The following is a 71,547-nucleotide window of genomic DNA, read 5'->3' as shown; positions in this document are numbered from 1 at the left end:
TGTATTGACGTCAAAGCCATAGGGGTATTTGTACAGGGGGCGGGGCCACCGAGCCGCTCCACACTTCAGTGCCAATTGGTTGCCAGGACAACCAGACCCACCTCTTACGTCAACCGGTAAAATTGCTATTCTGAAATCTGTTTGCTCGCCTGCCCTTCTTGATTGCACGCATAGGTAACTTTGAAGTTTTTGCCCTGCAGGTGTTTAATAAGCTTTTGTCAGCTGCGAGTGAAAAATGCAGGGGGAGACAGGGGCTAAAAGCGGTCTGAACCGGCCTGAAAGCCTCCAGAGTGGGGTCTGCAAAAAAAAGTAAAAAAAAATAAAAAATTTAAGAAGCAATAAAACCATCTATCTATCTATCTATCTATCTATCTATCTATATATATATATATATATATATATATATATATATATATATATATATATATATATATATATATATATATATATATATATATATAGCTGATTAATCCAGCTATGCAACGTGCATTATTTCTAATCTATAACATTACATAATGGAATATGCAGAGCTCCATATAAAATCAGACATTTTATCAGCCACAAAGAAACTTTTGTCAGCTACATGACAGCACCATCTGTTGGCAAAAGTAGAAAACTGAAGCGAGGCTCCATATTTTCCTTTTCCTCAGTGCTTGACTGATTACGCTCCATGCTTTCAAGCAGCTTTAAAGCAGATCCCACCAGTATATCTATATTATTATTAAACAAAGAATGCAGCCAAAATATCTTAACTACACATCAGAAAAAGAAGCAATCTTCATGTCGGAATTACAGCACAGCTCTGCAACTGGCACTGCTTTTCTTCATGTTGTGTAGTGACAGTCAAACGGAGAACAGTGGATTGCTAAGCAGGCAGGCAGAGCAGCGCTCCGAAGGCCTCCGCTGTCACGCATTGACTTCCTGAATGTAAGAGTTCCAGATGTGCTTTTGGCATTTCCTGTCTAACATTCTCCAAGAACACACTCAGCCTCTCCTTACTGGGCTTGCTACATCTTTCCAAGACACCGATCCAACACCCACTCAGTGCACATTTAGAAAAAAACACAGACATTTGTATATGTAACGTAAAGAGTGATCTTTAAAAATGAACATGGAAATGCACATGCACTGATTAACGTGTGATATATTTTAAACTGGCCTCAAGTTTCTGTCAGATCAGTGGGAAAGTTGAACCTCGTGCACAATCAGGTGGAGTCAGGAAACCGCACAACTTTGAGGTTTATTTTGGGCACAGCAGTTCAGCCATCGGTGTTTCCTCATGTTCTCTGCTGGGCTCTGACATCAGAGACCAAACAGGAAGCCTTACACAGGGATGACACCAAAGTTCAAGTTTAGAGAAAAGGTCAAAAAAGTCCCTGGGTTGGAGTCTCCATCACAGCAGCAAGCCAACAAGCAAACCGTCTCTGTCTTCTGACTCATCATATCCTTTGACATTATTGTAAAAAGAGAAGCTGAGTAGTTTAATGTGCGATTGTTTACAAAATGAGTAACTCTGTGGGTGTGCAATATTGCAGGATTAGGCTAATTGCATAATCTGTTATGTCAGATTCAGCAGTGCTGCTGCACCACCAAGATGACCTGAACTATTAATGCTTCTTTGGTTTCATTAATGCCTCCTAAAACTTCTAAAAACTTTAGTGCTGCTGTAATGTTGCATAATTTATTAGAGCCGAAGGTTTAAACTGAACAAAGGAAATAAGTGGGCACAAATATGTGTTTTTCTTTGAGTTGAAAAAAAAAACCCTCAAAGCCCATTCTGTTAGCTTAGCTTAGAGACCTGTGCACACATGACCTGCATCTTTAGCTGCTTGATGAATTGGTCTTACCATTTATTCAGTTAACTTAAAATATAACACAATTTTTAAGGACAGCATTATCAGCAGTCTATCAGATGGCCTGCCCCTTTAGCCTAAATTACTTTAATACAGGATCAAAATTTGCCTTGGAAATTTGTGCATTCTCCCCAGGCGATAAATAGACTAATGCTTTTGATATTCCACTTTAACTTTTCTGTAATATCTTCACCCACTTTTCATTAACCTTATGAAATATTAGAACCTTTATGGCATGATTTGGTTTTATATTTTTGCAGTTTCCAGCCTTTGCATTTCAGTGCATAGCCTGTCATGTAGTAAGTGCCACTATAAGATTAGTGGATTACAGTAAGGGTCTCAACAGCTGTTGGATGGATTATTATGAAATTGTATACACACATTTGTGCCCTCATCAGAATCACTTTGGCAATCCTTCAACTTCTCATCCTTTTCTTTTTCAATCAGATTTGATCGGCTTCAGCTTTATATAGTGTGTGGAACTAGTCTGCAATTTTGGGCATCCATACTACGATGGTGAATATGGAAAACAATGTGTCTACATCTATCAGCATGCTATCACAGTGATTCACGGAGTTAACAGTGCCATTGGTCTGACTGTAACACATTTTTATTAAAACATCAGAAATATAAAGTCATGTGTACGTGAATACCAAGTCATGGACAAAACATTAAGAACCCCTGTTTTATGGAATACACTGATTTGCAGACAGTACATTCTACATGCAGGACTAGAAAATTGAGTGAAACCTGTACAGATATGGCCAAGCTGTTTAGAAATCCTGCACCGCACAGTGTAACTGTAGTCTGTCTGTGGTTGACGGACATTTGCAGACACCGGTGTTATCCATAGATCTCATTTTCCACCCATCCAGTCTGACTGCGGCAGCGCCGGCTTTGAGCTCTGCAGGGCTCGTAAATGTCATTGGTGACAAAGCCGCTCTCATTGTCCACACACGACACATTCTCATAATCGTTGCACAGGGAGTCATGGGACGGAGAACCGGAGTACTTTGTCATGATTTCTGCTGCTATCCTGCTGTCCAGAGCAGTGTGAGGCAGTTTGGTAATGTCACTGTAGGCATAAGGTCCTTGCACAGGGCAAGATGAAGCTGTTGCTAGCACCCACTGTTTTGATCTGCTGGGATAGCTTTCTGTTTCTGTCTTCCTCCTAAATATGAAAGAGGGCCAAAGTTAAAATCAACAGGACATACTCATATAATCAAATGCATTAAAAAAAATTGTTATAGCTGTCTGTTTTACCTCTTAGCATGCTGTTTGTAGCAAAAGAAACCAACAGCTGCAAACAACAGCAACAGTAGCGCAGGGATAGTCGCATAAAGGATGTAGGAAATGTCGAGGGTGTTGCCAGAGAAAGATACTGTGAACAAAAGAACTTTGCTTGTGACACAGTGGTTTTTCATAGCTTCCCAAAACATACCTCAGAGTATCAAGAATATTTTCTTTCCTTTCTTACCAGAGGATTCAGGTAGTGCTATTTTTATCCTTTCATTACTTTCTGTGGTTGACAGTATGCTTGGAATCAAAGATGGAACTAGAGAAACCAGAAAACAAAATCAACAGGTGCGTGTGAAAGATATTTTAAATGATTCGATTACTCCATGAGATAGATATAGATATATATATATACATATATCACATAATGTATGATTTCACTAAACTCACCCATAGATAGACTATTACAGCTGACGCATATGATGCATAAGTTCTACTGCAGAGGACAGTTGCATTTTAATTTCTAGAAAATTTAGCAGTTAAAAAAATAGAGTTCTCCAAAGAATCTTCGTGTTTTATCTTTATATGGTTGGTGGCTGGATCCTTGGCTGCTCCAGTCTGCATACCAAATATGCTTAGACAAGATGCTGAACCTCAGGTTGCTCTCCAATGCATTTATCGGAGTAATGTGTGTGAAATTTAGCTAGAAAGGATTTATGAGTAGAAAAAAAAAGTGCTTTTATGAATATGTTTGCATGGGTGAATGACGCATGTAGTATGTAGCCCATTTACCATGTTTCTCGCAGAAAAGGTGTTTAAAAGAGGTCACAAGCATGTATAAATTTTCTTTAGCCTTTTATGTGTTTATGAAGACTGTAGTAATACCCAAAAGAATGAGGCTGCAGATATAAGCAATGAGAAGGGTGGCTGAGCTCTCCCTTAAAGTAATGGTGAAGAGCTTGGTTATTCAAAATGGATTTGGAGTAGAGCTGCTGCTCCTCCACATTGAAAGGAGCCAGTCGAAGTGGTTCAGGCATCTGATTAGGATGCTTCCTGCAGGTGTTGGGTGTCTCAAAGGACAATAAACAAAATGTAATCGAACATACAGAATATTATGTATAATATAAAAATTTTCATGCGATCACATTACATGGAATACATGGTTGTTTTCAGAATGCACAGTACACAGCAGACGTTGTATCACGTTCTAATATTAGCATTTCTAAGCTGACAAGTACCTGCATGTGCTGTGTTTCTGTCCTCAGTAAATACTGGTACTTTTTCTGCAGAACAGGGAAATAAATTAGTGTTATTCAGAGGAAGAAAGCAATACATGGGTGAGACTACTAAAGGTTGCTTTATGGAAAGAAATGAGTCATTTTTTCCCCTCTTTTCATGTAATCAGCTATATTTTAATGTCGGTTGTAAGAAAACATACCATTAAAACTCTTTCTGTTTAGTTTTAGCTGCTGGCAGCAGTGGATACATTGTAGCAGCGATCCCTAGACAATAAAATTCTAGTTTTGTAGATTTAGGAACTAAAAAAACAACCAAGAGTACCAAATTTTAACATTTTCCAGCACTCTTAAGCCAGCTAGATCACTGGTATGTGTGAGGCATACCAGCTCACCTTCTGCGTATTTGCAGACAAAGTTGTTCTTGGAGCTGCAGTTTTCATCATTCCACTGGAACAGGAAACGACCCTCAGGTGTTTCAGAGGGCTGGTGATACAAAACTACGCACATTTCCTTACCGCACGATGGCTCGTCCCAGTGCCAGTTCCTGCAACAAATAAGATGCACAAGTTTAGACTATATATTAATTTTCTTTCATTCTTTTGCTTGACTGCTGACAGAGACAGATGACTATTCTTACTCACCCCTATGGGCAATTTACAATCACCAATTACAAACCTCATTAAACTGCACGTGTTTGGTCTGCGAGAGAAACCTATGGTACCTCAAGAGAATGGACTCAGATATAACGAGAGCGTGCAAGCTTCACTGGTGGATGCTGGATTCAAACACAGGACCCACTTACTGTGTGGCAGCAATGCTAACCACCACACCACCGTGCTGTCCTGAGCTCAAACAGTGTGTCATTTATTTCTATCTTAATCCCAAATTCTTGCAAAGGACATTAGACATTCCTTCACTCCCACACAAACATCACCTAATCCAATATTTTTTCTGAGTCATCATTGAATACAGCCTTTTTCCACTTCCATCTGCAGCACACTGTCTCGGGGGCCACTCTTACTGTTTTCACAGATGCAGCTTAAACATTTACACAGATGAAAAATATATTTTAAAACAAAGAGGAAAAACCTGAACTTAGCCTTGCTTCCATCCAGCCAGTAATACTGCGAGGGGCAACCTGGGCTTGACGTCCCGACGCTGTAACGTTGCGGGTTGCGACGGAGCCCGATCCAGAAGTCGCCATCTCTATTGGTCAGCTTTTGTATGTACCTCTCTATCAGTTGCTGCTCACTTTCCGTCTCGATGCTTAGCAGCTCGCCTCCGTCCAACCTGCAGGCCTGTCTGGCATCCTCAAAGGTCAGCCTTCGCCTGCTGTCGTGGATGTAGGACGCCTTGTAACACGGACGCTGTGTCCCGCTCCGGCATATTCTTTGCCCTGGACGCCAACCGGGAGCATTGAGGATAAAACAAGATGATAAATGCAGGGTTTTTGTTTTCTGAACCCTTCCTGTGGTATCTGTGTGGCAGGAAGATTTTAAGCTGCTTACAGTGTCACAGACAAAAAATAGGAACCAGAATGTTTGGGTTGCATTGCCAAATTCTTTCCACTGCAATGGTACAGATGGTACTGATATTTATACCTTTACTTTCAAGGGCTTAAAAAAGGGTTTTTTTTCTACATCAGTCTCACTCCAGTAAAAATAATTTTACTCTCATTTTTTCACATTTCAAAATTTGCTGTCTCAACCCTCTGTATGTCCAGACTCAGTTTTAATCACTGTTTTTCTGACTTCCACATCCATCAAACTAAGTGTGTCAGGCTGGTACATGATATTTTGTCATGGGAGAGAGCAGGGCAACCATATCAAAGCAGTCATCAGAATAATGTTTTTCTAGGTTTTCTAGATTTTTAATTAGTTTATGCGCACTTTATCCTATTGCATCTGATGAAAAGAATGAAGAAATATGAGACCATGACAGGCTAAAAAACCTCCCTTGTTTCCATTTTCTTATACTAAAATGCACAATTGAATTTGTTGTGTTCTGATTGCCTATACATTCCCAAGAACAATCGAAAACACGTGGCTGTGTTTCGCTGCAGTGCGAGGTTGTTGAAGTTTGCTAAAATTAAACTAATGAATAAACAATTTTAGTAAAACTGAAGTAAAACTAAGAACCAAACTTTAAAAAAGGGTAAAATCTGAATTAAATGACATTGTGTGCTGATAAATCTAACTAAAATAAAAACATACAGAACTTGTCTTCAGCAGAATCTGCAAGTTAAATCAAGATCAGCAAAGTCATTGCTATTTTATAACTATCATTAATTAATAGTAGTTATGCAATGAATGAATTAGTCAGATTTAATCAAGTTTCTTCATGGTGCAAACATCCTTTGAGACTGGGTCATGTGAAACTTCTGACTTTCTCAAAAGTCACATCAAGATTTTGAGTGATACATCATATGCACTAATCAGAACCTTCATTAGGCACTACAGTCATTAAAGGATGGACATGGTCACCAACAGTTAGGTAGACTGTGGCATTTAAACAACACTGAGTTGGTACAAAGGGACCCAGAGTGAGTCAAGAAAATGTCCCCCACACCTTTACACCAGCACCACAAGCCTGACCCACTGATACAAGGCAGAATGGATCCTTTCCTGCTGTTTACACCAAATCCTGACCCTGCAAACCAAATGTCACAGCACAAATCAAGACTCATCAGACCAGGCGATGTTTTTATAATCTTGCAAACCCCATGCAAACTTCAGCTTCCATTGCTTTTCTTAGGCAGCAGTGGCACCTGGTGTGGTCTTTTGCTGCTGCCCATCATCTTCAAGGCTTTGATATACTGTGTGTTCAGCTATGCTCTTCTGCATATCTTGCTTGTAAGGAGTTGGTATTTGAGTTACTGTTGTTTTCCTATCAAATCAAAGCAGTCTGGCTAGTCTCCTTTGATCACTGGCATTATTTAACCAGGAAATCCCTTGAGATTAATATCTCTTTCAAGGGAAACATGACCAAGATCTCAACGTCTGCCCAGACGAGAAGTAAGCCAAACAACGCCAGAGTGACTGAGAGAAGTGCAAAAAGTGTTGCAACTGTCCCAGTCTCTTCAGCTTTTCACAATCAATTGATCCTAGTTAGCTACTTGCTGCACGTCGCTTACGCTAGCCTGGGAGAGACAAGGGATCAAACCATGGGCTAGAAATACCTTCAGACTGGCTCGCAGCGGAGACTGTGAGGGGAAAAACTACAATACTGCATACGGATTTACATTATGTTGGCGTAGTTATGGCTATTGTTGTGATTAGGCCTATAGTTAGCAGCATTATTGTATCCTTTTAGTACAGTTAAAGGTGTTAAATTATAATTCTTCCTCATATTAAATGAGTTCGCCCACCTAATCGCATGCTGCTGTGCTGTGAGTTTGACTGCTGTCTGTTTATGATTATAGCACACACACACACACACACAGACACACACACACACACACACACACACACACACACACACACACACACCGAGGACAAGTTTTCCAGCGGTTCTGGTTTAAGCCCGTTAACTTAAACATTAACAACAACAACAACAACACAAATACAACTCATGGTCTTGTCATTCAGATATTATCGAAGCTTTCTCAGCGAAAAACAAAACAAAAACAACAAAACTCGTACAACTCGGAAATAAAACTACTATACGTTTTTTTTAAGGGAGTTTTCCCCACTTCGAAGGAAATTCTTACCATTAAGTTTAGAAGTGGAGCCAGGCTGGAACAAAACGGCGATAACAGTGCCAAACAGCTTCATAAAATCCATCTCTACATGTTCACCTAGTGTGCTGGAATCGTAAATAAGGTGTAAACTAGGGAGTTGGGATATGAGCTTGAGCTTCAGACCTCCGTGGTAAACACAGTGATGACACAGAGGGAGCAGCAGAATAGTCTATTCAGCCTAAAAGTGGGTCGTCTTGCTGAAGGCGTGCATATGCCGTCTGCTGAGGCGGAAAAAAGAAAAAAAAAAACCAGGAGGGAGAGACAGAGGCCGATTTTTGAAAAAAAAAAGAAAAGAAAAAGAAAAAAGTACATATGTCGCAAGAAAAAATAGAGTTTGTGTTCTTTTTAGCTGTAATCACTGAGGTATAAGTCCGCGCAGTTCTTAATCAACAATGCAGTCCCATTTCATATATACTGATGCCATGATAGGATGAATAGAGTTCTTTGTGCATATCATGCGCGTTGTATTAAAACTGTTAATGAGCATCTTTCATTCTTTCTGGCTGAGTGCCATGTCCAGGGAAAAACAGCTCAGAGGAGGAAAAAACAGGTTTACTTCAAAATGTAGTGTTGCTCCTTAAAAGTAGAATTCAATTTTTCATTGTGTCTTTCTGATAAACAAGTTGACCTGATATTATGCTGCTTTTTGTATTTTATTTATTTAAAAACATACTGATCACAACTAAAAGAAATGCGTCAGTAAGTAATACGTTTAGAGGAAAATGATTTAGACCACACTGTGAAAACAACATTTAAAGAGAGATAAACAGTAAGGACACGAAGTAAGATTATTACAGAGTAAAAGATAAAGTGGAATTGGGTGGAAGAGAGCGAGGGATTGCCCATAAAACAGGAAAACAGGCAGTGGAGGAAGAGGAAAGTATTTTTTTTTTAGACCCGCACTTCCTGTTCATTGCTTTGGTCTGGTTTCCTTAATTTTCAGAGTAGAAATGACTGAGGTTAGACTGTCTGGATCAGTCATGAGTTATAAAATGGAAATAAATCAAATTTCAACGTCAGCTCCACCAGATATTTTTCTTTCTGGCCAAATTATTTCATCACTATTCTAAATGAATGTGAAGTCAGTAGTCATTTCCAGGGTGGGGGTCTTTCTCTGATCAAGAGGAACTGAGTGGACTGAATTATATGCACTGGCCTTTGCAGCCATAAAACCAACTGAAGACTGCATACATAGTCACCCATCTGTTTGCTATCTTCACTTGTCAGTGTGCAATCAGATCACAAGACAAGTGCCCAATCTGCACCTGCATCAGGTGAGTCCTTGCATCAAGAAGCATATCTGGACATGCTTTTTGATGTTTTCTTAAGAATATTTTGATAATGCCCCCCATTTTGTCTTATTTTAATTTCACAAGTATTTGTTAACGTTAACATATGACGCACAATGTACCTGCTTCCCAACACAAAATCCTCTAAATTGCACCTCTAAAGTCCCACGTTTGGTAAATATTTCAGGTAAATCCCATCATAACTTTTTAGATAATTGTACATAAAAAAACTGCACATTTCAACCTAAGTCGTAGTAACATAATGGCATATTTCCACTACAGTTCTCTTATTGGAAACATATACAAACACACATAAAGAAAACAGTTTATCTGTATGGATGGATGGATAGGAAAAATATAGGAAAAATAGAAAGCCCCTCTTCTTAGGACTTCCAGACTAATTTCCAGAGTGTATCCATCAAAGGCTTGTACTTGCTTGCACTGTAATGCTGATGAGTTAAGATTATTTTGGTGGAGATATACAGAAAGAATCAAACACATTTTTAAGACATAAAGACACTCACATAGACTCACAACACAGATGTTGGCTTCAGCCTGTGGTCTTGCATGTCCTCTAATAACAGCTATCAACACATGACCTTGGAAGTGGAGTAAAAATACCATTCTGTGGAGAGCTGAGAGAGGACAGATAATCATAGGTTAGTAAGGCATGTGGTCTGCTACCTGGGATCAAGCAGTCTCGCTGGCTGTCTCTTTGTTGGTGACACAGCTGTGTCGGTCATGTGGGTATCTCTAGAGAGACTGAGCCTCTGGACTGATTTCCTCTCCTTCATTTTGGTCTTTTGCTGCCTGTGCAGTAAATTTGATTATTGGCTGGTGAAGGCAAACGTTTGTCATGTGATGAAGAGCTGTGACTGTGTGTTATAAACCCTGCCACTGTTGAGCCTCTCCTCACATCATCATTGAGTTTATTATCGGGCAACAGGCTCAAATCTTATTTGCTCAGCACAGGAATGCAACGTGGATAACTTCATGTGAGGACTCAAATGCTAGACTGTAAACCAGAATTGTTATTTTGCAAGCAACCCCTTCAGGATTATTGCAGAGACACTGGCAGATTCATCTTTTAAGTTTGGAAACGTGAAAATAATATAGGAGGGACTATTTTAGTAGCAAAGCTGCATAAAATACAACTTACAACTACAACACCTCGAGCTCAGGATCCACCTTAAATCCATCATCATGTTAGGCGATACTAAGCCTATTTCAAAGTGCCAATTATATCCATACAATACAATAAATAGACCTATGGATTTCACTGCTTTGCACAGCTCGTAATAAGCAAGACAAACATAATGAATCCACTAATGTAAACTTCATTAAAAAAATTGTACCTGAATTTTTCATGTATCGCTTTATTGGATATTTATTCGAACTTTCTGAGTGACTCTGCTGGAGTGGAAGTTGTGTCACTTGGTTTGAACTCTTCAGCTCTGGCAAATCACGAGTTGTAACCCAGACCCAACAACAACAAAGCATTTGAACTCTGTCTAATTTTGCCCAGCAGATGACACCAAACCACACAGAAGTAAGGTTAAGCAGCCACTCCCATTCATGGTTTAAACTGTTTAAGTGTCCAGAAAGTAATGACTCACATCAACTCAGGTATTCAGCTTTTTTTCTTTACTTTGGATACCAAACTTAAAATAGAAAATATTATCCTTACTTACCAACTACACTCATTTTTTTTCTTCCAACTATTTACTTTTAAGCCTGTAAACTAACACAGTCATGTTTTAATCTTTACTTATGGAAATATTTCAAAAGTAAGACCCATTTTAATATTTAACCTCCTAAGACCCAAACTCTTTCATGGCATGCATTTTTAATTTCTCTTTGATATTTGGGATGATTGGGACCTGATGAAGGTAAAAACAAAGAATTGCCAGATTTTTTTTTTTTTTTACCTGATTTTTGTTTGTAAGAAAAATGAGAGCCACATATGAGGATTCATTTAAAATTTCGATAGAACAGTGGCAGTATAATGTCCTTGTAAGGGGATATCAGGCCCTTGTAGAGCAAGATTTAGTATTTTGGTCTAAATAACCCCAAATGTGATGTCCACATATGTGGACGCAGGGTCCTAGAAGGTTAAAGACACAGACTATTTTACATGCTTTTGTCTCTTAACATCTAGATTACTACAATGACTGTTTTACTTCCTAACCTACTGAATGACTGCAGACTATACAGAACTCAGGTGCCATGATTTGAACTTGAGCAAAGTGATGGGATCACATCAGTATGCATTGGAATCGATTTTAAGATTGTACTGATTATTTTTGCAGCACCACTTCCTACCTTGACTGAAAACTAAGTCTTTAATTTGAATGGTCTTTTTTATCGCATACATTTCTTACTTGCGTTTCATTTACCTGATCTCGTAGAGCAGTTTGTGATCTGAAAAAGGTCCATATTTATTATTATTTATGAAAAAAGATTTATTTATGTAAATAATTATATTTTCTTGTACGTTACAAAAAAGTAACACATTACAGAAAAGTTAAAGAAAACTTTTACATTTATTTGGTAGAACTGGATTTAATGCGGCATTAACATGTGGTTAAACTTGAGAGTTGTGGGTTTCTAGTAATAAACCATCAGCCATTCCTGAAATCACTTATTTGTTGCAGAGGATTTTTTTTTATGTAGAACAAATGCTTTTACTTTTGCTTACTTTAAGTACAGTTCAGCAATAATATTAATTATATATATATATATAATTAAACACCCAGCACGCCCCTGCGGGCGGTTTATCCTTCAAGCTCGGGTCCTCTACCAGAGGCCTGGGAGCTTGAGGGTCCTGCGCAGTATCTTAGCTGTTCCCAGGACTGCGCTCTTCTGTACAGAGATCTCCGATGTTGTTCCTGGGATCTGCTGGAGCCACTCGCCTAGCTTGGGAGTCACCGCACCTAGTGCTCCGATTACCACGGGGACCACCGTTACCTTCACCCTCCACATCCTCTCGAGCTCTTCTCTGAGCCCTTGGTATTTCTCCAGCTTCTCGTGTTCCTTCTTCCTGATATTGCTGTCATTCGGAACCGCTACATCGATCAATGGTTACTGGACCCTGTTCAGGGAGGTCGCTGTGGTCAGCCCTCAGATCCACTGAGCATTGCCGTTATGGGTTGCATCCTTCTCCCATATGCTCTTCCAGTATTGCTCTGTCTCCAGCCTTGGTGGTGCTGTTCTCTTATTGTTCCCTTGCCACTGAGAGTACACCTTTGCTGGTTCTGTGGAGAACAGCTGGTTTATTCTCCTGCCTTCTATCTCTCTGGTGTACCTCCTCAAGCGGCTGGCCAAGGCTGTGAGTCTTTGCTTGGCAGTTTCCAAGGCCTCAGGTATGGACAGCTTGCTGTATTTATTTAGGCACCTTATTTGTCGCACCTTTCTGCAACTCCGTTAGTTGGCTAACCTCCCTCCGTGCTACTTTGATCTTGCCCTCTAGCCTCCTTCTCCATGGAGGGTACTGCCCCTTGTCGCTGTTCAACTTGTAGCCAAGCATCTCACTGATCACTGTTGCCGTATTGTAGATCAGCTTGTTAGTGTCGGTAATCGTGGTTGTAGGTATTGCCCGTAGTGCTGCATTAACATCATCTAGCAGACCTTCTGAGGGAACTTCACGTAATCTTGGTAACCGGCTACGCGGGATCCAGGTTTCAAGCTTGGCCATGATCTTATTTTTCAGGTCAGTTCCTCTCGCACTCAACGATCCTTCTCCTATCGCACTTGGGGCTATGTACCCAATCTCGGGTGGGGGTGATGATATCTCCCCCCTGACCTGGCGTCCTGACTCCTCCTTGCCGTAGCATTTGTGTTGTACCTCGTCAATCTCTAGCTGTGAGAGCAGTCCCTTCTTTCGAATGTTGGAACACTGAGCTACTAGTTGTTTCGCCGTCATTGTGGATGTTGGGTATCGAAGAATCCATAGGTCCCTCATCCTATTCATGTAGCCCCTTCCGCCGGGGTTACTTGCATAGTAGCATTCCAACAACGCCCTGTTTTCGTCTCTTGCCCACCGATGCCTTCTTGTTCCAGTAGCCCACTTTTCGTCAGGGTGCCCTGGTTCCTCAACACCTGACGTGGACCTTGTTGATCCGGGCGACGTCCGAGCCGGCATGCCTTCATATTTATCTGTCTCGCTCATGTCTGCGGTAGGCTTGCTTAGCATAGGGGGTCTAGCCTTAGGACCCTTACTGGATACAGACGCCCCAGGCAGGAATCGAACTTGCGATCCTCTGTTCCAAAGGCGTGTAGTCTAACCACTACGCTATCCAGCTGCTTAATTAATATATATATATATTTCTAGTGGGATCACTGCTTTGGTAGTTTTACTCATCCTTCTTCTTCTGCCACTTGATGTGAGTAACCAACACAATATCTGTTACCATCAAAAGCAACTGAAACCCATTCAGGATTTGTTTTACAGTGTAAGATGATTACAGCATTATGTCATAGGAGCAATTATCTGTGTATTTATTACAAGTTGTCAAAATAAATAAAAAATGAACCCTCTCCAACAACGAAGCATTACAAATGTTATTAAACATACAAGTTTCTCAGTTTCTTGTCCAAGTGATATTCTATATTCCCACCCAGAGGGGTTATCTGTAACAGTGGGGATTTTCTCTGCAGTACATGTCTGCAGAGTACAGTACCAATTTCTCACAAGCTTCCCAGCGTATCTTCTTTCCTCCAAATCTAAATCCTTGCCTTCTCTTGTGCCCTGGTTTTATACTTTTCTAGTGTGATTATATGTCAGTAACCATTATAGTTCTTGTTGAAAGGAGCCAGTAAAGCTGCACACAAATCCTTGTTGGAGCTCACTGTCATGATAATCCTGTGTGGTCTGTGAAACATACCCTGCTAAAGATGGTGACACTACAGTTGATTTCAGCCCCTGTTCTGGGAGCAATGTATTGATGCATCAGGCAAGTTAATTTCACAGTAAAATTCACATATTTTTACAGTAGTAGTGCTTCTGTTAAGCTTATTAAATGAAATAGGTTTGATACCTAATCTTAGTCTTTATAAAGATAAACATTAAGTATTAAGATAAACTATTAAATATTAAGATTAAGCCACACATGTCCAGTGTTTGAGACATTGGTGGCTAAAGCTGACCCATTAACCTCTGGACATGTGACCATCATGTTCTCTGTTTTCTGTATATTATTATAGGGGCTTTACCTTGCAATATAAAATGTGCTGAGGCAACTGTTGTTGTAATTTGGTGCTATATAAATAAAACGGATTTGAACTGAATCATTCTACTTGCATAATTCACTGATTTCATTTCATTTATTTATTTATTTATTTATTTCACACTTGGTACAACAATTCAAACAAACCAACCACACTTTCTATCAAAAAGCACTACAACCATGTGTGCAGTCAAGGTCATTGCAGGAAAAAAATATAACAATACAAGGACTAAGGAGTGGAAGAATGGCCTGTGAATTTTTTCTAAACAAGTTTCCTCTGAGGTAAAAATCAGGACAGAGTGACACTGGATAGAGTGACAAATGTTTTCTTTCACCTTGGGCTCTTTAGCAGAACACTAAGCTAATTTTCTTCTATATTACTAGTGAACAATGGGTGTTCTCAGTAGAGTTGTAACAGTTATGGCCTATAGGTATCTAGTCTATAGGCAATGCAGTTCTATCAAGATTGAAATAAGTCTGACATGCAAGGGGAACTAACAGCAAGTTTTTAATAGGCTGTTGTGGCAAGATCACCTCTCAAGCATTCATTGTGCATAATTCTCAAGAGATAAAGCCACTCTTGAAGCATGTATGTTTAGTCTTTTTGTTTTTTTGCTTTTGCTTTTGAAATCTGATTCTTGAATTATTTGCAAGTCGATGGAGGATCTCAGTTATTAAATTTATGCATTGGCCTGGGTTCTGCTTTGTAAAATGCATTTGCTCTGCATGTGTTTCAGGCATTTTTTTATTAGAAACATTAGCTGCAATATGATAATGAAAAACCTGCAGGTCTTCAGTAATGTTGCCTGATTTTTGTAAGAAGTTATAGTGAAAAATTAAGTAAGGGAGAAAAGTGTCCGTGGCTCACTTTGTCTGAAGTCAGTTGAAAAGTTCAACAACCAAATATGCACACTGCATCAAGGTTTAAACCTCACTTGCCTCATTGCAGGAAGGTGCGACAGCCGACAGCTATATTTAACTTCTGTTCTTTGATAATGATTTCTGATGGAAGAAACCCGAAACAACAGTTGCAGCTAACCTGCGGGAGCTGTGTCACACAAGTCCCAGTACACAAAGATAGGGGAAAGTGTGTGTGTGTGTGTGTGTGTGTGTGTGTGTGTGTGTGTGTGTGTGTGTGGGGGTCTAAAATTAGACAAAGGGAGGGCTACTGAGTCACGCAACTGTGGTATGTATCCTGAATACTATATAAGCCATATATCTCAAATACTGTGACAAGCACCTGCTCAGGTATCACCAAGGTAAGACCCTCTTCTGGTTGTTGCATAGGTCTCTTCCTAAAATAAAGAATTATATGCAGTACTGTGAAAAAGGATTCAGTCAATTGTCATTTTTTAAAAATACAGTAATGTGGAAATGGGAAATTGGTGCAATGATACATCTATTGTTAAGTAGTCTTAAAGAATAGTTCTTCAGGCTTCTTGAAGCTCAAAGCTTTTCTTTGGATGGTGGTTGCCTTTTGGTCAGCTCCATGTCAAGATGCCACTGATTTTCAGTCCAGTTCTTGTGTAAATTGGCAAACATCCTTTTCGCCCCATTTCCTTCCTTGAGAATGGTTTCTTGACAGCCAGAATTCGACTGAGACCATTTCTGACGAGGCTTCAGTGAACAGTAGATGAATTCGCTAAAGGGCCAGATGCATCTCTCAGGTCCCATGTCAGGTCATTGCTGTATTTATCTAATTTCTTAAGGACATTATTTTCAGATTTTGTTTATGTGCTGTAGATAGTTTTTTAGGCCTACCACTTCTTCTTTTGTCCTCCTCTGGTTTTTTAAGGACTGCATACTGTGATATACCAGGCATGATACAATTTAAAATTGGCTCTCTGATAGGTTATCTACTATTATCATAGGTCAGTGAAATTAAAAGAAAAACCCCCCAGAAAACTGTTCAAGACCACTTAAAAAGAAATTACAAAAGCGTCTGGCTTCTCTAAAGAAATGAAGTGTGGCTCCGGACCTTTCCACATGATTGTAGACCTTATTATAAACATTGGAATCATCTAGTAGAAAAACAGCAACTTATTTACACATTTTTCACATAAAATAATAAAAATAACTGTTGCTACTGTTGTTTTACTCCTTTTACAGGAACTGCCATTATGGCTCTTTACCGTTGTCTCCCCCTGCTGGTGATGCTTTTGCAGCCTGTTCGGTGCCTCTATAACTGCTCCTCTGAATATCAAAGGACCCCAGGTACTTTTTGTGTGACTTTCAACAAATAAAATATCAGTGCTATTAAGAAAACAAAAATAATGCTCTTTTTAAAACTTTTTGACCAAATTTGGTAGATATTTATTTAGCTGTACAAGATTTAGGCTTTAAACATGGCAGCCACTAAATCATAATCATTTAACCTTTTAATTAAAAAAAAAAATCACATTATTAATATATAAAATTAAACAACTATTTAACTCCCAGGGTTTTTAAAATTTCTTTCTTTCGCAGAAAACTCAGACCTAATGGTTCAATGTGGCACCAGCAAGATTACCCTGGACATCAACCTATGCACAGTTCAGTGGGCTGGCTTCAATGCCACAGAGCTAGCACTGAATGGGCAGTACAGTAATACAGCGTGCCAGGGCTCTGTGGACACCAGTGTGAACCCTCCGGTCGTCCATTTCCAGCTTCCTGTCAACCAGAGTCAGGATAACTCCTGTCGCCAGTCTCTGCAGGTTATTGGATATTGGAGAATGGAGAGATTGGCAAAAAATGACACATATCTGGAAAATGGAGCTGCCAGATGTTAGATATCTGGCTGCTTTTTGGGAAACTGTTTAGCAGCATATATGAACCACAATCGTATCTCTTTCTATCTTTCTTAGATTGTAGATGAAAAGCCAGACCCTTCAGGTCCCTTCGGCAGCTTCTCGAGTACCCAGGCAGTTATTGTTACAGGATACATTAACACACCTAGATCTGACCAGGGGCTGATCAGCTACTCCACAGATCTCTATTACCACTTCTCCTGCCGATATCCACTGCAATACCTTTTGAACAATACACAGATTACAGCGTGAGGAACCAGATATACTTACTCCAGAGATGTGTTTCTTATTGCGCATTTATACAGCAAATCTAAAAGTTACCATATGTTTCTCTGTCTTTTTTTGCATGTTTTCAATTATTTTTCTAGCTCCTCAGTCTCTGTGGCAACCAGCAACAATAATGGGACCTTCATCGATTCACTCAAAATGAGTGTTTTTAACGTAGGTATAAATTATCAGTCAGCTCATGAGGACACAAATCAGATGTGTTTCTAATGACTTGGTTTACTCTGACACTCTTTTTCTAGGACTCTAACTTTAACTATCCGTTAGTGGTGCCTCCACCAGGACTTGAGCTGCGAACCAAGTTATATGTGGAGGTCAAGGCTAATAATCTGACACAAAAGTAAGTAAATGCCTTTCGGATGCTCATAACGAACTCATCAGACTTCATTCCTGTTGATTCAGTATTGTCTTTTTTTTAGTTTCAATTTACTCTTGGATCGTTGTTTTGCTACTCCAACTCCTTACAATATGCCACAGAGCGTGCAGTATGACATCTTCACTGGGTAAGAAAGCGCACACTAGCACAGTGTAACTGTACATTAAGATATTTTCATGTCTCTAATAAAAAAAAAAAACACTTTCCACCAGCTGCAATATAGCTAACAGGACGACTGTGACGAGCAATGGCGTCTCCACGGTTGCCCGGTTTAACTTTGAGGCCTTCCGCTTTGTTCAGCACCATGACCAGGCAAAGTCCAGCATCTATGTGCACTGCATGCTGAGACTCTGTGAGCCTAGCAAATGTCAACAAATTCAGGTAATTTCAAGTAAGTTGAAAAGTCAAGAATGAGCGCATTCTTTGAAACAGCAGATAAAGTCATGGTAGAGAAAAGATACCACAGACAATATTTAATAATATATAATATATATTACTTAATGGTTTTATAGAACTTGGCAGGAAAGAGATTGTTATTTCCACCAGCAACACTTTGTGGTTCACAGTTGGGCCACTAAATCCCTGGGGCTGTAGGCTCATCCCTATCTTAACATGTATATTATAAATCCATAGTTTCCACATGTTTTGTGTTAAACATTTTCAGAATTGTGCTAATAACAGAAGAAAAAGGTCTTTGGTTCCTTTTGGTAAAGAAAGCAGCGAATCAACTACCATTTCAGTCGGACCTCTTTACATGGCTAAAGGTTTGAAACATATTTTTATTCTTTTCTTGCGATTTTCCAAGAATACTTAAGTTACAAAGTTTCTCACTTTCCGTTTTTCTTTTACTTTATTAAAGACTCTCCCAATGCAGAAGACAGTGAGTATACTTTAGTTAGACTCATAAATACATCTTAATATTGTTTCATAATTCAAAAAGCAAACTTAATTCATCTCTTCTTGTGTGCATCAGGTAATACCGTGACTTCAGGCAGCGATGGCCATAACATGACAGGCCTGACTGTGCGCCTGCTGTCCTGCTGGGTCTTGGTGGCTGGTTTGTTCTGAAGCTGTTTAATTGCACTGGACTGACAGATCAACCAGCCAATTCTCTTTGCATTGTCACCTTGTACAATGCTGAAGCTGCATAGTGCTGTAGATTGTGAGGTAAAATCTGATAATGTTGTAGTTTTCATCCTATTAAATATAATTTTGTATCCATACTTAGTTGTCAGTTGTGAAGGGAAAGTCAAACTTGAACTGTAAAGCAATTAAAAAACAAGTAATTCTGATATTTTATGGCAATAGAAATAAATTTTGATTATACTTGTCTACAAGATGTTTTTTCTGTAAGATGTCTTCTATAGAATCTCAACTGCTTATAAGCAAATAAAGTATATGCTTTAAATAAACACAAACAAACAAAGAAACTCAGAGACTCTGTGACTGACATGCAATAATTAATTGACAGAAAGAAAGGGTCATTTGTACAGTGTCATGAATACCTTTACTCTCAAAAGACAGCGATATATATATACATATATATACATATATATACATATTGACAATTCCTCACCGGGTCACATACAGAATGAGACAAATGCATCAAATTCACACTTTCAGACATATTTACAACATACTCACTGAGCTGCTACAATGGCAACAAACAAACAAATAAATGAAAAGGAATACAGATTTCTGTAGTCACTGCATTGACTGCATAATGTCCTGAATCAGAGCTGAGAGCTTAACTGAGAAGTCCTCCCGCAAAGAGCCACTTTGGAGTGTAAATGAAGAAGAAGTCGCGCTAGAGGCTCTTGGGACCCCAAGCTCCTTTTCCAGCCCTGTGAACAGCCTTTCCATTCGAGCTTGAAGCACTTGGACCTCCACGGATGCATTTTGGCAGAACTGCTCTATGCTACCTCTCACTTCTGCTGTATGAGGTTGTGCAGATTGTAGCACTGCAGAAAGCTGTACTTTCAGGGCCTCCACTCTGTTCTGTGCCTCCTCTTTAAGTGAACTCACTTCCTGTCCCAACTTGGAGCTCATTTCCAGCCATACATTTGATGTGCTTGGCTCTTCTTCACGATCACTAGTCTGTTTCAGATGTTCAATCACTCCACTTGCTTTGGTATAAAAGTCACTGATGGTGTTAGCAAACTTAAAACTGCTGTGCTCCAGGGATTGGCTGATTAACTCGAAGGCTTCCTGATACAGAGACGGACTGGCCTCCTCCTGAGCCTCAGCTGTTTCTAAAGCCTGTAGATAGAGACCCAGCTGGCTGCACAGATCTTGGCTGTTGCTACTAAGAGAGCCTTGGAGCTGCTGAGTCAGGGGAGTTAAGCGTTCTCTCATGCTGGCCAGGCGGGAACTGAGATGCGCCGAAGATGGGGACAGCCTCTCTCGCAGCTCCACCAGCTCTTGACGCAGACGGATGCGCAGGCGCTCCGACTCCATGGCGAGCTTGCGCTGCATTTCCTCTGCCACAGGGTTGTCATCATGTTCTTGGTTGTAAAGTGCACTGCTGTCTATGCTGCTCTTGTAAACCTTTCTGCAGAAATCAAGAAAGAAGAACTGAATTATAACGTGTGAAGACAGGTTATATGCTACAAAATAGTAATAAGCAAGTATTTATATTTGCATATGTCTTTAGACACTGAAGATATGGTCGTTCATGAAGACAACTTACTGCAAATCTTTTGTGAGGTCTGCCTTGTCATGAGCTTGGTTGGTCTTTCCATCAGACCACGTTGGCTCTCTGCTGTCACTGTGTAGTGGGTATCCTATAGTTTTTAAAAAAAAGCATAAATCTACATAAATAAAGAATCACATGGCAAAATGAAGAAAAAGGAGGAAAGGAGGAGATAAACATACCTGAAGTTGTCAGGAAGGACACAGCAAAGATTACAACTTTTAAATGCATGTTCATCTTTCTGTAGAAGGACAGATGATAGAAAAATATTAGAATTTTACCCTCAAAACATATAACTATAAGAACGTTTCAATATATTCTTCTCCCAGTACAAAAATAAGCACATTATGCATGTAAGTATGTCTTTACCTGAGTATCAGGGGTGTGTGGACTGACTGCTCATCTCATCTGACTTATAAAGTCCTTGTTATCAGAGCAGCTGCCCCAACTCTGCTTATGTCAACAGTCAACACGTGGAGGGTCACACTGATGATAGAATTTTACTACCTTTGGAATTTTGAGTGAAAAAAAGCCTAAAGTAAGTTAGAAACACACCTTGCACGGAAGAAATGGCCTTCACGTCTGCAAATGCTTGAAAGTGTATTACACTTGTAACCCTAATAGCCAGCAAAGCCTAACTCCACTAGTGAAAAGAAAAAATAAAGAGTCTGACTGTACTGAACTCATTCTCGTTCTCATTTGATTTGATACCACAATAGCTTCTGGTCTCAGACACTCATTTCAATACAGTGTGGGATGCAATTTGCATACTATAGTTGGATTTATAGCAGAAAAATGTAAGTAAGATGTGTATGCTATAGGTTGTGGCTACCTTGTGATTGAGAAGCCATTATTTCAAGTAACAAAGGTGTAGCCTGGCCTATTTATGGCAGCGTTTTGTACCTTTGCCCCTTCTACACTGTCACGGGAGATGACTGATAACATTTGGAGCACCTAAAAGCAGCTTTCAAGATTATACTTAAAGAAGTCTGATGTTCATTTTATGAATTACATGAAAACCTTTTCACCCAAGCTAGCTAGTGCTAGTTTCCAGCTGTACCTTAGCGTTTGCATGCAAAGTTTAGACAGGATCTCTTGTTTCAGTCCATCTACCCCCTTTTGTAAAAACATTTTCACTCCTGGCTACAACCCCCAGCAAGAAAAGGGTAATTATCAAAATGCAAAAACAAAGCCTACAAACCCAGTGGGTAAGTTTACACTGCACAAGAGGCAGCTAGCTCAAAGTTCACATTATAATGAACTAGTTCAGATTGCATGACTACATGTTGTTTAATGAAAGGAGAGCACAGGGGTGTGCTGGAGTTTGAGTCTGAGAAGCCACCGACCGCCTAGCACTATTTGGCACATTCTCCCTGTGCTAGCATGGGTTCTTCCAGGTACTCAGGCTTCCTCCCAGAATTCAAATACATGCATGTGATAAACAACCTCTTTTTGTGACACTTTTTTTTAGATTCACTTCACAGGAGGCTGAGCTGCAGATGCCAAAAATGAGGACATGACCAGGATGAGTCTATCACAGACTGACAGACAAAGTTAGAGAGGCAAGGTTGAGATGGTTGGCACAGATGATGTGCAAATGAAGAATAGTGGATATTTTAGACGAAGAATTTGCTCTTTGCTTAGTACCTCTTTCATTCTTTTGTTCTAAAAGGCCTTAAAATGTCTTTGTCCTTACCTCCATGCTAAAAAGCAAAAAAAAGAAGAAATCTGTGCAAGAGGTAAATGTCAGTCTATAGTTCATGGAAAGGTCTCATTCCTCCCAAGTGTGGACATTTTACCTTGAATTCTTGCAGGGGTTTGGATTTATTAGGGTGACCCAAACAAGTTTAACAATGTTATTTGCAGACACATGTGAACTTTGGCCTGATTTCTGTCTTTTTACGTCAAAAGCTCATTTTACAAGAACCCAGACTACGTGAATATTTGCACTGAGTAACTTGTTTGACTTGCAGTCAAGGTTATGGCTTTTTATGCATCATTCCCGACGAAAAGTTGTTTGTTGTGTGTTTTGTAGTCTTTAAATTGTGTAACAGTTCAATGAAATGCGTTTTGGACCAGCTCACCAAGCTTTAGTTTATCATGGATTGCTTTGGATGCTTGACAGAGAAGAGTTTACTCATCAGTGTTTGTGCTGCTTGTAAGAACAGAAAAAAACAACTCATGTAAACAGCGCGGAGGTCCTTTTAAACTTTTGAGTTGCTTTTGCTTTTTATATTTTTATGCTGCTGGTAATAAAATCTGTGATATTATTTAGCAGTTCTTTGTTGGCTATGTTTACTGTTTTTTGGTAAGTGAAATGTGCAGGCTTTTCCCACCAGTGACACGCGTATGTGGGTGAAAGTTGAACGCTGCTCGGTTAGATAAATTGCGAGTAGTCATCAGAAGATCATAGTTCATGGCTACCCTAGTGGAATATCTAGGTTATTCGTATGATCTAAAGTCCAGTATCTATTTCACTACAAAAACAGCACAGAGTGAGAAAGACTTTGGTTACTGTACACAACAATGGACCTGTTGGCTCCTCTTTGCACTGAAGAGTTTGAGCATATGTGACTCTTGTCACACGTATATGGTGAGCTGAGGGCACATGGATGTATAACCACGAGTTTATATTTCTAGAAAATGATGATATTGTTTAACATTACATAAAATTGCATGGAAATAACTCGTCAGATCATTACACTTTATATAACAACAACCTGGATTACTGATGATCAATGGGCAGTTTAATCAGTTCACAGATAAAAGTGGCATTTGTTGATGCAAATGATCTGTCGCTTTTGAGCCACACAGACCTTGACCTTAGTTTCATTCCACTTTCAGCTAATTTGCAGCAGCTATCAGAAAGTAAACACACACGGACAACGCAGCATTCGACAGGTTTGTGAGACTGGTTCATCGGCAGGTGAAGCTAAAGCTTGCACAATGACAGACTCTTGATCTGATCAGTTATCCATACCATACTTGTCATACTATGTGAATTTAAAAGTTGCCTCTGTGAATGGGAATGGTATTTGAGAACTGGTTGCAAGCTAAAAAGATTCTGGAAATAACAGGATTCTGGATTCTCTGTTCCTTTTATCAGTGCTGGTGTGTTTTTCTGACAGTCTCACGTCACAAAACAATGACGTGAAACTCCGAGCAGTGGAGCTTTTGTACAACCCAGTTTCTGGGAAGCCTTTATTCTTCTGTGTTTCCATGCTGTTTTTAACTCAGAGATAATGAAGCTGCATTGACCCTGAAAACCCATGTAGACTTACATTTTTTCAGGAATCAATAAGGAAATCAATAAAGAATTTGACCTGTAAGCAGAATCTGCAGTGGCATTTCTATACAAAAATCTTATTGATATCCTCTCTTAGATGAGACGCACCTCATTCTCAGTAGACTCCTCTAAAGCAAAGCTGCGTTGTTGTACCTCAGGAGCCAAATCATTAATCAGTATCATGGTAGCATTGAGAAGAACAAAAGCAGTAATGTGATCAGGCAGCATCAGTCTGTTTTTCTTTGCTGCTTTCCACCAGTGACCAGTCACTCCACTCTTACTGTCACCTTACCTTACTGGCCTTATAAATTTTTCAGCAAGCCATTGAAAGTTATGCAGATTAACTAGCACACTACTTACCTTGCATCTCTGTGGGTTTGCAGCATCTCTAGAAGTACTTTCCAGTCTATGATGAAAACAAGGATCATGGATTAAATTATTCATTTTTTCCTTCCACAGTCTGGAATAGAGTTGGGATTAATGTTCATCTGGTTTTTACTTCAATGGTGGACATATTAACAATGCAGCAAACTTGCAAATGCATGGGGTTAGCTTCTCTGCGGTGGCTGTTTGCTTCTGTGCTGCTAACTGTGACTCGTGGAAACAACTTCAGTGGACATAACCAGGAGAGACCACGCTGTCAGCCAGGTAGGCTGTTTTGAGTGCATAATAAAGTGGCATTATTCTGGAAAACATTGCAACAACGCAAAAATAAAGAGAATAAAGAAAAATGGATGGCAAAAGATTTGTTTTATAGTGTGTGTGTGTGTGTGTGTGACACGATGTTATTGTTTCTATTAGGTTTCTACTGCCCACTGGGGAGCCCTGCTCCAGTCCCCTGTCCTAAAGGAACATATGGTCCACATGCTGGAGCTGTGTCCATGGACAGCTGCTTGAAGTGTCCTGCCCATCACTACTGCCCTAGACCCGGCTTGTATTCCCCACTTTCCTGTGGTCCAGTGGCTCAGCAGCCTGTGCCTGGCCAGGACACTTGCATCTGTCCAGAAGAAGGACAGAGTTTTCAGGTGTTGTTCACTGGCTTGTTTTGTTGAAGTGTTTTTCACATGATTGAAGGATCCACCTGGATATTTGTGTAGATTGTGGGTTAAGTGTATCTATGTGTTCTCCCCATTGTTTTCATTTGACTTCATCTGACACATCACAGCTTTCGACAGCGCTTGTCACACACTTCCTTTATTGTCTTTTGAGTTCATCCATTATAAATGAAACCCAAGGAAGAGCTCAAATTTCTCAAGCCTGTATTTTTTTGTGTTAGGAAAGCCGTGTTCCAGTGTGAACACTTTTATAGTCGGCAGAGTATCTTCCTCACTTTCCCTCTGAAGCATTCGACAGAACAATCTGTAGCTTCAAGCTCAATAGCTTCTGATCAAGTTTCCTCACTTCAGGGTCAAATTTCCTAGCCTACTGCAGTGCGCGCAGGTGTTGAGATATTCTTTCATCAGCTCAGACTAACAGAAATGAGATTTGTCTCGCTGTCATATCGGTGTTTGTGTATACAGTTGTATAAAAAAGGAAGGACAGGAAAATCAATGTTCAGACTGAGCAATAATAATACTCTGATATGTTGTAAGGTTCAAAGTGCAGTGTGTCTGTGTGTGTCAATGAATGAAGGAATGAATGAATGAGCACTTTGGAATATTAGGTAACAAACTGACCACAGCATGAACTGCTATCCCCCTGAGTTTTCCACAGGCCAGTGATGGACGTTGCCACTGCACCATCGGCTATCAAACCACCGGAAATGGAGACAAATGTGTACAACAACAGTACGATGTCTGCAGAGACGGAAAAACTCGCACACAGTATGGAGACTGCCGGGACAGACACCAGTGGTCATTTCACTGTAGTCAGCAGGTTATGCATTGTGCAATCATGTCATAATCAGATGTATACAGTCAAAGTAGGGCAAAGGTTCCGCCACAAAATGACATTAGACAGGAAACTCGTGCTCAAGATATGTGACACAAGTTCAGTTTTAAACTGCAGCCTGTTTACAGAACACACTGACTAAACATATTAAGCAAGGCTAATGAGTACAAACCAGATGTCTTTGCCCTCTCTTACATGAACCTGACAATAGTTTACCTAGCACAGACTCATATTAAGTCCACTTAGCATTTAACCATTAACTACTGCATGAAACTCTAACTTCATTAGCAATGCTTTCACTGTTCTTTCTGTTTAGAAAGGAGACCACTAAAAACTGTGAGCTGATTCTTGCTCTGCCTTTTTCCTGCAGGTGTGCCATACTGCAGAGGACTACCGGGGTTTTGATGGGGAGCTGGGCCTGTGTATTTGTAGAGAGCCTCCTGGAAGAGCTGCATGTGGAGGCCTTTGCAGGAGCAGGCCAGCTGCTGAACTGAAGCTCCAGTGCGAGACCAATGGGGAAATGGGACTGGTGTGGAGCTATGACAATCAGGTGAAGAAAGGAAATTGCAGGTTCATGCACTGAAGCACAAAAACTGTGCGATAACTATATAATGTAACATTTGCACTGAAACTATCATATGATGGACAGTTTTTAGGTATAATATGCACGCATCTATGCGAAAACCTCTTTATTTCTCCAAAAGAGAAAGCTGCAGACAGTGCTGCAGTGACCTATTAATGGCAAACACACTTATTGTGTGTGTTCAGGTGTCGAGCGTCTCTGGCAGTGTGCTAGAGACAATTTTTAAACAGTGGGACTCCCAAGGGAACCTGCAGTGCAGCAGCCAGATCCAGTCATCACGTCCTGTCTACATTGTTCAAACAACAGGTGGAGACGCAGCCGCACACAATGCCTTTTATGTCCTGCACTTTATCGCTTTGCAGCTCTCCCTCTCTTTCTCTCTCTTTTTGAGAACCCTCCCCCTATCTATCTGTCTTCTTCCTGTCTGATTGCAGATGCAGGCTTCCTTGGCCTCCTCAGCGGCCTCCCAAAGGAACTTGAGCGACTGTTTCCTGACACCGCTCAACAGGATTCTCAGAGCTCAGCTGGTGTGCCATAATAAAACAATCTTTTCACATCATGAATACACAAATGAATGCATGAGCAATTTTACCCAAGTAATTGCTGCAATAATGAGGGCACTGCATTGTGGATTTTCAGGGAAACATTATGTCAGTATTAGAAACATCAGTCATGGAGACACAGAAATGGAGAGAGGAGATAAGGCTGATATTAATGGAAAAGGAAGAAGGCCAAGCATAAGTGGCGTTTTGAACCCGACAGCATGTCTCCATTTGGGTGATGTAATACTCTTCACTGTCAGCCCACGTCACTATCCCCAGTATGACATGTAAGCCGGATACTTGTTTTCATGCCCATTTTCTCCTGCCATTTCTCTGTTTGTACATTTTCTCCCAACTCGCTTATTTATGTCTTTCAGTGACAACTTGTACAACACAAACACTGACTTTGACTGGGGCGCATTCAGACAGTTAAAAGAAGAGCTGACATTGTCATGGACTCCTCCTAGCTGCTTTGCTGTGGTCTTTAGCCAGCCGGGAGTATATGTCTTTACACCGAGCAGCCATCAGCACAAACATTTGGTAACAAACTTTACAAAAATACACAGTTAAGCTCAGATGTTTAAGGACTCATCATAGTCATGGTTATTTTGGGGATTTTTAATGATTTCTTTGAACTGATTGTGAAGAGTGGGACTACCTCCAAGGTCTTCAACCTCAGATCAGCAACTAGATGGTTGAAACTTGGACAGAGTCGAGTGCTCCACTGATGACCCCAAACACACATCAGAACTGGGTTTGATATGGATAAGGCAAGCTAACATTAAGCTTCTGCAATGACCTTCCCAAAGCCCCAACCTCCACTCTATTGAACATTTGTAGAATATATTAAAAGCTTGTTCCTGACAGGAAACCAACCAGTCTAAATTAACTATTCTGCCAAGAAGAGAGGTCAAATATCCAGAGGGAAAAATGCCATATGATTGCTGTTGGCTACCAAAAGCTTCAGGTGCAATGAACCAAATAGTAGTGTGGGTATATGTACATATTTGAAGTCTTATGTTGCTTTTGACGCTGTGTGGATTAGAGATAATCCAAAAGAAATTCAAGCTTGTGCACTAGATTCTTTGTTTTTAAAGTCATTAAACATGTATGCTGTACAGTCATTTCACCCTGGAAAGGAACAGTTCAAAGAAATCATTAAAAGCCCAAATTGCCACGACATTTATGCACATGATGAGTGGATGTTAGCTTCTGACCGCAGCTGTATTCTTTAAGCATACCCCATGAAGCTAGTGTTATAAGCAGCTACACCTTGTTAGTAAATAGCTATTAGGTAATCCACGTTTGTTCCATCAAACAAGGAAATTTAAGTCTTCTTCTTCTTTTGGCTGCTCCACTTTCTCTATCCCTTACATCCTCTTCCGTCACATCAACCCTCTGCATGCCCATGTCCATCTCCATCTTGTCTCTAAGATGCTGAACTTAAGCTTTCTCTGTGATGTACTCATTTACAATCCTGTCCCTTCTAGTCACTCCCAACAAAAATCTGAGCAGCTTCACCACCTCCAGCTTGGCCTCCTGCTTCTTTGCCAGTGCCGCTGTCTCCAAAATGTGCATCATAGCAGCTCTCACTACTATCTTGTAAACTCTCTGCTGTCCTTCTGTCATAAATCCACCCTACTTGCACTCTCGTCTTTACCTCTCTTATACAATGTAATGTAGGTAGTTTAAAAACAAATCCCAATCAGTGAAGCCAAACACGATAACTTCCTTGATGTAGCAACAAGTAAATAGTAAGTTCTCTCTCTCTTTCTGCTATGCCACGATACTCTAACTACTTATTTCTCATTATTCAGTATGTACGAGTGATGCCTGCGGGTGGCCAGTGCTATGAGCCTGGCTTTTTCTTCCCTACCATCCCACGTCACGTGACCAGGTTGGGAATCAGTAGGAGACGCAACCTGTTACTCCGGCCAGACTGGCTGGTGACCGTAGGAATAATGTTTGGAGCTGTGGTCATCCTCTGTTTATGTGTGACAATGCTGGTTAGTCTACATACACAAGTATATGTGAAATATAAAAGTATCACTCTAATTGATGAGTCTGTACTATGTAGATCCTGTTTCGTGAATATGGATGGCCAGAGAAGGAGCCAATCAAAGCACGGTACCGCTCGCTGCAGCTGGCCTACCAAATGGATGACTACTCGTCAAAAGGTTCAAGGGTGATCTCACAGAGAAAGACTCATCGAAACCAACAATCGAGAACAACTCAAGGCTCCATTCAGCCAGGTGGAACATTGTAGACGTAAACACTTTGACACTTTACTCATTCGTCGAAACCCTAAACCCCAATACATTACATAAATAACATGGTTTTCTCCACTTCAACTAATGCACCTGCAGAGTGTACACATATGGCACTTGAATGAACATGAAACGACACACTGACACATTGAGAACCCTTGTAACATCTCATGTAGCACCGGCAATGACCCTAAGGTGAAATTTCCAACCAAACACTGCTGGAAAAACCCCTCTTTACATGCCTGATTTCTCTTTGATAGTAAAATCAAAACAGCCCACATCCAATCCAATCTATTTATAGAGCCCTTATAAAAAACACAGTTTTGACAAAGTGCTTTAAAAAGCACCAAAATACCCCCCAAATCAAGGGGTAGCAACGTAACATGGGCAGACAGATCATTCCACAATAACTGAAAAAGCTTTAGGAACTGCCAGGAACAGCTTGTCCATGGACATCAGTGATCTTTAGGGAACTTATGGAGTTCCCTCAAGACCTTATTACTTCATTTAAAATGAATTCTTATGCCACAAAATGTTACATTTTCATATTAAAATACCTGTTAAAAGGGAGAAATAAGTACCTGCTACATGCTTGTAAAATGTGAAATGTTTAGCAAGGCTTCTGTGTGTCTGTAAATGAACAGTAGAGAGGATGTTGCAAAACATGCTTACGTGTTTCAAAAGATCATATAATGCTATAACCTATCAAAGTTCACCTTGAAATAAGTTGGATGAGTTTTTTATATTGTTGTAATCCTTTTCTTTGTGACGGTGTTTTTTTTTACAGCCTCCACAGACGCCTCGGAGGAGTTCTGGGATTATGAACACCAGGTGGATCTGGAGGCATTCAACAGCAACACCTTTTACAGCCTCCTGCTCAAGCAGAGCCTGTCTGTCACTACACGACTGGGACAGCTCACCACTGAGGTCTGCTGCTGTTAGTTTAAATGCCAATCAATCACAAAGCATGTCAAATGATAAACGCTTACTCTCTTGTCTCACTCACACACTCATGCTTATTCTCTCAAGAAACACACCAGACAAAAGAGTATTCTCTTTTGCACTCTTAAAATAAAAGCTGCATATTGAATATGCCTATATTATTGGTTTATGAATAGGCAATAAATAATTTAGCCCTCAGGTGTCTTTTTTTTTCTTTTTTAAAATGAAGCTTCTTTGCAGGGAAGAATACAAATGTCTGATTCAGTCTGATTGGAAAACCTAACAGCTCCCGAGTACAAACTTTCAGTAATGCCCCATTGAACAGGACATTTTGTGGAGAATTCACAGCATACATGTGCCATTCTACATCCAGCACGCTTTGGGAACCATCTCTTGCCAAAACAGAATATTTGCTGTAGTGAACATTTGGAAGAGAGAATCTTATTTTTGTGTAATTTGAGAAAGAGCAATTTGGGAATGTTTGGAAAAGTTAAGTTATTAAAAAAGCAAACAGATTTTGGTTACAGCCCTCAGGACAGCTCAGGTGTTAAAGATGTAAGTGGAGATGGAACATTTTGCACTGATGCACTTCTTGCAGCTTGCATTTCTCACTAGTGCTATTTAAATGTGTGGTTGTTGCTTTGGGCTGTCAATAGATTATCTGCTTATGACAAACACTTAATGTTTTCTTTTTGTCTCCAAAATATGTGTTCATCTAGGTAAAAGAGCTATACCAAGGAGTGCTTGGGAAACTGCAAATACTCCATCCGCATATGATCGCTGAGGAAAAGCCGGGGGAAGGTTATGCGATGTTGAGGAGGGAGATTGAACGAGAGGTGGTGCGACGAAAATCTTTGGCCTCACAGCTGAGGACACTACTTGACAGTCAGCTGAAGGTTTACATTTTATTAAGCTGCATATACATGTCAAATTATATTCAAATTTTTAACAAAAGTTTTAATAGCAAGTGTAGCATCAGTTTGAGTAAAGTATATTTAGATAGCATCGCTCAACAAGTATATACTTTCAGATGTAAAATTATTGCATTAGCAAGGTATACATGATCAAGTATGACTGGTTTTCTTCAGGTTCTGAGGCGAGAGCAGCAGGCCCAGTGGAGGATCCACAGTGTGTTCACATCTCGGCTCAGAGAGTGCACCAGACTACTGTCTAAGCTTTATAGTAACAACCAGACTTCCACTGAACTGTTCCAACAAATGTAAAGCTTTCATTTGTTCAGTTATTCAAGTACAGCCATGTGAAAAAGAAAGAGCCAGGTGTGTGTTTACTCAGTACCCCAACAGTGGAGGTCCCAACAAATTCACCCCAGGGTCTGACCAAAAAACCCAGGAGCCACATATCAGACGCTACAGACCTCAAAGTTTATGACAGCACAATTAAAATTTATAGAACTGACTGACTGTCCTTTGGACTGATGAGTCCAAAGTAGTGATGTTTGGACATAATGCTCATCACCATGTTTGGTGGAAACCAAACACAGCATATCAGCACAATCATCTGATACTAACTGTCAAGGACATGGGTGGAGGGGTGATAATTGGGCTTGTTTTGCACCAACAGGATCTAGGCAACTTGCAGTCTTTGAGTAGACTCTAGATGGTAACATAGATGGCTGAAATTGGGTAACATAACAGGACAATGATTTTCAGTGCAGCAGAAAAGGTACAAGAAATTGGATGAAAAAGAAAAGAAGGCGGTGCAGTTAGCAAATCAAAGTCGTTAGTGAAATACAAGGGTGGGACCTTAAAAGAGCTGTCCATCAATGAATACTCAATTATTAATAATCAATTTATTCAGGTTAAAAAGTGATTCTACAAACTTTTGAATTGTGGGATGTATGTCGTTTTCCACATGCATAGAGTCCTGTGAAAACGTTCTTTTTCCACATGACTGTAGTAATGGGGAACCTTAGAGTTTAAGGGTTTAAATTCCCTTGAATATTCATTTTGCTGTCTCCCATCTTCAGTTTGATCCAGAGGTTAACATCACTGGTCGATGAGATGGGAGATCTACTGTCGGCAGAGTGCCACCGTCAGGGGTCTTGGGGCTTGTTGGGCGAAGGTATAGGAGCCAAACTGTTGTGCCCTGATACTGGAACTGTCCTTACCAAAGATGACATCTTTGGTGAGTCAAAACTCTTTCATTTGTTTATCTGCGCCTATGTTTCTTAAAGAAACTACACCATCTGCTGCTTATTAGGTGAACTGCAACATGCAGACAGACTATGGCTGAGAAAAGCTGGGTTAGAATACATTATTGTGTGAATGTGTGTGTGAATGGGTGGATGACTGAATGTAGTGTAAAGTGCTTTGGGGTCCTTAGGGATTAAGTAACGCGCTATACAAATACAGGCCATTATTAATTTGCTAAATGTTAGATGATGTATCCAATAAATACACTGTATGTTTTTGTTGTAAATCAAACATAACTGTGTAGCCACATAAGGCTGTGGATTTAAATTTACAAACAGTGTGAATGGGTTTAAATGAAAATTTTATTTAGATGATTGATCACAATAATCTCCTCTTCTGCTTAACTCCAGATCCTGATGGGTCCGTCCGTGTCTCTGGGGCTGTTTATTGTGATTCAGTCACAGGCCTCATAAGGCCAAATGCTCACAGCCATGTGCTGCTGAGCAGCGGCCACACGATGGCAGTGCCGCCTAATTTCTTTGTTCATCCACACACCGGTAGAGTTCTGCCCATTGCTGGAAACGTGGCCTATGATCCTGCCAGCTCTACATTAGTTTGCACAGCTGACCATTGTACAGGTATGAATTGGCTGTGGGTTACTGAGGAGGGCAATGCTAAATAAAACAGTCAAAGAAAAAAGATTTCATGTGAACTTAGTTCAGACTTTTTTTTAAAAAAAATAAAGAGCCCAATCAATCAATCTTGTGTTTATGCTCAGAAAACACAAAACACCAATGGCAATCTTTTGTATTTTAGAGATGAATAAATCTAAACTCACCAAGAGTCATTTTTAAAACCATGCTATTAGAATACAATTACTAAAGAAGAACAGATCATTTGTGTTAAACATGTTACAACCTGACCAAAACATGCTGTTTCTACAAATAGAAAGCCTAATACACTGGGATCCTGGTCATTTCAAGCAGCAATGAACTGAATCAAAATGAATATAACCATTTTATGCTAAAATAGCTCATGGAAAATAACTTATGACACGCATTAAAGATTTCTGAAGAAGGGCTCATATGGTTCATGAAACATGTCTGAGACCTCTGCATTAAAAAGCAATTATGTGCTGTTTTTAAATGATTCCAGATGATAACAGGAAGTGGGATAGTCCTCTCCTTCCTTTCATTCCTTACCCGACCTCCTGCCACTCAGACCAGCCTCTCCCCAGCACTCACCTCAGAGGCCTCCGACCAGGCCAGAGACTGCAGCTGGGGATTCCCATGGCAGACCCTGACAAAGGGGTCCCAGTACCTATTCTGGCAGTAACCATTCACCCCCAAACTGGGTTAGTCTACACTCTGGGAAGAATCCATGTCTGCCCTCTCACCCGCTTACCACAGCCTATACAGATTGGTTATCCTATGCTGGACTCCAGGACAGGGAACATTGTGCTCACCGTCGGGGTGAACTTGGATCCAATCACAGGTTAGAGCTGCTGGAGTTCCCGTTACACTCTAGAGTACATAACTTCAGTCAGACAAACTTGTTCTGTGTGCCTCTGTAGGAGATGTGCTGCCAGTAGGTGGAGTCCTGCTGGGTGAGCCCTTTGTTGAACCACTGAGTGGGCAGATGGTGAGAGTTGGAGGGGCAACCATACGGGCTGGACAACTAGTGCCCCATTCAGGAGGATATCAAACTTTATTAGAAAGCAAGGTGCTTAATTAGACTGATTGCTTTTGGTTGCATTCACATAATAAGTATCGATATGATAAAAAGTAACTGTTTCTATGTAACAAAACAAATGAAACAGATAATAGCAGATGTTTGATTCAAAAATAAAAACATTTTTGGAGTCAGAGTAAGATTTGTGTCTCACAGGTTCTGGCAGCATTGTTCAAAGTACTGAATGTGCTGAAGCCACTAACTGAAGAGTGGGGTTCAGATCAAAGTTTGCAACATGTGCAGTCCCAACCTGGCAGTGACAGAGGGAGTAGTCAACAAGATCATCTTCTCACTGCAGCCAAAGAGCTCCAGCAGGCCTGGGGGAGGAGTTTGCACTGTCAACTACAGCTGCAGACCAGGTTGGAGATCCTGCAGGAGTGGTCCATGGGTCTGCAGCAGGATGGAGGGACTATGGGTGAGGAAATACTTGAATAGTTTGTTTTGGGCAGTACAAAACAGTTTTAAAAAAAAAACATTTTTTCTTCTCTCCTTTTTTTTGTTGTTGCTTCTTTCTCTCTTGAGAAGCTCTTATCTTTCACCTTTAGGTGCTCTCTAAACTTTTAGCTTCTCTAAGTTTACTAAAAATACATTTCTCCACATGGAAAAAAAAGTTAGCATTTCAATCTCCTTTTAGCTTTTCATCTTAATCTTTGCTCACCATCTTCCACAAACAGTCTGGTTGCTGAAAGGAAAAATTACGAGGTGTTGGTCTCTTACTCAGCATATTGAAATGCACTTATTACTAACTTCAGAAAATTTAATGAAGTCATTTCTCAGAGAAGAGAGATTCAGACTTGATATTGGAGCAAATATAAATGGTAAGAACGCTGAAATACACAGTTCTGGGCAGAGGCCAAGAACAACCGAAGGTTGCATAAGCATACAGTTTTACTTTTATTTCTACAACCTACACAAGAATGCAAGAACTAATAGTTACTAATTACTGATTACTTCTCCAAGAAAGTAATCCTGTTACTTTACTGATTACTTATTTCCAAAAGTAATTAATTACTTATTACTTAGTTACTTAGATTACTTAGTTTTAATTTTTAACTTTATGCACAATGCATCAAGCAAAAATTAAATTATACGCAACAGTTTTTCACCTGAAGAAATTTGTTTAACATTTAAACCTATTTTCTGCATATTCGAGCATATAAATAATGTTTTGTGTTTATACTCACTCTTTCAAATAGATGCAAGTAAAAGACAGCAAAAAATAAATAAAACCAAAGATTCCACAGCACAAAATCCTGTCACTCTTACATCTAGTTTCACCTGTTTAGCAGGAGTGTGGTGTGGTGCTGCAGCGGTCATGTCAGTGGGGGGATCTGGGGGTTTCTCTGTGAATTTCACATTCCTGTTACAGCGTGCTCGGTGCTTGCTCAGATTTGAAGTTTCCATTTTTTTCTGTAGAAAAAAGTTTTATTCCCACACAGAGTGTACATCAGACACTAATGTTTGTGTCACTTTTTACGGAGTCAAACTCAAAGTAATGTCAGTACTTCCAAGCTTTAAGCGCTGCACGGTCGTACTCTCTACCGTGCTCCATATTATCCATTGGTGATCTACACACGTTTGTTGTTGCCATGGACGTTGCACGCTTGTACGTCATTGTCATGAGACACTCTCACAAACAATCATGGTTTAGTAACGCAGTTACGCAGCCTGTTTATGAGAAAGTAACAGTAATCTAATTACTCGTTACTTGAAAAAGTAATCGGATTACAGAAACACGTTATTGTCCATTAATGATCACAAGATACTGAAAACATAAAACAATCAAAATGCTTATAATTGATGAACATGGTTAAAAAAAATCACCCAAAGTGTAAGTACTGATAAAATGTTGTCATTACTTTTGGTTTTTGTTTAGTAGTCATGGCAACCAAGTTCTGTACATTCAGGAGGCAATTAATGAGTTTTTAATTGAGGCAGGGGAAGAGGCTGTTGAAATATTTGTAGGGATGAGGAGACAAAGACATGTGAAAAGGCCTATATCTTTTAAATATAGATTTATTTCTATTTTGTATTTACTTTTGAAAGTTGATGTAAATAGTAGGGGTGAACGATACACAAAATTCACGGTTGGGTTCGGTTCGATACTTTGGTGTCACGGTTCGATATTTTTTCGATACAAAAAAAATGTTCATGCCTTTTTAATTTGTCATTTATTAAAATTATAAATATATATTTTAACTCAAAAGTACAGTTTTTAAATTTAACCCTAACCCTTGTGCGTGTTTTTTATTTTGACAGCGAATGCGCACCTGCGGACCACTTATGTGCAGCCCCGGTTATATAGCTCATCATATCGCAGCCACAGAAATTCTTTTGTCCATGAAACCATAAAGCTGCACTTTCTTTTTGCCTTATAGTCTGATTTGTCATAACTTCTCCGTTTTGTGGTAAGCTTTTCTTTGGCTGTCACTTCTTCACCCTGACCTGTCTTATTTGGCTCAGCAGAACTAATATATATCCTGCTGCTTTTACACACGCACTCACATAAGCTCAGCGATTCTCTGCGCGATCAACCTCTCACATGTTTAAGCTGCGGGAGATTTCACTTGTCATGTTTGCATAGTAAGCTAACGATTGATAAGACGATGTCAGAGGAATTGGTGCACAAATTATTGTCACTCACCAATCAGTAATGTCGCTCTCTATACACAGTTTGCGCGATTGCAAAGTGAAAGCAAAAAACAAGGGCCAATTCAAACGCGATTTCAATATGTCACATATTGACAGTGGCTCACCGATGCCAATGACATAATTACCCAGCTACATTTCCGAAAGAATGCAAAAGCATTGACATATATTTTTCCTTCCTACGATAGCCCGACGGGCAGGGCAGAGATAAATTTTGGTAGCCCGACTGGAAAAATCGCTAGCCCCAGGACGTCGGGCTAGCGATATTGCGAGCCCTGTATCTGATTGAGGAATCACTCATCTTTGGAAAAGAGAGTTTATTACAGAGAAATGTCTCTTTCCAAAATAAAAGCTATACTATACGCTTCTTCTGGGGTATATTCTCAGCAGCATATTAAACATATCAGGTCCCCATAAGGAGAATCATGTGCTAACGGCTATCTAAATGACTCGGGTAAAGTTTGTAGCATGCATGCTTGTTGTTTTTGTCTGCTTCCACTTGTCTTTGCACTAGGATGATGTCGGCGTAAATGTGCAGTCATATTCATTTTGTTCCCACTAGTGCTGTCAGCGTAAATCTCGTTGAAATAACCTTAACGCCACAACACGGCAAATCTCCGTTAACGAGCTACCGCGGATCGCCCCGTGCATGGGGCTGGACGGCCAACACGTTAACGAGCTAACTGCGCTAACACACTAGTTCACACCAATGTAATTAAGCATTGCGTGGCACATCCAACATACTGTTTTACTTTAGTCCATGACTCGCTTACCTTCAGGGTCATACGTCACATGAAAACCAAAATAATTCCAAACGCCAGATCTGAATGAGGGTGGGGGAGGTTCAATTTGCCATGTTGCAAGGAGAGCTTAACTTCTGTCTCGCTAGCTTGCCCTGCGCTCTTCCTTCTGACGATGCTGTCTGTGTTGAGCGCTCAGTGGATCTGCGCTCGACAGTGCAGCCTAGGCGGAGTAGTCGAACGCAGATTCACTGAGCGCTCAACACAGACAGCATTGTCAGAAGGAAAGTTGATAAAATAAATTACAAATTTTGTATTGTTCGATACATATGCGTACCGAACCGAAAGCACTGTATCGAATGGTTCAATATCGATACGAATATCGTTGCACCCCTAGTAAATAACTTAAGTTACAATCAAAGCAATACCTATGTTTGTTTGTAGGGGGCTTAATGTGATCCATCAGGGAGTCAGCAAAACACAGGATTTATTTCCTGATATAATTAAGCTGCAGAAAATTTCTGAGACATTCTGTTTTTGATATAATCTTGTGAGTCATTTAGTGATCTCAGCATGCTAAGGTCACAGGCTTTAACACCCAGCTGCACCAGAGTATCGTTAGCGTAGCAGTGCAGAGAAATACCTCATAATTGCATGTCAGGGGAAAATGAAACTGAGAGATAAAGTGGGAGCAAATACAAAGAAGATTTACATAAACTGTAAATGTGAAAACAAGTCAAAGTATATTTAGGCTCCACAGCTTGGATTTCCCCAAGTGTGCAAAATGAAACTCATGAGCTAACCTACTTTTAAGACTGAGGTCAAAATCACCAAAGCAGAAAAGTGTTGCACATTAGTAGAAGTAGAACACAGAGACATGCAAAGCCTAATGTATTTACTGCAAAAATCAATGGTGTGGATATTAATTGGCACCATTAACAGGGAACTGTTGATTTTAAAGGTATCATCATAATAGTGTATTCATACTTAAAATGCATGAGAGTATAGTTCGGAACTTTGATAATCATAGAAGTAAAAGTGTCCAAAAAAATAATACAAAAAATAACATAGTAGTTTTTTTTTTCAATTTGTTACCAGTAATTTGTAATGGAGTAGAATTGAATCTTGACAAAACAACAGTAAGAAAGAAGGTTTCTTTGATTTATTAATTAGGAAAAACTTGAATTCTGATAACCCTTTGTCCCACCAGGGGTTAATGTCACACAGGCAATACAATTCACATGGTCACACTTTTTCTTCTGTGACAAATTACTTCATATAACTGTGAACTGTTGTTAGTGGTGTGAATCATCCCTACCATCATGTCACAAATATAAACTAATGGTGGTGGTGTGAATCATAGGTTTGCAAGGTGTGGGGTGCCTGAGTCACACTCAATTCCAAATTATAGATGCATAAAATGAATCTTGTTCAACCCACGTTTATTTTTGCACAGCCCATTGTGATACACACCCCTCAAAGTCCATGCTTTCGAAAACAGGAAGATGTAGCCATTTTATTTATCGTATTGCACATGGGAATATGCACACCATTTGATTTGCTTTTTGGGTGTTTCTATAAAAAGTGAGTAAATATCTACTGCTGCTGAAAACAAAGGAGAAACATTTCATGGGTAATTTGTCTGTCCATGTCTGTTTTCAAAGTTTAAATTAGGCTTTGGAAGTGAAGAAGAGCTCCAGGACAATGACACTTACTAAGTTAAAGTTGTTTTTTTTTTTTTACACGACCTTTATATATCACAAGGAGCCTGTCTCAAAAAAACAAACAAACAAATAAATAAATAGATAAATAAAACAAAGCAGATATTGCACACACACACACACACACACACACACACACACACACACACACACACACACACACACACACACATATATATATATATATATATATATATATATATATATATATATATATATATATATATATATATATATATATATATATAAATAAAACACAAATCATTTGCTAAGGACTGAGTACATCTTTCAGTTATTGGCTCCTCGTTAGTGGAACAACGTTAATGACCCATAAAATTTGAAGCGTAATATGGCTTTTGGAAATGAGTCATTAGCCCAAGGAGAATGACTCATGCCTCACTTTTTTCATATGACCTTTTTCCGACACCGAAAGCAACCTGAATTAAAAAACCTTGACCTAAAAAAACTTATGAAAAAGTGTTTTGGTGATATCGTTCGTGTGATGATTATTAGAGAACGGTTAGAATCAAACATAACAGATTTTTCACAATTTGAGAAATGAAAGTGACTGTTAGTTTAATGGCCAGTGTCTGTTTGTTTTTTTTTTAACTGGAAATTAAGAGACATTTAACTTTTTACAGCAGACAGGCAAACCTCTAGTTAACCTAAGTAATGTTAAACCTCTAAGCTAAATTTGGCTGCTGCGCCGAGAAGTATGCTTGACCTTTTGTTGCTATTGGTTATGTAAAAGAAACATATTACCTTGGCTGCAGATAAAGCATATTTATAATTCAGTATGCACAAGAGCCAGAAATAATCCAGTTTTGATTTACATAGTTTGCATTGCAGTCTCCTGCAGGCATGGAAACGTGTTTCTCCAGTAGTACAAAGTAATTAGAAATAGCTGATTGGTAACCAGAGAGAGCGTTAGGCCAAAAACCAAAAGGCAGCCTTTGTGAGGGAGTTAAACAGTTTCCTGCACAATAGGAAACTACACGTATTAAGAAATCCCAGAAAGGCTTTGCATAGAGTTTTGACGTTTACATGTTAATCTTTGAATTCAGATGTTTTTCAGTCCCACACTCACAGCTCCATAAAATGAAGCACCTACAAAAATGCTAATAAAAGAATGGGATTTTATAAAGAGTTCACTGAATTTGAGTAGTTTACATTAACGGGTTGCAACAAGACATTTCTTCCCCCCTAGACATGACAAACTGTAAGTGGCATTAGTGTACCACAACCACAACAACACAGTCATGAAGAGTCAGACCATGTCAACTTACAGAACGAGGTCTTTAAGTGGTGAGCTACTTACTGCTCGCTCAATAACTGCACAGCGCCAAACCTTCTCTGACATTAACATCAGCACAGAAACTGTGCACTGGGAACTTTATGGCATGGATTTCAATATCGATAAATAGTTGTGGTCAGAAGTTTATATAAACTTTCGAATAACATGGTACTTAGGCATTTTTAATTATTTTTTTCAATTTTTCCTTTTCCACAGTGGAACTATTATACAGCATACATTTTTAATAACTTTAAAAACCAAGAATTGGCCTTTGACATCCACACATTGTCAAAAATGTATTCAGGCTCAAATATATACATATTCCCTCGTGTTTCAACCACCTAGCTGTTGATTTAAGGTGAAGTTAAAGAATTTGAAGTAACCATCCTTCAATATTTCATCCACTTTGCGCAATGTACCAGTACCACTGGCAGCAAAACAACCCCACAGCATGATGCTACCACCACTGTGACTGACTGGAAACAGTTATGCTGGTGTCCCAGAAGTTTCCAGTTCATGGCTGAGTTTGGTTGAGCTTTTGTGGTTCCTGAACAAACCAATTTCCTCTGGGTGGAGCTGTTTTATTTCCTCTTATGTACAATTGTTTGTGTCTACAGTTGTTGAAGTCTTGGAATCTACAGCTGCTGTAGATATAAACTGTAGATTTATATATAAACTTATATAAATCTACAGTTTTTTTGTAGATCTTCAGTGAGTTACTTTGACTTTCCCATTGTAGTTGCCACAACTGCAGTGTTTGACCTTTTTTCCTTGATAATCATTAAGGTGATTAGGTTCACTTCTCATGATGTTTAACATGTTTTGTAAGATGTTTCGAGAAATCATGATCATGTTTCATTTAAAAAAGGTTTTGTCTGCATTTATGTGTAATGAATGTAAAAATTCATTCTTTTTAACACTGGTTAAAAAGCCTTGATAGAAATATGTTAGTTGACAGAACTTGAATGATTGCATTTGTTTCTTCTTCTATAACACGCTTCTGTTTTGTTCATACCAGGAGAGATGCCTCTGCCAGGTTCAGATATATGTGTACCGGCTTTGCTAGGGGTGGAGTATCCTGATCCTTTAGGATCTGGCCTTAGTGTACCGATCCTGGGATTTCAGATTGACCTTGTTTCTGGGAAAACAATACCACTGGCAGGGACCATGGAGGACCCAAATGGAAAAGGTATTGTGAAAACATGCTTTTGATATATAGTATAAAACCTAATCTTGTCTAATTGGCTTTTCATTTTCACTAGCTAGGACCGCATCCTAATTTAGATTTGATAGCATGTCTAGGAGATAATGGCAGGTGGCGTGAGTATGAACTGAGGCTGCAGTTTGGGGAAGGCTTCAGAGGAGACTGGCAGCAGCTCCCGGGCCTGGCGGATCCCCATGTACTAATGACAGAGGAATTAATTGAAAAAAGAAGGGTGAGAATGAGAACTAACAGCTTGTAGTGCAGGTGAATCGTATCTAAACCAAGAACTGACACAGGAGCGTTTGAAGTTTAGTCCTACTCAGGAAATTTCAGATAAATGATCTCCAATTAAATTCAGTTAAACATTACAGAATTGTGGAAGTTCTGCTTACTGATGCTGTTATACTTCACAGGACTGGTGGCGATCCGTTATGGATCTCAGACTGTTGACCCAGTGACAGGGCTGTTGGCCCCAGTCGTCGGGGCAAGGCTGGATGCATCTAGAAAAAATGTTGTGCCAGTTACATCTTCCTACTGGTTAATGATTAGAGAGCAAACTGACAGTGTGCAGGTAACAGATAGATGTTTTCACAAATGCCCCCCTCTTCTGATGTGATATCTGATATGATATATATATTTTTGTTTCTTCCTGCCAGGTGGAGGCACTTCAAAGAGAGGTGTGTGTGCGAAACGGTTACTGGCAGCAGCAGAGGCAGCGGGAGGAAGATATTCTAACTGATCTGGACTCGACTCTGTCCCAGTGTTTCTTTAGAGTCACAGACGTAAACTCTTATCAGGTCAGCAGGAGCGGTTTCCTTTCTGGTTCTAAATATCTTATAGAGCCTTAACTCGAAGTATAGGGGCGACCGTGGCTCAGGGGGTTGGGAAGCGCATCTGTAACCAGAAGGTCGCCGGTTCGATCCCCGGGCTCTCTGTCCTGGTCGTTGTGTCCTTGGGCAAGACACTTTAGCCTACTGCCTACATGGTGTTGGCCAGAGAGGCTGATGGTGTGAAATGGCAGCCTCGCCTCTGTCAGTCTGCCCCAGGGCAGCTGTGGCTACAACTGTAGCTGCCTCCACCAGTGTGTGAATGTGAGAGTGACTGAATAGTGACATTGTAAAGCGCTTTGGGTGCCTTGAAAAGCGCTATATAAATCCAATCCATTATTATTATAGAGCAAGAAATTCAAAGGGGTTGAGCTGTTTTAACATTTACAAATAATGCAAATGAATCGGGAGCAAACACTGGAAAATAAAGTTTTCAATTTCTTTCCTTGCACTGCAAGTGAAAATGTTGTTCCTCCTCAATGTTCCTCTACATGAAGATATGAAAGTGTGTGTCTGTTCTCTGCACCTTAGAATGGGGATATGTTCATGCATTTGGCTTTTTAGTGTCATTGTGCAAATATGTGCATCTTTTTCTCATTCACAGTGTCTGTACTCTGTTTCAGGCCCAGTGGTCTGGGAAGCAGCTGAGGGAAGCAGCCATGGAGCTGCAGGATTCAGCACAGACAGAGGCCCAGAGGAGAGCAGCTCAGCACTCCCGCTTGGCTCTGATCCTGCCTCCACTTGTTCTGCACATCCTCACGTTAGGTCAGTTATTTGGCAAGCTGGTAGGAGTGAATGAAAGCACGAAGGAAATTATAGTCATGACCTGCAGTGCACTTATATTCATAGCTTTCCAAAGGAGAGTGGTTTCTTGCCAGTGTCTCACAGCACACTAATTAATTAAAATATTATTTTTCTTTTTATTTGGTTTGGCAGGCATTTAAGCTTATGTTTCTCCATCTGTGGGAACAGGTGACGAGGAGGAATGGGATCAGCAGTGTGTTTGGCATTCAGAGCTCCTCTCTGGCCTTGATAAATTGGACATGTATATGGATCAGCTGCAGGAGGAACAGGAAAAATGGATGGCACAGGCAGGAGATTGGTCAACAAACATTCATGCTACAGTAAGAACAGTTGCTTTATGGTTTATTGCTATCACTTCAGCTGTGTAAATGAGTGACACCGTTAGGCCACTTCCTCTTTTATGCCAGCAGTAAAAAATGTATGGTATAGAGAGGTTTGGAACGTCTTGTAGTTAAACTTTAACGCCAGCTCTTTGCTGTGAAAAGCACTCTCTAACACTGTAAATAACAAGGCTGTCATTATTTTTCCTGCAGGACAGAGAGCTGGGACAGAGAGAGCTGGTGGAGCAGTGTTGTTCCAGACAGACTGAATTGGAGGCCACTCTTAATCCACTTCACTTTGTCAGACACCTTTCGCTGCTCCGTGCAGACACTGCTCAGGTGAATAAAGAACACTGAATATAAATAAACCCCTTAAAAGAAATAAAAATAGCAGAAAACAGAACAGATATTTTTATCTTTTATTTTGCTCTCTGTTTTGTTTGAACCTTTAGTAAACAGCCAAAGTGAGGTGAAAGCAAGCTTAATCTCATCACCATCAAAGTTATGGCTTTGCTGGTAGAGTTTGCAACTCATAAACTTTCAAATCAATTCTGATAAATCTTTGATAAAACTTTGTAGGAGTGTATAGTGGGGTCATTTTAACAATCCTTCTAGGTCTTCAAGGTAAACTAGAAGGTAAAAGTAAGACAGTGAGGTGCCTTGGTTTAAGATTGGACTCTTGTTGTATAAATGCTTGGATTGCGTAACAGTTATCTTTTTCTGCTCGACTGTCTAGGCTGTACTGTGTGGGAAGTTTTGGTTCAAGGAATATGGCCTGGTGCAGTACAGTGGATACCAACCGAATGTGAAGATCATGGGTTTGCTTCAGCAGAAGGCTTTGCCTCTGCTCGAGAGACTGAACCAGCTCCTTGAAGAAAAACAGCCAGCTGGATTCTCCTCCAACACATGCAATCAGCACATCTCTGGTACATAATATATACTACAGATTGCCCTGAAGAAAGCACAGTTTCCAGTTAAATAAAGGCAATTTTTGGCTTTTCTCCATGCCATTGGATGTGCCAGCTTAAGATGTTTGTATATAAAGTCTTTGCATAAAACAGAAAAACCATCCATGCACTCACAAATATATGAGTTAAGTACTGGGCCCCCAAAAAATATAAGGACACAAAAAAGCATACTGCAGAACTCAACTTATCAACTTATTTCCTGTATCTTAGCAGTGCGTGACATTTTGAGCACACCTGCTTTTCATCATCTTAAATCAGGGATCTTAAATCACCTGTGACTGGTCACATGACCACAACCCAAGACAATCAATCATGACAATCTCCAGAGCTCATGTTTATTTTAACTCCCACATTTTAAAAATGTTCTACAAAACAACAGAGGCCTTTGAGACAGCCTTATTTCTCTGTAGTACGTTGAACTTAACAAGCAATGAAATCAACATTTTATGTTAATAACAATAATAACAAATAATATTTCTGCATTTCAAACACTCAAGGACATTTCCAAGACATAAAAATTGACACCTTTAATAATAACACAGCAAAAGTTAAAAATAAAACAATCGTACCGTGGGACTAGACCAAACTAGATGATATAAAGTACAGTTAGGCCGATGGGGTTCTTTTTTCGACAGTGTAATAGTTTTTGTAATTTTGCCTTGCCAATTTTGAATTGAATAATTATTTTATTACTTTATTATTACTTTTGATTGGAAAACTAAATATTAAATATATTTATATAAAAGTTTTAAATATCAGTTTTTAATACTTGAATACTTGATGAAAGACTTCTGCTCTGTATTTGCATCTCTTAACGGTAGAATTTGATACTGATACATCTACCTCCTGCTACATCAAAGTCAAAGTCAAAGTCAACTTTATTTGTCGATTCTGCCACATGTACAGGACATACAGAGAATAGAAATTGCGTTACTCTCAATCCCTAGATAAATAGCAAATGAACATTTAAATATATTTAAATATAAAAGTGATTAAAAATGCAAGTAAAATAATTAAAAAGTAAAAATTTAAATAAATAAAATTTTACATATAACAAGAAAGCTATACAATATACAATATAATGGGTAAGTGACATTGAGTGTAAACCAGGCAGAGTAGTGCAAATAGGCAAATAGTGCAAATGGAGATTTAGTAATGTACGGTAAGAGAAAGTGTAACAACAAAGTCTTATGAGGTAATGGCAGTCCAATGCTCCACAAAGTGACTGGTAACTGGTGCAGGCCAGTGAGTGAGTCAGAGAGTGTGTGTGTTTGTGTGTGTGTGACAGAGTTCAGTGAGACCGTGGAGGAGAGAGGGGAGAGGGGGCAGAATCGGGAGGGAGTTAAGCTTCCTGACAGCCTGATGGATGAAGCTGTCCTTCAGTCTGCTGGTCCTGGCCTGGAGACTCCGCAGTCTCCTCCCCGACGGCAGCAGCTTGAAGAAGCTTTGCAGTGGGTGCGTGGGATCAGCCGCTATGCAAAGGGCTTTTTTAGTGAGACGGGTGCTGTAAATGTCCTGGAGGGAGGGGAGAGAGACACCAATGATCCTCTCTGCAGCTCTCACTATGCGTTGGAGGGTTCTATGACAGGACGCATTGCAGGCTCCAAACCACACAGTGATGCAGCTCGACAGGATGCTCTCGATGGTGCCTCTGTAGAAAGTGTACATGATGGGGGCTGGTGCTCCTGCTCTTCTTAGTTTGCGGAGAAAGAAGAGACGCTGCTGTGATTTCTTGGCCAGTGCTGTGGTGTTGTACGTCCAGGAGAGATCCTCTGTGATGTGCACACCCAAGAACTTGGTGCTGCTCACTCTCTCCACAGACGCTCCGTCAATGGTCAGAGGAGCATGTTGGGTGTGCATTCTCCTGAAGTCCACAACAATCTCCTTCGTCTTCTCCACATTCAGAGAGGGATTGTTGTCAGCACACCACGTGGCCAGGCGTCTCACCTCACTTCTGTAGTCGGTCTCATCCCTGTTGCTAATGAGACCCACCACCGTTGTGTCGTCCGCAAACTTGATGAAGAGGTTGGAGCTGTATGATGGAGTGCAGTCATGGGTCAGCAGAGTGAAGAGGAGGGGGCTCAGCACACATCCCTGCGGGGCCCCTGTGTTTAAAATGATGGTGCTGGATGTATTACTGCCAACCCGTACTGCTTGAGGTCTTCCGGTGAGGAAATCCAACAGCCAGTTGCACAGTGAGGTGTTGAGCCCCAGCTGGACCAGTTTTTGAATGAGCTGTTGGGGGATTATAGTGTTGAATGCTGAACTGAAATCTATGAACAGCATTCGAACATATGAGTCTTTTTTGTCCAGGTGTGTGAGTGCCGAGTGGAGTGCAGTGGAGATGGCATCATCGGTTGAGCGGTTGGGCCGATACGCAAACTGGAAGGGATCCAGGGAGGGGGGCAGGACAGTCTTGATGTGTTGCATGACTAGTCGTTCGAAGCACTTCATCAGGATGGGAGTAAGTGCAACAGGACGGTAGTCATTAAAGCAGGAGGGAGATGACTTTTTTGGAACCGGAATGATTGTGGTGGCTTTAAAACATGTGGGGACGACAGCCTGGATGAGTGATATGTTGAAGATGTCTGTGAAGACATCAGTGAGTTCCACTGCACAGTCTCTCAGTACACGACCAGGAATGTTGTCAGGACCCGGAGCTTTATGTGCATTGATCCTGCTGAGGGATCTCCTCACGCTGTCCGGTGACAGAGTCATCACCTGGTCACCAGGAGGGGGTGGGGTCTTCTGTGCAGTGGTGCTGTTTTGGACTTCAAAGCGAGCAAAGAAAGTGTTCAGCTCGTTCAGCAGGGGGATAGTGCTATCACAGGTCTGTGGTGGGGGCTTGTAATCTGTGATGGTCTGAATGCCCCGCCACAGGCTCCGTGAGTCTCTGCTGTCTTTGAAGTGATGAGTGATATCGCTGTTTGACCTGTTTTTTTAATAACCATGGAAATAATTCTCTCATCATTCACTTTAGTTGTCTTTTGTTGGGGTTCTGGCCTTTTGGTGTTGCTGAGCTGACCAGTGTGTTCTTTTTTTCTAAATAATGTACCAGATTATTGATTTGGGCACTCTTAAAGTTTTTACTGACTCTGTGAGAATTTCTTTTGTTTTTTTTAGTTTCTTCTCTAATGCTGGTCCCCTTGCATCATCTGTTTGGAACCGAGAGTTAGGGAATAGCAGGCCTCACATGACCTGGAGTGGGGTGGGGGCAAGCCATGTACAAAAATTGCTTTAATTCTTAAATAACTAAAACTATACTTTTGTTAATCCTGATCCTTTAGTTTAAAAATCCTCTGTGATGGCGTACAGTGGGAAAATTATGAAAGCTATGTCATAATTCAAAAATGTACAGACTTCTAAAGTTAGATTTTTAATGTTTTAGGTTTGTCAACAAAGCAGGCATATGGTTTGGAGAGTGCATCTAGAGTCTGGACAGCCTCCGTGCCTGTCGTGAAAGGTATGTGCCATATGAGTGTATATGTAGAAATAATGCATATAAGCATACAAATATGTTCAATATGCCAAAAAGCACATTAAAGCATTTAAAGCAGTGAAACAAATGTACCTGCTGGCTAAGTCTCGGAGTAATCTTTGCCCCAAAAGAGAAAACACTAAGATAATAAAATGTGTATTGAGCAAACAACATATTGTGTAGGTCACTTGTCATGGTTTCCCCTTCGATTTTGTATTTATTTTATTTAATTTTTTATTTTAAGCCTATGTATATGGTATGGATGTCATGAGATGCTGTGCAGCAGGTAGGAGTTGGACCAAAACGCAAGACTCGAAACTAAATACATGAAAACAAAACCTAAAACTGGAAACTGAGAACAAGGAACTAGGAACAAAAACAAGAACCAGGACAAGGAGCTAGGGAGAAAGCTTGAAAACACAAGGAACAATGGAGAACACACAGCAATGTGGGAGGGTGTGACAACAGAGAAAGACAAAAGACTGAGGGTAACAAGGGAATGAGAAACATTCCCTTGTTACCCTAACCCTAACTGAATACACTGAACAAGGAACTATCAAAACAAAACAGGAAACATGAGACACACACAATAAGACACAGAACAGAACAGAGGGCGCGAGAGACAAACATGGGTCATTCTATTTAAACATATTATGTCCAGGGTTAGGAACGATACACAACCCCCCCGATGCTTTCATAGCAATACCATACAATGCACGAGGAAAAACAACTAATTAAAACCTAAGGAGTTTTAAAGAAGAGAACAAATAGTCTTAATTCCTGTGACTGTATTTGATTGCTGTGTCCAAATATTAACTTGGGGTATTTCTATGAAGCAAGTTTAGTTTACCAGATCCTTATCAGGCGTCCCTTACCCGAACATCAGCAATGTGTTCACACAAAGGTGAAGTCAACTGAGGGTTTATCAGTAATTTTTGTGGCCTTTTCATCTTCGCTAATAATATTCTTGCTTTTTTAGTCAGGATTTCATTTTTGCTTTCTTTCACACCCTGAGATAATGTGCAAGCAACTTGCATATTAAACCTCTGCAGCGTAAATACATGGTTTAACACGTTTCTTTGTGCGTTCTCAAAGGAATCTCAACCCAGTCTTTCAGGGAGACTGGGAACATTGCTCAATCTCAGGACACCGGGCTACAAGCCAGCTCGGCAGTGACACACAACTCGCAGAGACAAACTGGATCTTCTGGCATTCACTCCCAGGGTGAGACAGAGCACACATACTGATCTCATACTACACAGATCAGAGAATGCTAACAACTTCCTTTTAAAATTTTCAGTCAGAAGGTGAATTAAAAATAGTCACAAAATAATAACAATTATGTTTTAATTTACTCATACAGAGAGCCAGCATATGAAAGAATCCACTCAGTCGACACACATCACTGTTCCCAAAGTTCCAGGTATTTATGATATGATGCCATAATAGGACAGTTTAAATGTTCAAGGGATAAGACATACCAACTGTCATCCATTCTTTGTTTCTTAGAGGAGGAGTGGACAAGGCTGCTGGAGCTCTCTCCTCTGTTCCAGCTGTTGAAGGGTGTGGAGCTGCAGCTAAAGGGTTGGGCCTCCAAGGCAGGGCTTCTTGCAGGAGAGCTAGCGAGTAAGTTGGAAAGATTTGAGTTTTTTGTTTCGATTACAGTCACCAACTGTATGCAGCAGCTCACATTAGGCAAGTTTGGCAAGGCAAGTTTATTTGTATAGCACAATTCAACAACAAGGTGATTCAAAGTGCTTTACAGAGACATTAGGACACTTTTAGATAGCATAATCATTAACTGTAATTTATAGACATTCAAGCATTGAAGAGATGAAAGCTAATCTTTAACTGACCTGATTTTAATCAGAAAGGTAAACTCTATAAATGAAGTTTTTATGCAAGTGTGCGTGGCTCAGGTGGTAGCTAGATATTTTTAGATGAATCAACCATCATGTTTGAAGAATAAGATGTGCAGATCATTTGGATCATTGCTGTGCATCTAGCTAGTGTGTCACATATTTTATCTAAAATGTTACAGATAATGTGACTCGGGTAGGTTGATATTAAACAGTTGATAGGATTTCATCAATGCCCACATGTGTTTTAGTTGCTGTTTAATGGAGCCCAGGTGGGAGAGATTTTCTCCATATGTTAGTGTGTTTGGCTTCTAGGACAACACCATTTAATTAAGAAACTGCCATCAGACCTCTTTTGCAGAAACATTGTGACATCAAAATTGATATTGTTATAACTATAAAGAAACTCTAAACAATTTTATTATTCTATAACCTTTTATTTAAGATCATAAAACAAAGCTTGTTGTATTTACATCAAGGTTAGCTAGCTGTTAGCTAACAACAGCTGTGTTTCTGTGGAAAAGCTTGGGTTGTTCTATCAAGTTGATAATCACCTTCATGTAGCTGACAAATAACAGAAGTATATCATGGATATCAAACTCGGTTCATAGTGCAGCGCCTAGCTGAGCTTCTTTACTATGGTGCCAGTCAACAGATGGCATTGCATGATAACATCCTAAAGAGGATCTGAGACTTAGAACTGCGAAGTACAGGAGTGCATTACAGGAGGACAGGCAAAGACAAAAGAAGATCACAGACTGTAGTACAATAAGTACATTTAGTGAATAATAACATACATTAGGTAAAATGGATCACAGGACTATACTAGAAGAAGGAAGTGTATTTGCTAATACCAGAAGGGACATGCGCATGGCGATGCTTGACACACACATACCTACATAAAGTCAAGTGCAACCCAAAGTAACCATTGAGGTACAAATGGAGGTTACCACATAAGCACAGCTATGTGCGTTAGTACCAGCTTACAATACTTATTTCTGAAAAGGCAGTATCTCTATCCTAACCACTGTGACAAGCTGCTGATGTGTGTGTTATTGGTTAGGAGGAGGGGTGGTCGGTATGCGCATTTGTAAAAGACACTATAGTACTTATTTCTGAAAACAAATGATCATAAATACTACGTCAAGATCTGTTTGTGTATGTGGGCTTGGAAGAAATATAGCGTGAGAAAAGGCAATGGGTGCGAACTCAAAGAGGCAGGTGTGAAAACATCTGCATACAAGAATAGGTAGCTGCAGCCCCCTCTGTACTGACAACAGGAAATGGCACTGCCACCAAGATCAGACAAGTGGATTTTAAAGAAAGGAGGACAGGAAATGCAAAAAGAGAGATGATGACAACTATATGTTTCCAGCATTATGTTATAATAAATATGTGTTTAAGTTTCTAAGTTCATTACTTAAACAGTGTTTTGTGATTGATAATATTGTACTTTCTGCTCGCCTACATTTTTAAGTTTTTGTTACTGGCTGTGTTGCAATTTAGATTATTAATTTTGAATATAAATCAGATAATAAGTCTGTTAGAATCCTCTGGATTTAAACATGCATTTGATTATAATATAATATAATATAATATAATATAATATAATTGGAAATAGGTAGTTCTACACAATGATCATTTTTATATTGTTTTGATGTTCGTTGTATATTCAAGGAATAAATAATATTTAAAACAGTAATTAGTTATATCGGTGGACAGTTATATGAAAAAAGTAAAATTCATTCTTACACTCTGTTTTTGCTGTCATGTGTTTAAAAACTAGCTGCCATGGTTTAGGTTTTAAATGTTGTATCTGAAGAAACCACAACGTTTCAGTAGAAATGTTTGGCTATGATGCACAGCACTGTGTTTGATGAAAACCAAACACAGGTGGTGGGAGTATGATTCGTGCTCATATTGTGCTCAGAAGACTTGGGTTTCTTGCAGTCGCTAAGTCGACCATGAACTCTGTATACTGTGTACTGTTGTTTTCGTTACTCATAAAAGATAAAGTATTACACATGAGCATTGCCAGACCCTACAATATGAACTTCTGCAGGCCACGAATGAATTTCTCTGACCAAATGATTAGAAACAGACTTCATGAGGGTGCCCTGAGGGTCCTGTTGTCCCAGTGTTCACAGTCCTGCACCGTGGACCTTGACTGGCATTTGCAATACAATAGCTGAATTGGCAGGGCACCAAGAAAGACCCGGAGCATGAAGACAGACATGAGAGGCCGTGGAGAACTTTATGCTGCTTGTACCCCCACTTGCACCCTAGTCTAAATCCAATACAACACCTCTGGGAGATTATGTTTCAGTTCGTGTGATGCTATCATGTTGCACCTTAGACTGCCCAGAGGCTTTGTAATGCCGTAGGCCAGATCTGGTAGGAAATAACCCAGGACACCTTATAAGGAGCATGCCCTCATGTTGTCAGCCATGCATACAAACACATGGGGGCCATCCAAACTTATGAGTAGCTTCAATGAAATTTCGACAAAATGGACTCACTTACTGCATCATTTTTCACTCTGACATTTGTTGTATCAGAATCAGAATCTTTAGTGTTGTTACATCAAGAAAACACGGAACCATGAAACTGAGGTGCAATTCTCTCTTTGCGAAAAAAGAATAAAATTATTGACACTTTCGTCTTTCACAAAAACTGATTTTTCCATTCTGGAGCAAATTCAAGAGAGAAGGGCTGCAATTCTTATGCTGCATTGAGCTGCTACACTTCCACCCACACAATGGCAGCAGACAGCACATAACCACAGCAAGTGGAAGGGTGTTATAAGGAAGACACAGAGGACTGGAAGAGTGGGCTTTGACTTTAAGGCATAGAAAGTATTTTGAATCCTGATGGCAGCTTGATGGAGACAGCCACATGATGACAGACTCGGTTTCAAAATAACCGATGTAACATTTTTTTGAATTATCCTTCTCCATGACCTCTTGTTTGTGTTTCGAGAGAGTAGCGTGGGGGGCAGAGTAGGCTCCTCATGTAGAGAGAATTACCGGCCTTCCACGTGTGCTTCCCCACTTTAAAGAAAAATGTAAAATCTTTCACAATTCAAACTTTGACTCTGTTCACATCTGTCAGCATCAATCAGGACCAGCAAGCACCATCATGCTCCGAGGAAGGCAATCTCTTACATTAAGGCTGGAGAGAAACCCCAGGTGCGCCTACATTTAACAACCAGCCTCCTCAACACCGTCTCTAATTTGCAGCTTCAGGCTGACCTGGGTAAACAGCTGAAGTTCCCACAGCACATTGAAAAAATATCCCTCCGACCAGACATGATCATTATTTCTGAGGCCTCAAAACAGGTGGAGTGTTTTGCTCTGCTGGCACAGCTTTTGGCCTCTTCTTCTGGCAGTAATAGTCCAAAGAAGACAGACCCACACCCCCACCCTACCCCACACCCCCCTACTCTTAGATGCAGTTATGTACCTTTATTTGATTGGCAGAAAGTGTAACAACAGAGACAGGTTTAGTCAAGAGCACCTCAGACCATGCGCTCAGCTGTTGCACAATCACAGATTCACAATTAAATCATGCTCCATCACAGATGGAAATTTTTTTATTTAAGTCTTTTAAAACTCTATGCCTTGTTGGATCCCCTTTTGCTTCCATAACTCTTTATGAGATAGATTCAGAAAGATGCTGGAAACATTTCTCAGAGATTTTAGTCCATTCATATTCACATGACAACAGCACATATTTGCTGCAGATGTTTGAGCATATCCTTAATATCCTTGCTGCATATCCTTAATCCAACCCAGTTCCAAAGAATTTGAATCCAAATGCAGATAAAAAAACAGCCTTAATTGAACTAAAAAACATGCTTTTAATAATATGGTTGTAGAAAAGTCCATAAACAAAAGTGAAAGTAAATTGTAGGCACACGACACAAACGACTATCAACTACTTAAAATAGGAACCAACTAAACAGGAAAACACCTAATACAGAGACTTTACCAGAATATAAAGCGAGGAACAGTAAGAAAGTAATGGAGCTCAGAGAGCAAAAAAATCATCAACCAACAAACAAAACTATTAAACTAGTCCTTTTTTTTCCTTTATTTCTATACTTTTGTTTATTTATATTCTTTTGAAAAGCATCCTTCTTGAAAGGTGCTATACAAATGTAAGTTATTATTCTTATTCTTATTCTTATTATCCATCCATTCATTCTCCTCCACTTATCCCTAATAGTGTGTTTGGAGTGCTGGAGCCTATCCCAACTACCATAGGGTTACAGGCAGGGTATCTGAACAGGTTGCCAGTCAACACAACGACGCAGACAGACATTCACACTCACATTCACGCATATCACAATATCACAATTTAGATCCACCAATGCAATCCACCTAACTGGGGTTTAGCTGGAGTTTGCATGTTCTCCCCATTCTCTCTGGGTACTCTGGCTTCCTCCCCAGCCCAAAGACATGCAGTTAGTGGGATTAGATACTATTATTATTATTGTTACAAAACTTAAAAAATAAAAATGACGGACCAACTGAAAACTCTTCATAGTAATCGTGAGAAAACTCGAAATGAGTCCACAAAACCACTGACCATTACACTCTAACCACAATACAGGAAGCTAGTTGAGAGCTCGCTTTTACGGTGGTACATTTTTCTGGCTGATAACTTATTAGAACAAATGCTAGTTATTTTATTTTAAAAAAAAAATACAAAAGATGGATGTTCTTCCAACTGCCAAGTGTATTTTCATATCCTTCCGCACTCCCTTTTCATTAGCACTGCTACTGACCAACCTAAAGAATTCCCAAGGAAAATGCTTTGGTTAATGATAGCTTCCCTTTAAGTCTTAATAGCTCTTAATTTCTGAGTATACTCAGAAATTAAGAGCTAAATCTATCTTTAAAAGTATAAAAATCTATCTTTAAAAGTATACTTTTAAAGATAGAAGTATACTTTTTCTGCTAAGACAATGTTAATTTTAATAACTGTACACTGAGCAGTAAGAGCGATCATGCATCGGCCTCAACTACACACATGCAAACTGTATTTTGCATTGCTGTTGAGAAAATACTGATACGCTCCACACACCGTTAACTGAATACATCATAGCAATACTATAAGATAAGGAAGCATTTACTGATTTTTCCGTTTAGGAACTTCCCTTCCATCCATTTCCTTTTTTTTTTGCTTGCTTGGGACTTTCCACAGCATTGTCCCACATTTTCACACTTGTACCAGTAGTTGATAAAGTAATTCTTATGTTATTAGAATAGTAAAATCCATCTGTAAACCAAGCACGAATGTTTATTCATTGAACAAACACTGATGTCATATACATTCTGGTTGATTTTTTTTCCATTGCTGAAACAACACACATTTTCGCACGACACAAAATGATACACGAAACTGCAGATGTGGTTTTTGGGGTTTAGCAGAAGATTCCAATAACTGACAAGTAACACCTATTGATGTCTTGTGCTAAAAATACAGTCTGCAGCACAATGTATGTACAGTGTTGAGCTTGAACCAAACCAAAAAAAAAAGGTATTCTAAATGAGATAAGACAGTTTAAACACATTCAATTATGTTTTAGGCATCAGTTCAGTCCTTGGAAGAAAATGTTTATTTTCTCTCTCAGTCTTCGTGTCTTTTCCCTCCCAGTCTGGTTTCTTGCAGAATGAGTATAGGGAAAGTACCAGCTTGTTCCTTCTTGTCTTCAAACTATAGTTACTAAAATTCTTGTGTTGTATCCAAAGAGAAGGAAAAATTCCTATTGGACCTGTCAGTTCTGACACCCACAGATTTTCAGGACTTCCAACATGGACTTTTACAAACATTACATAGACTAAACCTGGTTGCTGTCAAAGCTTCACTTATTATTTTTATACTACTAAAAAAAAGACAAAACCATCACAGTCTACATTAAATTGTGGTGGGCCAAAGCTGTACCATCCATTGTCTGGCAATGGGCTTTTCTTCCCCTCTTTGATTGCCTTGTGAGCATCATACATCTCAGAAGTCTCAACCTTGCTGTTACCTCCTCTTGTCCTGTGTTTCAGCAGAGGAAAAACAAAACAAAACAAACAAACAAAGTAAAAAACCCGGAATTGGGTTCACAAGTCTGAATTCATTTAGGATTTTCTCTAATCAAGAAAGTATGGATCAAGGTTCAAATATATAGATAAACTCACTTAAAACTTTTAATAAGTGATGCTGAAGATTCTACAGTGTGTTTAACTTGACAAGCGTCACATTAGTGATCATGACTGACTTTAACTGTCAGTTATGAACAGTTATGAACAGTATTTAGACAAAAAAAATATAACATGTACAAATATACAGTCTTATATTTTAGGGGTTATAATTTCATCTATTCATTTGAACTTACTTTGAGTTGTTCCTTCATCAAAGATTGACTACAAATGATGTGTTTTAAGCACCATACATATTAAACTCATTTCAAAATTATTCTGTTTTCTATTCAAGTATAATGTGATGACTTCAATAAATAAAAATTTGTTTGAATTAAAGTCTGATTGAAAGATCTCGATGGCTCAAAATTTCATTAGCATGTTTTACTGGCAAGTTGCATAAAATCCATGTACATCAGGCAAGATTATTTTGTTATTTTGACAATGTTCATTCAATGTAAAAAAATAAAAAATAAAAAAAAAACCCCAGAAGAAAGACCTCCTGAATCAGAGTTACATTTGAACAGTTTGATTAAATTATCTTCATACATAAAGGTATTTGAGATGTGTTCTTTGATGTGCATGCAGTCTGCATTCACAATATGACATATACGGGAAATTTTGCACGTGTGGTTTTGTTGAGGTTAAGCGGAAGATTCCAAGACCTGACAAACAAACAAACGTGCAGATGATCTGCTAACCACTGAATGTGCTTATCGAAATTCACAGATAGAACTAAATTAAACCTAACCAATAAAAAAAAAAAGTTTTCTAATTGACATCAAGAAGTCACACATACAAAACAATATTTTGAGATAGCTTTCAATTTGGGGTTTGGGGTAATGAATTTCTTTTCCTTTCCCTTACCATGTGTCACTTGCAGAATGAATCTGGGGGTAAACACAACCTTGGTTGTTCTTGTTTTCTAACTATATCCACTAAAATGCAATGTACTGTTTTTTGTGTGTTGCCTAGACAGAGGCAAAGGTTTTGTCGATGTCCTCGATGCTCAGTGGCAATGTGAAGGTGAGCTGATTCCTTTGGAGCTGTCAGTCCTGAAGCCCAGAGAGTTTCTTGTCTATCAGCATGGACTGTTCCTGATGCACACTCTGCATAAGCTAAAACTGGTTAGTGTCAAAGCTTCACTCTCACTCTGTTGCGTACTGTGAAACAACTAAAAGCTGTAGTCTTTGGCCCTTTGTTATGTGAAATCATGTCTATACCATTTGATATGTCAGGAAAATCACACCGGGATTTCCTTAAAAATCCCACAAATGTTTTCTTGTGGATGAAAGGATTAAAAAAATATTGGTTTAAGGTCAGGGTCACTGGGACCTTATAAAATGTGTGTTTTTGAATATAACTCAACTCAATTCACCAACTGGGTATTAAAAAGAGCATGGTTTGAAGGTGTGCTGGGAAAATGCACCATCTTATCCTCATAATTTTTATCCTATCTATAATACAGGAGAAAAAGCTCAAGGCAGCAGACAGAAGCTGTATCCTACGTGGGCTAGACATTGTGATTTTCCAAATCAGTGACTGTTGTCCAGAAATCTCAACCTTGCTGTTTTTTTTTTTGTTTTTTTTTTCATATCTTTTCCTTTCGCCTAAATATAGCTATTTATCTATTACATGTTCAGTTATTAATTATATACTGGATATATTTGAATCCATGCATACATTTGTCTGAATTTCTTTTTTAATATTAGCATGGCTTGAACTTAAGCTGGAATGTCATAGGAAAATAAAATTGTTCTTTTTTAACAGACTCCAGTCATTTCAATCGAGATAGCATCTAGTCTCCCAAACAACACCTATTTCAACAATGTCTTCAGAAATTCCTTCTTTTATCAGGTAAACTTATAATATATATATATATATATATATATATATATATATATATATATATATATATATATATATATATATATATATATATATATTAAATGTTCCAATTAAATCTAGTTTAGAGTGTAAATCTCTGATGTATGTTGACAGGAAGCCGCAGAAACTCTCTTTGTCCGTCGCCAGAGGTTGCTCTCAGTTGGAGGCTTCTCTCTCCTGCTACTCCATTGTCTGTCCCATATCAAAATTAAAGACATGAGCTCTGACTCCAGTTCTGCCTTCCAGAGACTTTTTTTCAAGGTGCAAACACACTAAGTGTGCATGAATTAAATTATTTTTTTTCTTTTTGATATAAAATAGGCCTTTAATGAGCTTTGATTTCGCTTTAAAGCCAAACTTTACATTTCAGGTTACCTATTGTTTGATTCTAGGTTGGATGACTTTTGCTCTATGGCAGTGTTTGTTAAACTAATTTAATTTACTTCATGCCATGTCATAGGTACTCCAGGAATGTCTGGGTGAGCTCTTTCAGGCTAGACTGGGTGCCTCTTCATCTGAACAGGATGCCAGTTTGTGTGTTTGGTATCAGAACCAAGATGCTTCAACAAGGAACATGAATGAGACTTGGTGTGGTTCTCATGCTGCCTCACTGCTTCAGAGACTTCACAAACCAAGCAGAGGATTGCTCTCTGAAGATGTAAGTATCTAATCTATTTGTCTGAGAGAGTGAGTGAATGAGTGAGTGAGTGAGTGAGTGAGTGAGGGACTTTGACTGTTTTTTTGTGTCTGATTTTGATTTATACAAACAGGAAATTGAGAAACTTCAGAGGAAGCACAGAGAAACATCTTTATTCTCTCATCTTGAAGAACTTCTGAGAGAGAAGAGTTCTGAAGCCACAGAAAAAGCTGAAGACCAGCCTGGTTGAACATAGTGCATGCGTTTCACATTTTCATGATAATGTTAAATATATAGGAAAATCTCAAATCTATTTAAGAAATAAATACAATAAAGGCTAAATTTACTATGTGTCTGACAAACTGTGCATTTATTATAATGCAGTCTGAAGGAGTTGTACAAACAGAAAAACAAATCTCTGAAATAAGATTATAAACGGTAAATGCAATGAGACCAACAATAACAGTATCGACAATAAAACTTTAAAAAGTTCATATTGTGTTTTATTATGCCAAATTTATGGGGGGCTAAATATTTATTTTTTTCCTTCTCAGTTTTCTTTAAGAGATTACTTGAAAAAAATCTAAGCAAATTAAGCAATAAAAAAAAAAAAAATCAAGTTTATGCACATGAAAATCAAAACTTAATTGAGGCTTCTCATTTGACAACAACTTTTGGCTTGCACCATGAAAGCAAAGAATTGTTTTGCTTTTTACTGGTAACGTAAACGCCACACATAAAGACGTCAGTCCATATCTAGTGGTGAACGTTGAAGAGCGAAAGCAGAGGGCATAAATGGCTGGAATTGCAGTGCGCCTTCTGGGAAATACCAGAAGCTTCACTTTTGTTCAGTAAATTTGATGGAGACATAAATGATGATAATAATTATTCCACAGATGAGTCCGGCGATGTTCAGCGTCTTGGCTGTTTTTGATGCATCTTCAGCTCTGTCGATGTCTCCGCGTCCATTTGCCGACTCTACCTTTGAAAGACAGCAATCAAAACGATTCAATTTAATTTCAGTTTTCTAGAAGAGAGTTTACTTGAAGTAAAAAAATTAAAGTAAAATTTCTGCTGCTGAGCAATTCAGTTTTACTTTTGGGACACAACTAAAGTAACAGTTGTTTAATCCCAGCAAACCAGACTTTTCTTTTTTAATCGATGCCCCAGTAATATTATTTTAAAATAAAATGTAAATTATTTTCCCGTCCACTTTCAATATATTTTTATCAGAAAATATATTATGCTGCAGAATACTAAAAATTGGTTTGAATGTGTGCAGGAGTACATATAAAAAAGTTTAGTGTTCAGTATATTTTACCTACCTTGCTAGAATAGATAATAGCTGCAATCCCGAGAGGCAGACAACAGCAAAAAGTATTAAAGATGGACCATCCAAGATAGGATGAAGGAGGAGTTTGGCGTACTTCCATTGTATCCCTCTGTCAACTTCAAGTTGATGAGAACTATGATTCACTGGCAAATGTAAGTGGCAGGTGGGGGTTGTGACTCGCATCATTTTATCGGGGAAGGTGCAGGGTGTGGTTTGAGTGAATATTCAGTGTTGACGAATGAACTGTATTATCTTCATCATTGTGATATGAACATATCACAGTGAAGACAGCCCGAAGGATATTTCCCCCCCACATTTAATATGCACACATATGACCCATTACACTGAGCCCTTGATACATCAGATTTATTACAGGGTGTTCCTCAAACCTCGTATAAGCTCTATTTCATAGCACCTGGCTTTGAGTTTACCAAACACGCGTTATGAGTATATTGTTACTTTCTGTCTCTTTCGACTGTTTCTTCATGCGTGTTCTATCGTTATTTAAGTTGATCAAACCACGAATAAAGATAATTCAAATGGTCCTGTCCCACATTCAGTGATTTCAGTTCAGTTCAGTTTTATTTATAAAATTTCAAATCACAACAGCAGTCGCCTCAAAGCGCTTTGTGCTCTAAGGTAACGATCTTACGTCAATAAGATGGCACAGTTGCAACGAAAAACTCCCTTTTAACTGGAAGAAAACTCCCGCAGAACGGGGGTCCTTCATGGGCCTCTGTCCCGCTGTACATCTCTGTCTATCTTGTGTGTGTGTGTGAGATTTGGTTTTCGGTCAGAAGCAGGACTCGGCCTGAGTTTCTTCTTAGATTGTTCAAAGAGCGCTGTCATGACAGAGCTGCCGAGGACCTGGTTGAAGTCACACCCAGATCTGTTTTGAGGAGTTTTAAATAAAATTCGGAAGTGACAGGAGCTCTAAACCTGGCGGTGCAGCTCATAGGCTATTTATTCTCAGGTACGGGAAGCAAAACGTGGCAGATTTTTCTATTAATTGTTTTGATTCTGGGGGGTTAGGGCAGAGGCGGAGCCAGACATTTGAAACACCCGGGGCTTAGCCCAAAAGGGTGGTATGCATGTGGGAATTTTTTATTTTTTTTTTTTGGGGGGGGGGGGGGGGGGGGGGGGGGTAGAAATGACTGAAAGATTAATAGGCTCTGTTTTGAGTTTTGTTCAAAAAAGAATGACTTCAAATAGGGAAAGATATATATCACATGTGCAGGACACCTTAAACTAGTTTTTTAATTAAGCAGCAAGGCAGAACAAGGTCAGGGCTGTATCAAGACACGAGGACTAAACCCCAATTCAACCAGACCCAGAACTGATCCAGAATTAAAACAGGACTACAACAGTTCAAAATCAGGACTACTTGGGATTTAACCAAGACAGAACCACAATCAGAACTAGATGATAGTAGCACTAAAAATCATCATATACCTGCACTACACTTATTTTTTTAATTCTACCAAAGTACACTATTTAGATTGAGAAAAGTTTATATAATTATTTAGCCTTGTTGTGCAAACAAGCCTGCACAACTTAATAAATATAGAATTTGAAAAATAACAAACCTAAAAAGAAACACTAGGTACTAGATACATAAGTACCTATGATACAGTGATACTTTTGGTAAACAACCATTTGACTAACATGTGTGTCACCTGCTCTTGTTCATCTCTGTTCTGTCCTCATTCTCCTCTCTCTCCCTCTCTGTTCCTCTCTCTCCCTCTTTGTGCTGACAACCATCAAATATACAGTTGAAACCAGACATTTATGTACTCTTCAGATCAAAACACTTTTTTAATTGTAACATCAAATCAGACTAAATGTTTATTTTTTTAGATTGATAAATATAAAAAACATATTTGTTAACTTTAAGAGTAAAGAGAGAAACTATCTGTATTTCTTAATTGTAAATGGCACCAAATTGTATTCAAAACTGAGCCACACTTATGGAGCTCCACAGTTCTTTTCCTGGTGTTTTTGTTGACATCTCTTAATTTTCCCATTTCAAAGAAACAGGCTCTGTGTTTTGCCTTATATGCATCCACAGGTGTGCCACCACTTTACTCACATGGACTCTACTAACCTATCAGAAGCTTCTTCAGCTCAGAATGGAATCCTCTGCAGTTTCTTATTAATTAACAATAAACTTAGTGTATATGTACTCCTAAATTGGATGAAAGTGATAAAAATAGACAGCTCTGTCTCTCTTTATTCTGACATTTAACTAATTCAAAATATATTTCAATATTTATCTAAAACAAAAGTTTACTCTAAATTGATGTTGTACAGTAAAAATGTTTTATGTTTTCTCCCTAAAGTGTATGTAAATATCTGGTTACAAATGTGAATATCCTGCTGTGTACTGAAATCCCTCTTGTTTTGCATAGAAATATACTGAACAACATACAAAGCATAATATATAAAATAACATTTACCTGAGTTTTTTCTTTGAAAGAACCCTCTAATGTCCATTCTTATATTTCAGTACATAACTGAAACCGATTTAGTCGGGGAGGGTAAGAACTGAAAATATGAAATAAACACATGTAAGCTAAGACTCTCTAAAAAAATAGCATTTGTTCGGCTTTTCATTTCGCCATTTGTTGATTCACTTGAAGAGCAAGTAACGTAATATTGGTCAAGTGATCAGTTTGATATCAATCTTTCGTGATACACCGTCATATTTACATTATTTGTACGGTACGAATGATTTGCTTTGGTACCTGGTCAAACTTAAGCTCTCCTTAGTATGGCTGGCTCCCTTTCTCCAACAGTGCACACAGGCAGCAGCTGCCCTGCCCTCTCGCTCAGTCGCTTAGTGCCTGAGCTCGGATCATACCAATATCAGGGGGGATTCACGCACAGTCGTAAATTCCCACAGTGTGCACTATGTGCTTCAAATATTGTGTGTACTTTTTGTTTTATACAGTTGTCAGCCAGGCATCTAACTATGAAAAAATTACACTCCAAAAGACCCCGGGCTTCTGACAAAACAACCCGGGCTTAAGCCCAGTAAGCCACCCCCACGCTCCGCCCCTGGGTTAGGGTGGGGGTTAGGAATATATATACATACAAATATACAAAAACTGATACAAACACCTGAGGACCCAGCCTTCGTGGTCTAAGTGGGCCTCCAAAAGCCAGGTAGGCCGGAAGTGAGTGACCGAGCCCCAGGCCGAGAGGCCTGGGGCTCGGTCACTCAGGCACGGCTGGCTGCCGGCGGAGCTCACGGGCGCGTCACTGCAACTCCCCCTGGCTTCTGCTCCGCGGCTGCTGAGTGAGCCCTCATCTGGGATTAGGGATGGGTATCGAAAACCGGTTCTTGTTGAGAACCGGTTCCCACTGTTTCAATTCCTTGGAATTGTTTGCCATTTTTGCAAACGATTCCCTTATCGATTCCAGTCGCCCCGAATGACGTCATCACGTTGCGGAGCGTCATTTACCTTGCAGGAAACACGGCGCGTAAGCGGCTCAAACGCTCAAAAGTTTGGTTATACTTTACGAGAACGGATGACAACAGGGCAACTTGCAATACTTGCAAAGTAGATATTTAATTTAAGGGAGGAAACACTACGAATATGCAAAAGCATTTGCTCACAAAACACGCGATGACCTTAAATGTATGTCGTGTTTTTAATTCCGCTCCGGACTCGTGAATCTCAACCCAGCAGCAGCGGTAACGTTTGCACGTCCTCTCCCGTTAATGCGGCAGGTAAATAATCAACTAACAGTGCATATTATGTTAGCGCGATCTGCCTTATTACAAAACCTGCCATTACTGTGCATTTAGGTGACCATGATGAGAGAGACAGAGTCTGGCTGGCTCAGATGCTGGCAGTTCTCGCTGCAGTCTACCGTTAGCGTCTCCTTTCAGGCCAGGATAGACGAATGTCACAGAGCAGTGATTAAGTTTGTGGTAAAAGCCTTGCACCCATTTGCCACAGCAGATGCCCCCGATTTTCGGTAAGTGAATGTGTTTAATTGTAGGCAGGGACATTTCTGGATATTCTTGTGTAATTGCTACAGAATAATTTATGTTATACTTTGTTATTGCTACAGAAGAATATTTATTTTATTATTTTACATTTACAATTTTTTTTCCTGGGGCCCCTTTGACACCCCATTGAAGAGCCGTAGGCTGTGGATCTCTTAAGATCTCACTGTTGGGCTTGTAAGGCCATGCTACTCCTAAATTTCTATCTTGTTCAAAGAGAAGATATAAAACAAAGTTCTAAGCTAATCGACCTTAGTGTTCTCCTTTTTTAAAGAGAATCGATAAGAGAATCGAATCGTTAAACAGAATCGAAAATGGAATCGGAATCGTGAAAATCTTATCAATACCCATCCCTATCTGGGACTCTCCTCAGCTCTTTCTGGGACAGTGGCGCGGCTGCCCCTCTGTTGGTCTTCCTTGGTCTCTTGTGTTCTGAGGGCCTCTGGATGTCTGGAGTTTTGATCTCCTCCATACCTGCTTCATGCCCTGGAGGACGGGGCTGTGGCCCCCCCCCCACACCCTCTAGCAGATCATTACATGAAGGAACCTTTAAAAAAACAAAACAAGCGCGTCCATGCTCACAGGTGTACACACGGGTGATCACACCCACAAACTACACCCTTTTTGGCTCCTACCTCAAAGCACACTGTGTTCTGTTGATCTTATGTGCTGCACAATAATGTTTAATATTTAGTATTTACTGTCATATTCCCATATATGATTGTGATGTTGTTTATTCTATTACTCTTGTTCTCTTCTGCTTGTTTTCTTTTTTCTTTCTCAGCAGGTGATCCAGGTGATCGATATATGTATTTTTTTTCTTTTTTTGTTTTTTTTCTGCCCGTTTTGTTGGTTTTTGTTTTTTGCCCTTCTCCCCCGTCCCTCTTCTCAGCTGTTTCTCTTTCCCTCTTTCTTTCCCCCAGTCAAGTCTGTCCCGTATTCAGTAAGTGAAAATAAAATAAACAATAAAAGGTGAATCAAATGGACCATTACGGCAAGGCTGGGATGGTCAATTTGGTAAAGTAAATCCGTTGGGCATCTTTCTTTGCCTTTAGACAACAACTCTGATGGCAAAAGAGCCAAACGGGACAGGCAAAAAAAAAAAAAAAAAAAAATTACGTCACGAGCTCTCTCGGTGGAGTGAAACTCTCCCGTCTGCTCCTTGCTATCTAAATATAACAGGACACTGGCGTAAATTCTCGACCTTCTTCTGTTTAATCGGCTTTCTGTTTGATGTTTATTCAGCTGTGTGCCGAGGGATTAATAAAGTTTTATTTAATCTAATAACTTTAATCTCAGCCAAACCAATTTACTCAGGAACAAATAAAACACTGAAAAAAGTCAAACATTAACAATTTTAGGTTATCTAAGTGACTTATATATCATGTTTAACATGAGGACAAACAGACTGAGGAGATGGACTGGGGGGGCTGGGGAGAACACACATGGATGCACATGACAAACGGGGGGACCTGAAATGAAACACAAAGAGGGGAACATAGGGACTGACAAGGGAGACGAGACATGGGTGGAGATAAAGACATGACTGAAGACACAGACACAGACTCTCATAGGGGTTAAGTGGCAGGAAGGCTGATGGGGTAGCTTATTTGTGTAATCAGGTCTCTCCCGTTTTAGTGACACTGGGAGCTGGTGATGGGACAGGGGAGTCAGCTGGAAAGTTGGACAGAATGTTGGTGCCAAACCGAAAACACTGTACACTGTAAAATCTAATTAGTTCACAGAACTCAAAAAAACTATGCAAACTCATTGCCTCAAAAAATTGAGTAAAGTTTACTTAAGACTAAGTTAGGGCAACTTATTCATTTTCATTTTGAGTACACTGTACAACCTCATTAGTTCCCAGAACTCAAAAAAATCTATGCAAACTCGTTGCCTCAAAAAAACTAAGTAAAGCTTACTTAAGATGATTGTTAGGACAACTTATTCATTGCAAGTCTGCAGTATTAAGAATAACTTGATGTTTCTGACTGTACAATACTAATTGTTTACCCACTGATAAACATTTCAAGTTCAACTAAATTAAAAAGAACAATTGGTGGTAACCTGAATATGAATCATGATTAATAAATAATTAACAACACTTTTTGAAATGATGTTAAAATCAGCACAACTTTTATTTTCAAATGCAAAAAAAGTATAACAGCCAACATACTGGACACTGTTCTGCTGAACAACAAACAATTATACTGCCATCATTGTTATAATCTTACAATGAAACAAAGTCTCAGATTTAATGATTCTGAAACTAATTTTAGGCTTACCACAACTTTTTTTGTACTTACATTACTTATATAATCAAAATAAAATGTATTTATTGTTCAGTCACAACTGCAGTCTCTAGATTAAATAACACATTTGTTTTGCATTCAAATAGGAGCTTGGTATGTTGTAATATTTTAAGGATGGCTTGCTTCCAGTCCTGGTAGTAGTACTGCCTATGACTGTCATGGACTTAGGTGATCCAAATGTAAGTGCAGAAGAAAATCTTTGAACCTGAACCTGCTGGTGACCATCTTCACTGACCACACCATCTGTGACGGAGGACTCATCTCTCCTGGTGTCCTGCAAGCAAACAATCATATTTTTAGAAAACCAACATATTTGCTTTCTTAAAACATTTTTTTCTGCATTTACTATAGAACAGACCCAAATTTAGACAATCTCAGGCTCCCTCCCTGCTGGAGAGGTGACATTCAATGTCCCACTTGTCAGTCTGGATAGCCCTGACTTCCACCCAACATACAATAATGTCATTAATGCATCATTTTAAAAAGGCCAATAACTTTCATTCTGATGATGCGCAAAATGATTTGGGCACAAAACAAATTTAACTGTTCAAAAACTTGCAGACTTCACTATATACAGTGCAGACAGTGTGGACCCTCTAAACTAAGTTTGTGTCATGATGTGCAGTGTGGCAGGCAGGAATTGGACCCAAAATGCAGGACTCAGAGGAAAAAACGTGAACTCAAAAACTCTGCTTTAATGCAGGCTTGGAAGGAATAAAAAACAATAACAAACTAAACTGGGAAATCCAAGAATATAACTCACGAGAGAAAACACAGCACGAGAGGGGAACCAACGTTAACGACGCGACAACAAGAACTAACTGACAGGGACTAAAATACACTGGCAGGCACATTAGGAAACGAGGAACAGGTGGGCACACAGTTGGGACTCATGGACATAACGAGACACAGACCTACAAAGTAAAACAGGAAACACAAACTATTTTACAACACAAACGGGGACCCGAACGGAGCACAGAGGGAAGACACAGGTAGGGATAATAAACACGATGACCAAACCCAAAGAACTAATACAAAATCAGAATAAACTAGAAAATGATAATAATAAACTTAAAGCGCTGGATCACTGACCCAGGACCATGACAGTTTGTGGGATATGATGTTTCAAGAAATGCAGACCAAGCTGTCGTTGTTTGTTTACTTATACAGCGTGTCTTGTAGAATTAGTCATATCTCAAGTCTAATAACAGAAGACAGGAAAAGATCAGTAAAGAAACAACTTCCCCAAACCAAAGTACAAATGAAACGATAAGTAAAACAGGTTGATTTAAAGTATGATTAAAGTTCAGCCTGATTAATATAAATGTCACTGACAGTTGCTAATATATTGGAAAACCAAAATCCTTACCACTCACTTGATGTCTTTCTGTCCAACAACTCCTTTTCTAGACTTGTAAGAATTTGATGTAATGTGTGGAGTGCTGGTCCCGAGCCTCAAAAACAGTAAGAAGCAAGCAGAGGGAGAAAAACCATGAAAGTATTCAGAAGCTGTATTGGCTGTGCAACCATTATAACCTACGACACAAAAGGTCAATGTACACTTCATACAACCAAATTAGAATAGCACATATAGTATTAAAACACCATCTACTACTGCGTCTGAATGTGTGGTACACTGAAAAAAAGGCCATGTTGGATTTACTTAATTCAATAGTGGACATTGTTTGCACAAAACTGTTTTGCTTTGGCAGAAACTTAAACAACTGAGTTAAATCAACACAACTTATTCATATTCAATAAACCTGTGCATTTTGTGTTGATAAAACATGATTGAAACATGTTTAGATGAAGTAAGGGGAGCTCTTGGAATATTTTAATCCTTCGCAATGTTGTCATTTTACTTCAACGCTATTCAATAACGTTTAGTCCAGTACTGTTTGGTCACTTAAATACTACATGTTGTCTTCATATTACATAATGTTCAACAAAGTTTAGAGTCTGATTACCACAAAAATTGAATGGATCTATTGAACAACTACCATCCTCCTATCTTTATCCGGGTTGCAGGGGGGCTGGGGCATAATCCAGAAATGATGGGGTAAGAGGCAGGGTACACCCTGGACAGCTCACCAGTCTGTCACATAGAGACAAACAAACAAACAACCTCACACTCACAGTGATTTTCTTGCAGTTTGAAATCTCATGCGATCTTGTGAATTTCACGAGTCCACAAACTAACCACTCTTACTAGATTGTATCAGGTCATCTCAACAAGAACAAATTAAGTTGTTGAATTTCATACAGATCCTACATGATTTAATTACGTTCAAGATAGAAACATGACATTTTTGTGTTCAAATTACAAGGTAGACTTTTTTAATGTAACAACCACCCAATTTACTTTGTTCGGTATACTGAAAAAAGTACGGGTGGCTGCTCGACTCGACTGAGATGGATGCCTTCCTCAAACCACGACCCAAAGCGCACAAGACTGAAATACCGTGCGGTGTCGTGAGAGTTAACATTGCTATATTATTGACTTACTTCACTTGAACATGATATGAACAATTTAATCTTCCCGTTCTGCATATCATGTAGTTTCTACACTATATAGTTGCACTCAGTGTTGGTCAAGTTACTTGAAAAAAGTAATCAGTAACTAATTACTGATTACTTCCCCCAAAAAGTAATCCCGTTACTTTACTGATTACTTATTTTCAAAAGTAATTAATTACTTAGTTACTTAGTTACTTTTTAAAAACACGATTTACAACCTGAATAGGTGATAAAGCGATAGATCTTTCAGCCCAATTCTACTTTTTCTACATAATCCATCATACAAAATGTAATCAAATGGAAAGGTCTCTTTTTTTAACTTGTTTTATCAGTTTTAATCTTTTAACTTTATGCATCAAGCAAAAATTTAATTATATGCAACATTCTCTGACTTGAATAAATTAGTTTAACATTGAAACCTATTTTCTGCACATTCCAGCACATAAAATAAAATATTTTTTGTGTTTACACTCACTCTTTCAAATAGATGCAAGTAAAACACAGCAGAAAATAAATAAAGTCAAAGACTCAGCGGTCCTGTTGCTCTATTTTCACCTGTAAAGCAGGACTAGGGTAGGCGGAGGTTTACCCTGGTGCAGGTGTGCCGCGGTCAGTTGAAGAATCCGCGAGTTTCTCTGTGAGTTTCCCATTACGTCATTGTGCACTCGGTGCTTGCTTGGAAGTTTAGGGTTTTTTTTCGCTGTAAAAAGAAGTTTTCTTCCCACGCACGATGGACACTAATGGTTTTGTCACTTTTTATGGAATCAAACTCAAAGTAAGGTCAGTACTTCCACGCTTTAAACGCTGCACGCTCATACTCTCTCCCACAATCGATATATGATCCACTGTTGATCTGCACACAGCTGTTGTCACCAACGGCGCACTCGCTTACGTCACTGTCGTGAGACATTCTCGCAAAAAAATCACGGTTTTAGTAACGCAGTAACGCAGCGTTCCTACGGGAAAGTAACGATAATCTAATTACCGTTTTTGCAATAGTAATCCCTTACTTTACTCGTTACTTGAAAAAAGTAATCAGATTACGCGTTACTGCCCATCTCTGGTTGCACTTAACTTTAAAGCATGAGGCAGTTGTGTTAAGCTGGGCACACACTGTGCAATTTTTTTTCTGTTGCGCGATTCAGCTCCTGCTCAAACTGTACGATTGACTCGCAGGGGTTAGAAGTTCGTAGGTCACGATGCAGGGTCTCACACTATACGGCCGATGCTCTGATGCGACCTGAGTGCTCACACTGTGCGTCCATAAAATGAAGGTTATAACAGAAAATCTGTCGCTCACTCTCCCTCTCTGTCTTTCACTCACACAGACACACCACCACCATCAACTTTGCTAAATTGCTAATGAAAAACATTGATCAAGCAGCTGTGATGAGCAGCAGTGTAAATCCAACTATTTTCACGGTTGTTGTGGTCGTGATAATTTTGTGAGGCCACATCGAAAAGGCTCGGATGAGCTTTCCAAAATTCTACAAGTTGTGCCTCCATCGCTTGTGTCCAGATCACACGCTGCACTGCTGTGCTACTCCGTCTTTTTCACCGACGTTTATGTGTTTGCGCGTGCGCAGTGTGAGCGGCTGCGGTGACACCCTCATGACGGTCGTGAGGATTTCAAACAGGTTTTAAATCCTCCAGACCAAGCGATTGATGATCGGGAGCTGGTCGTGAGGTGTTAATCGCTTCTCGTTACCCCACGTATACTACACGATGCACGACGCACGATGAACGCCAAATTCGGGCCGATCACCAAAACTGTCGTACGACTCAAAAATCTGCTCAAAATGGGCCAAAAATCGCACAGTGTAAGCCCAGCATTAAATACACGCAAGATGCTTACATAAATCCAAGAGATGGCCAATCCCTTTTTTCCAGTGTATTGACACTGTCAGTTTAGGCCTAAAGCGATATGTGTGTGTGTGTGTGTGTGTGTGGTTTTTTTACTATACATGTTGCTAGATAGGCTGAGACACTGGGTGGGTGTATCTGGGTCTGCTTTGGATTAGTTCACATCTCTAAATACATAGGTCCTTTTCGACTTCTCTTACCTATGGTAAATGGACTGGTTCTTATGTAGCGCTTTTCTACTCTATGTGAGCACTCAAAGTGCTTTATACAACTAATTCATTCACTCAATCACACAAGCACTCTTTCCTAAGCTGTTTCGGTGCGTTCACACCGAACGCGATAGACACGACCAGAGCGTCAGGTTTACGTGTAAAGTCAATGGAGGAGGGCGATGAAGTGCGTCTTGGGGTCCCACGAAAATTCAGAAGCAGATTTGTGTCGCGAAAACGCGATGGGTTAGTTTCTTGCCCAAGGATATTTGGCACGTAGACTAGTGGGAAACCAGGAATCGAACCACCAACCTTCCGATCAGTATGACCTGTATGACCTGCTCTACCTGCCTGGGCTACAGCCAGGTGTGCCACAGGGTTCTGTTTGGGATCTTTATTGTTTTTTTTGTAATTACTTCCTCTTCAGCACCTTCTGAGCACTCTTAAGGACATTTCTTATCACTACTATACAGATGATATTCAGATGATATTCAGTTGTATATCTCCTTTAAGCCCCAAGGTGTTTCGAAACTACAGAATTTTGCATAGGCGCATAGACTCCATTAGAGGTTGAATGTTCTTCAACTTAATGAGGAGAAAACCAAA

General features: G+C 39.6%; 5 protein-coding genes across 6 annotated transcripts in view; 2 read left to right on the top strand and 3 right to left on the bottom strand.

Moving 5' to 3' along the window:
• Positions 1-10, bottom strand: part of sik2b (salt-inducible kinase 2b) — a 61,134-nt gene extending 61,124 nt beyond the window's left edge. For both annotated transcript variants that reach the window (XM_085380648.1, XM_085380649.1), the window contains exon 1: positions 1-10. This exon is cut by the window's left edge and continues 536 nt beyond it. The gene's annotated coding sequence lies outside the window, so the exon portion shown is untranslated.
• A 2,428-nt stretch (positions 11-2,438) lies between these two features.
• On the bottom strand, positions 2,439-8,242 carry laynb (layilin b). Its single transcript, XM_085380918.1, has 7 exons — positions 8,037-8,242; positions 5,417-5,723; positions 4,720-4,871; positions 4,328-4,372; positions 3,331-3,408; positions 3,117-3,234; positions 2,439-3,024 (listed from the first exon to the last, which is right to left on the bottom strand). Exons 1-7 carry the CDS (start codon positions 8,107-8,109, stop codon positions 2,697-2,699), a joined length of 1,101 nt encoding a protein of 366 aa, XP_085237044.1. The 5' UTR covers positions 8,110-8,242; the 3' UTR covers positions 2,439-2,696.
• Positions 8,243-16,694: 8,452 nt separating this feature from the next.
• LOC146654060 (zona pellucida-like domain-containing protein 1) lies at positions 16,695-19,140 on the top strand. Its single transcript, XM_085380912.1, has 10 exons — positions 16,695-16,794; positions 17,047-17,273; positions 17,424-17,614; positions 17,735-17,807; positions 17,894-17,991; positions 18,071-18,154; positions 18,240-18,408; positions 18,692-18,791; positions 18,887-18,907; positions 19,001-19,140. Exons 1-10 carry the CDS (start codon positions 16,701-16,703, stop codon positions 19,093-19,095), a joined length of 1,152 nt encoding a protein of 383 aa, XP_085237038.1. The 5' UTR covers positions 16,695-16,700; the 3' UTR covers positions 19,096-19,140.
• Positions 19,141-19,527: 387 nt separating this feature from the next.
• Positions 19,528-21,183, bottom strand: LOC146654059 (uncharacterized). Its single transcript, XM_085380278.1, has 4 exons — positions 21,089-21,183; positions 20,902-20,960; positions 20,717-20,810; positions 19,528-20,578 (listed from the first exon to the last, which is right to left on the bottom strand). Exons 2-4 carry the CDS (start codon positions 20,954-20,956, stop codon positions 19,732-19,734), a joined length of 996 nt encoding a protein of 331 aa, XP_085236404.1. The 5' UTR covers positions 20,957-20,960; positions 21,089-21,183; the 3' UTR covers positions 19,528-19,731.
• A 5,082-nt stretch (positions 21,184-26,265) lies between these two features.
• LOC146654058 (uncharacterized) lies at positions 26,266-59,027 on the top strand. Its single transcript, XM_085379881.1, has 31 exons — positions 26,266-26,445; positions 26,664-26,784; positions 26,913-27,005; positions 27,118-27,307; positions 27,398-27,560; positions 28,838-29,026; positions 29,098-29,272; positions 30,075-30,214; positions 30,949-31,125; positions 31,318-31,448; positions 32,217-32,374; positions 32,793-33,020; positions 33,538-33,876; positions 33,956-34,104; positions 34,270-34,528; positions 41,536-41,706; positions 42,135-42,292; positions 42,378-42,518; positions 43,172-43,313; positions 43,521-43,672; positions 43,886-44,011; positions 44,409-44,598; positions 48,029-48,103; positions 49,214-49,342; positions 49,482-49,541; positions 49,628-49,744; positions 57,144-57,295; positions 57,939-58,025; positions 58,170-58,316; positions 58,516-58,713; positions 58,826-59,027. The coding sequence occupies exons 1-31, from the start codon at positions 26,416-26,418 to the stop codon at positions 58,940-58,942; spliced, it is 4,704 nt and encodes a 1,567-aa protein (XP_085236007.1). The 5' UTR covers positions 26,266-26,415; the 3' UTR covers positions 58,943-59,027.
• The last annotated feature ends 12,520 nt before the right edge of the window (positions 59,028-71,547 follow it).

Source organism: Rhamphochromis longiceps, linkage group LG14 (genome assembly GCF_057381845.1).
Source record: "Rhamphochromis longiceps isolate RC_006_pf linkage group LG14, R_longiceps_female_GT1.1, whole genome shotgun sequence".
Classification (NCBI taxonomy): domain Eukaryota; kingdom Metazoa; phylum Chordata; class Actinopteri; order Cichliformes; family Cichlidae; genus Rhamphochromis; species Rhamphochromis longiceps.
Note: the sequence above shows the minus strand (reverse complement) of the source record. Positions and strands in the feature narration are given on the sequence as shown.

Coding starts and splice junctions, on each gene's coding strand:
- laynb (XM_085380918.1), bottom strand. CDS start 8,109: ATGGATTTTATGAAGCTGTTTGGCACTGTTATCGCCGTTTTGTTCCAG. Junction 4,373..4,719: donor TGTCTGCAAATACGCAGAAG/GTGAGCTGGTAT, acceptor CCTGTTCTGCAG/AAAAAGTACCAGTATTTACT. Junction 3,409..4,327: donor CAGAAACACAGCACATGCAG/GTACTTGTCAGC, acceptor TGGTTTCTCTAG/TTCCATCTTTGATTCCAAGC.
- LOC146654060 (XM_085380912.1), top strand. CDS start 16,701: ATGGCTCTTTACCGTTGTCTCCCCCTGCTGGTGATGCTTTTGCAGCCT. Junction 17,808..17,893: donor TCAAAATGAGTGTTTTTAAC/GTAGGTATAAAT, acceptor CTCTTTTTCTAG/GACTCTAACTTTAACTATCC. Junction 17,992..18,070: donor GCTAATAATCTGACACAAAA/GTAAGTAAATGC, acceptor TCTTTTTTTTAG/TTTCAATTTACTCTTGGATC.
- LOC146654059 (XM_085380278.1), bottom strand. CDS start 20,956: ATGAACATGCATTTAAAAGTTGTAATCTTTGCTGTGTCCTTCCTGACA. Junction 20,811..20,901: donor GTCCTTCCTGACAACTTCAG/GTATGTTTATCT, acceptor TAAAAACTATAG/GATACCCACTACACAGTGAC. Junction 20,579..20,716: donor GACCTCACAAAAGATTTGCA/GTAAGTTGTCTT, acceptor TGATTTCTGCAG/AAAGGTTTACAAGAGCAGCA.
- LOC146654058 (XM_085379881.1), top strand. CDS start 26,416: ATGGGACTGGTGTGGAGCTATGACAATCAG. Junction 29,273..30,074: donor TCAAGGCTCCATTCAGCCAG/GTGGAACATTGT, acceptor TTTTTTTTACAG/CCTCCACAGACGCCTCGGAG. Junction 42,519..43,171: donor CAGACGTAAACTCTTATCAG/GTCAGCAGGAGC, acceptor ACTCTGTTTCAG/GCCCAGTGGTCTGGGAAGCA.